The sequence below is a fragment of the Enhydra lutris genome, unplaced genomic scaffold (genome assembly GCF_002288905.1).
Source record: "Enhydra lutris kenyoni isolate GAN:26980312 unplaced genomic scaffold, ASM228890v2 scaffoldscaffold22, whole genome shotgun sequence".
Taxonomy (NCBI): Eukaryota; Metazoa; Chordata; class Mammalia; order Carnivora; family Mustelidae; genus Enhydra; species Enhydra lutris.
The window spans coordinates 4,391,118-4,460,736 of NW_019154106.1; the positions used below are offsets into that span (position 1 = coordinate 4,391,118).

General features: G+C 53.1%; 2 protein-coding genes across 2 annotated transcripts; one reads left to right on the forward strand and one right to left on the reverse strand.

Moving 5' to 3' along the window:
- The first annotated feature begins 375 nt into the window (after positions 1-375).
- Positions 376-36,226, forward strand: LOC111150312 (testis expressed metallothionein like protein). Its single transcript, XM_022507764.1, has 9 exons — positions 376-855; positions 3,947-4,105; positions 6,207-6,327; positions 8,380-8,456; positions 12,321-12,412; positions 31,636-31,738; positions 32,475-32,612; positions 34,339-34,514; positions 36,034-36,226. Exons 1-9 carry the CDS (start codon positions 376-378, stop codon positions 36,224-36,226), a joined length of 1,539 nt encoding a protein of 512 aa, XP_022363472.1.
- Positions 36,227-43,283: 7,057 nt separating this feature from the next.
- On the reverse strand, positions 43,284-49,344 carry LOC111150134 (galanin and GMAP prepropeptide). Its single transcript, XM_022507511.1, has 6 exons — positions 49,300-49,344; positions 48,956-49,036; positions 48,193-48,247; positions 45,275-45,361; positions 44,824-44,901; positions 43,284-43,560 (listed from the first exon to the last, which is right to left on the reverse strand). The coding sequence occupies exons 2-6, from the start codon at positions 49,034-49,036 to the stop codon at positions 43,484-43,486; spliced, it is 378 nt and encodes a 125-aa protein (XP_022363219.1). The 5' UTR covers positions 49,300-49,344; the 3' UTR covers positions 43,284-43,483.
- Between the last annotated feature and the right edge of the window lie 20,275 nt (positions 49,345-69,619).

A 69,619-nucleotide genomic window follows, 5' to 3' on the forward strand; every position in this document is an offset into this window, starting at 1 on the left:
ACCCTGGCCCCGTCACGCCCTTGGGAATGGAGGGACCCCCTCCCCGGTCAGGCCCTCGGGGACAGCGGGAACCCCCTTACTCCCCGGTCAGCCCCTCAGGAATGGAGGGAACCCGGCTCCGGTCAGGCCCTCAGGAGTGGAGGGACCCCCTCCCCCCCCCCCGCCCCCGCCCCCGCCCCCGCCCCCGCCCCCGGCCAGCCTCCAGCCTCCTCCGGCGCGGGGGGCGGGGGAACCCCCCGTGGGGCGCGGGGCGGGGCCGGGGCAGGGCAGTGCCCGCCTCACCTGGCCGCGTCCTTGCAGGTGCTCGGCTCTGGGCCGGAATCCGCGTGGCGAGGGGTGCGTGGCGATGCCCGACCCGAGGCCCCCTCCGTGGACATGGAAGAGGTCCCTCTGCTCGGAGGGATGTCCGGTCCCGAGGAGGAGATCGTGACCGACCTTTTCAGTGCAGAGAGTCCGTTCGTTTCGGAGAACCTTACCCTGAAAACCCCGGTGGTGGTGAAGCACGAGGAGGACGAGTTCCACGTGTTTAAAGACGCGTATCTGAGCTCCGCGGACCCCAAGGAGCCCCTCCTGCACGCGTTGAACCCCCCGCTTCACGTGGACTGTGACAGCCAAGTGAAAGTGGACCTCGCGGTGGGCGGCAACGACGACGAGGAGATGCTCGCGGAGTACCCGAGTCTCCCCGAGCTCAGCCCCCTGGAGGACGCCGCGCTGCCGGTGGTGGCCCCGCAGCCGCAGGCCTACAACGTGCACTTCCTGTCCTCCCTGCTGGCCCCGCACCGGAGTCCTGCTGTCGTGCCCCTGGGCGCCTGGGCCAGGGAAGGAGGTGCCCACCCGGGGGTCCGGGTGATTCCAGTAAGATCCATGTGGGAGACAGGCGCCGGACCTCGGTCACCCGGTCCGGAACAGAGAAGTGAGACCGCTGGCCCGGGCCAAGATTTCCCTCACAAGCCTTTTCCCGGGGTCAGTAGCCTCCTGAGTTGGAGTCACTTATTCCAACTGAGCACCTCCCTTTGTAAGCTCCCCCCACGGCCGACCCAGCCAGGCCATTCTCCCTGCAGGAGAATTAGATCCTGGGGGGCTGACAGCAGAAGAGGGAAACAGCAAGGAAGTGTGTGGCCCTCCCCTGTTGCTATCACTGGCTTTAGGAGAGACCCTCCCCCCACCTTTATGTTAGAGTCGCTAATGTCCTGGGAAATGCAGTGTGATTGCTTTCACGTAGTCCTGAAATCAAGACGTCGGAGCTTCTCTCTGCTTCTTCTCTTCTCTCCTCAAACATAAGTAACATAAATCAGTCTACATAAATTCCTGCTCATTCTGGGCTAACGGCCCTCTTCTGCTGTCGCCACTGGTGATTTTTCTGCTTTGTTCTTGCCAGAATGAAACAAATCAATTTTTAAGGGAAACAGGATCCCAAGGAAATGGGTACTGGCCCCCTAAGAGGATCAAGTTTGAAAAGCTAGAGTACTCAGCCCCTAAATCACTGTAGTAAGTTGTTAAGCGTCTGAGGAGCACTTTGGAGATGGTGTTGGGATGAGGGTGGCCTAACTTCGTGTATCAGAAGTCATAGCTCCAGAGCTTGGATTTCTGCCTTTCTGATTTCCCTTCGGTGCAGCTGCTGCTCCTTAGTGTAAAGGAAAGATGGGGAGGAGAGGCTGGGCCTCCACCACCCTCTCAGCTTACACACGGGAGCCCTAGAGCTCACCTGGTCCTACCAGCCATCACCGCCGTAGAGGTCTTCCCTGACTCTTCCTCGGATGGCTCGCAGTGTCAGCCGCTCCGTTTGGCTTCCGGGCCAGACTGGGGTTCCTGGCACCTTTTGCCTGTTGGGCGTCTAGGACGACTGCTTTACAAAGTAGACTCAGTGAGAATTCACCAGAACGGGAATAGAACTGGCTCATCTCAAAATCATAACATTCTCTCTCTCGTTTTTTTAAGATTTTATTTATTTATTCGAGAGAGCAAGTAAGAACATGAGAAGGTAGGAGGTTAGAGGGAGGAGCAGACTCCCTGTGGAGCTGGGAGCCTGATGCGGGGCTCGATCCCAGGACTCCGGGATCATGACCTGAACTGAAGGCAGCGGTTTAACCGACTGAGCCACCCCGGCGCCCCACATTCTCTTCTAACATAATCCAATTTTAACAAAATGTAGGTTGGACAAAATAAAGGAGAGGCTATTTGGATGATATTTCTTTGCTTTTAGAAAATGTTATTGCCTATTTCCTAGTTAACTAGTAAAATGAAAAAGATAACAGCATGGACATGTTTATCGTTTAAACAGAATGGGATTATTTTAAAGTAAATATTGAGGATGAATTGCTCATTTCCTTTTTCTAGAAATTCATTCCCACATTGACCTTTGTTCATATCTCTTCTGTAAAAATGGGACTTCACTGAGTGTAAGTAGTTCAGATCATAGTCGCCTGCAGCAGAGGAGCTGATACATTTGCTGTGCAAGTACGTGTTAATTATAGGGTGGGAAATTCAATCTGAACTCTGAGGGCACCGGCCTGGCAAGTTCCTTAAAGCAGAAAGCAGAAGAAAATTTAAAATTTTCTCCTTCTATAAAATGTGAATTATCGAAATAAAGCCATAACTTGAAACACAGCTAAACCTTCTTCTTTTTAAAGATTTATACCTTCGTGCCGGTCTGCTGTGCTAATAAGGAAACCGCCAGTAATTATCGTCTGTGCGGATCGCTGACTTCACTATTTGTTGGACACCTCCAAGTTTGCGTCCACAGCCACACCTAGAAAGATCGTGATCTGTGCTGTGATTTTATTGTTTTTATTATTTTTTGAAGATTTTATTTATGTATTTGACAGAGATCACAAGTAGACAGAGAGGCAGGCAGGGAGAGAGAGAGGAGGAAGCAGGCTCCCTGCCTTTCTGCCAAGCAGAAAGCCCAACACAGGGCTTGATCCCAGGACCCGGAGATCATGACCAGAGCTGAAGGCAGAGGCTTAACCCACTGAGCCACCCAGGCGCCCCCGTGCTGTGATTTTTAAATGAGGTCTTCAGAATGTTACCCTAGAATCCCCGTCTTCTTGGAAGGACCTGCCTCCTGGCCTCTGGGGAGCTCCCCTGCACTCTGCAATGGGCACTCTAGGGCTAGTGGAGGTTCAGGAGGGGTTGGCCGATGCCATCCCAATCCTCCTTGCATTCTTAGCAAATGTAGAAAGAATCCTCACGATTTTGGAACCCTCAAATCTGATGGTATTTTTTTAACCATTGAGTCTTTAGTTTTTAAATTTCACCAGTTTTCAGCAGTATCACTGGCATTTTGCCGTCTTGCTGGTGACCCTGCCGCGTGTCAGTGAGCTGGCAGCTGTTGCAGAAGATGGCTTAGAGACAAAGCTGGCCGTTCCCCAGGCCCTTAGCATTTGTTACAGTCCTGCCGTCCAGTCAGGACGCCGCTGTTATGTAATTGTGAGTTCTGCTGTAAATACACGATTAATATTAAATCTGATATGTTGGCAAGGGTTGGAGGCTTCTTGAGAAGAAAACAAATCAACTGGAGCATTTCATACAACCTAATGAGCACACTCTAGGAACGGTGAGAAAGGGCCAGCTTGGAGGCCAGGTTAAGGAAGATCCCTCGAGTCTGCCAGGTCCTAGAGAAGGGGGGGCTGTTGGGCCCCTTGAGGGGCCCGCGGCCAGCTGGGGCATCTCCTCAGTTCCTCATGCCGTGTGCTGGAGGCAGCATGAGCGCCGCGTTGAAAGTTCACCTGTGCATTTCGTGGGCAGATGGGTTTTGTCCTCAGGGTCCTTCCTCCCCTGTGAGGCTGATCAGAGAACTTACCACTCCTCCTCGTTGCCCCCACATAGGGAGAATGACAGGGAGAGAAGTAAAGCTACGGGTGCTCTTTCCTTTACAAACAGTACGCAACCGTGAAAACCGGTGTCCACAGTGTGGTTTCTAAAATAACAATTGCTTTTTTTTTAGGTGGAAATAAAGGAAGCAGGTGGTACAATTATAAGTAACAATCCCGAGGAAGCAACTTTTCAGAACCCTCTTGGTCCAGAATCCTGTTGCAAGTTCCCCTCGTCGCAAGAAGCCGAGGACGCCTCTGGCTGCTCTCACAAGAAAGACTCTAACCCAATGGTAACAACGCCAAAGAAAATGTGTCTTAACTGACATTATCTTAAATGTTTGATTCTGATCATTGCTAATTCAATAGGAATCGTCAATTTCAGTCACTGTTTTTCCATTCTGTTTCCTTGTTGAGTCCGCAGTTCTGATTGTCTCCTCTATCAAAAGAGGAACATAATTAAAACCATGTAATGCTCTGTTCACCTCTGGAATTCCCAGTTCCTGGGTCTTAGCAAACCAAACAAAGATTAGGACATTGTGATCCTTGCTAAGGAGGGTAGCCCCAAGTCCCCTTGGGCTGGGGCAGCCTTTAGAACTGTGTGGTTTGGCAGGTGGGCGGGTAGAGGGAGCTGGGGGTTCTGTGGCTGTTTCCCTTCCTGCCTGCCTCCAAATTCCTAATAATACCAAGTGACACTCGCATGATATACTCCATAACCTGTGTGGTTCATTTAATCCTCCTGTCAACGCTGTAGGCTAGCCATTATTTTTATCTTCATTTCATGGATAAGAAAAGAGAAATGTGGGGCACCTGGGTGGCTCAGAGGGTTGAGCCTCTGCCTTCAGCTCAGGTCATGGTCTCAGGGTCCTGGGATCGAGTCCCACATCGGGCTCTCTGCTCAACGGGAGTCTGCTTCTTTCTCTCCCTCTGCCTGTCATTTCCTCTGTTTGTGCTCTCTCTTTCTGGCAAATAAATAAAATCTTAAAAAAAAAAAAAAAAAGAAAAGAGAAATGTTACATGGTCTGCTTGTAGGTGGTGCCTCTGGGACCCCAGATCTGAGTGTGGTGAGTGAGGACTAGGAAGGAGGAGAATCAGGCCCTGACTCTTCCTCTAGCGAACAGTCCAAAGAACCAGAGGCCGCCTTTTCCCTTGCAGCTCTTTACCCCAAGAAGGGTGACCTAAGCTCTAAGGCACATCCTTTAACTAGGAGTTAACTTGAAAATGAGCTCATCACGAACGTTGGCTTAGCTGTGGCGTGTACCAGTACTGCCTGCCTGTCTGTGCTTTTGCTCGGGTGTGTGGGTTCTGAGAGCAGAGCTTGTCCGTGACGCCTGGAGCAGGTGAGCAGGATAATTCTTCTAGTTACACCAGGCTACTGAGTAGCGTGCACACACTCCTGGCGGGGAGGGCATGGCAGAGCCCAGGAGAACCCATTCTTTCTCCCAGTTTTGTGTACCTCCGTGTGTGTGTGACTATAACTTTATCCTCTGACTACAGATAAAATGCCAACCCAACATGAACACTAGCCTCTTATCCAACATCAAGGTGATGTGAAGGTTTGAGCCAGTGACCAGCCCTTTGTTAACATTGGTTCTACAGGTGTCATTCTGCTAACATCGATCCTGGGCGCTTACTTGGGGTTTCCTGTCTGGGAAACCCAAAGGCAACCTAGAGTTGGAAACCGCGGTTTCTCTGGGTATCCGTGGTTTTACCGTCAGCATTAGAAGCTGTCAGGGCAGAAACTCTGATTTCTCTTGCCTTCACATGCATGCTGCGCTGCCTGGGACAGGACTGCGCCCCGGGAAGGTTCCATCTGTGCTTTGCTTGACTGGTGTCTTTGACTCACGGACCTACCTGGCTCACTGAGGAATCATCTATGGTCAGAATCCAGCGAGGTGATCTGAGAGTGCAGGAAAGATACCTCATGAAATATAAGATTATTCTGAGAATGTGACCAGCTCCAGAGGTGGAGTCTGGGTCGAAGCCTTTTCCTCCAGTTGACTGGATCTGGTGGGGCTGGGGTGGGGCGGATCACCACACTCTTTGTTGAGGCAGACAGTGGAGCGTAAAGATGGAGAAGGCAGCTCGGTGCAGAGTCACCGAGACCTAAACCTCCACAGGCAGACACCGGTAGAGGAAGGCATGAGCAGAAACTTGCATTCACACCCAGAACACATCTCACGAAACAATTCCTGGGGGGGGGCGGTTTGCCCTGTTCTTCCTCCAGAGAACATATTACTGTGGAGTAAGACATCGAGAACAGATTTTAACTTGCCGTTTTCCATTAAAACTGAAATTCTGGATTAAAGTTACTTTCTCAGATTTAAGTTCATTTAGATTCGTATTACTGGATATCTTTTAAAAATGAAACCTGATCATTATTTTTCATTTTAGGTGATATGTCAGTTGAAAGGGGGTGCACAAGTGCTGTGTATAGGCAATTCTGGCACAAGAGAACTAAAAGCTCTTCATTTGGTTCCTCAGTATCAAGACCAAAATAATTATCTACAGTCAGGTACAGAGTACATTAATAAAAACTTATGTCATATATCATATGTAAGTTGATAAGTGATTATGTTTGGCTGTGTACATAGAGTAAAAGTAAAGTAGGTGGTTAGGTTGTTAACTAGGCAACTTGCTAAATCTGTTCGCCCTTATAACTGAACTAAGAATAGAAACAAAATCTTTATAGACTAATTTATGTACATTGTGTTCTTGAACAGTTATCCTCTACTTTGCTAGCTGCAGAGAGCGTGTGACGCTAACAGGTGACTGCTGTTCCGACATGTGCATGTGTTGAGAGGGGACTGGGTTGGGACGCCAGCCTCCCCTCGGTTGGGCAGGGGGCTGACGTTCAGGTGCGGTTACACCGTATACAGTTTAATGGAAACATTTTCGTGTAATCAGTGAGAACTGTGACTATGCTTTAATCACCACTGAGTTTTAAAATATATCAAATGCTGATTTTTCTCTGCCATTCTTTCAGAAACATCTTTAAACTGACATAATAATAATATATGACCTAGGAGTCCTTAATTATCCACAAATTACTTTTAAGTGATTAAAGAAAGAATAAATAACAGAGTCTTAGGATTGTATTTACAAAAGTTAGACCCTAATTCTTGAAAACTAGGTATCTCTGTGTGGATTGTATACATAATCATGTTAGTCTAAATCTTGAGTTAATCAGAATATTTTAATTATCAGATGTTTTGCTGATCTTGTCAACGGTTTATTTATTTTTGTTTTTGTTGTTGTTGAAGTATAATCCACCTACCACATTATATTAGTTTTGTTTGTACAACATAGTGATTTGAAGTTTGTATACACGGGACACGATCAGCGCGGTAAGTCTAGTTACCATCTGCTGCTACACAAAGTTGATGCGATATTACTGACTGGGCTCCCCATGCCGTACTTGCTGGTAATTTAAATCAATATTAAGTACAGATGTCATTTCAGTGGCACTACAGAGTTCAGGGCTAGAGGAAATACTGTAACTCCTGTTCCAAACTGATAGTCTCTTTATTTAGGGACCGATAAAATGCCTTCAAGACATTTGCTTTTCTGTGGTATGGAATCAGGGGTGGAGTTTAGTCTTCCAGAAACCCTTTGTCCATGCCCCCCACGGTCTTCTGGCTCCATCTCCTGTAGGTCGGAGCGACATCTGATCCTCTGCACAAGCAGGGGAGGCTTCTTTCCTAATTCCCCTCCTTCTGGAACATGACTCAGTCCTAATGCCTTTAGATCCACAAAAGGAAAGGCTTTATATGGTGTTCTCCAAAACTACTTCCTTGTCATAGAATCATAATCCCGTCACCATGGACGCATGAAATACCAGCATGAGATAAACACATCCTGGTTACCGAAGTGTCAAGGTAACATCGCTCAAAGGATGCGCGAGCCCAGAGCAGGGGATGTGTTCAGCTGGTCAGTGACTGAAGGCACGTTTCTCCCTCCGCCTCTGCTCGGGGGCACTGAGGTTTGCAGGGCCTTTGGTGTGTCAGGAGTGTTTTCCACGGCACACTTACACCGAAGATATACGAATCCGTTCTATTAGCTAAATAGTTTGGTCCAAAGAGCCCAATAAGTATTTACATCCTAGCAAACTAGTAACCGTTTGAAAAAAGAATACATATAAATTGAAAGTAGTTCACACGATGTCCAACAGATGTCGCTGTGCCTTCCTTGAAAGTGGGACGGATCCAGGGCCTCCCTGACAAGTTTGCTGGGGCTCCCCGGGGGGCCCCTGGCACGGAGCCAGAGCATGGGAATTTGGGCACTAGCCATAGTTTTGTTTCATTTTGTTTTGTTTTTAGCATAGTAGACTATCCCTGGAAGCTTAAATTAAGCAGCTTTAGGACCAAGAAAAAGGTGTAATATGTAAAAAAATAATAATACTAATAATAATGACTCAAAAGTTTTTAACAGAATAAAAAACAAATAGGATCAAAATAAGTTTAAATGATTTTGCACATGATAAATCCATGATACATGATCATTTTTGTACTTTCTTCCATGTGCAGGTAGAAAAGGAATCGATTAATTTTAATTGTCTTCCTTACAGATGTCCCTAAACCAATGACTACTTTAGTAGGAAGATTTTTGCCAGTACCAGCAAAATTAAATCTCATTACACAACAAGTGAGTCATTGTTTTAATTTAAAAAAAAATACAGTTGGGCACTATTTTCTCCTAAAATTTCAGTTGTTGAAGTTGGAATTACTCAGGAAATGTAATTTATCCTCTGTTTTAAAATCGACAGTGAAACCTTTACTATGTGTTCCATACCTCCGCTGCTGGGTCAGACACTGGGGGTTGGGAGGCAGTGGCACAGGTTCAAAGCAATTCTGAGCCGACCCTGTGGTTGCACTTTCCTACAGCCATCAGACCAACCTTCTGAAACCCCATTTGTTGAGCTCATTTTTTGCAGCCCTGCTGTCCACCTAGCAGGACACACCACCCATTTGGTGTAGAACATTCCTCACCTTCCTCTGTAGAATGGAAATGCTTTTTCAGAGTTTAAAATGCTTTTATGATTGTACCACAATATGCACATACTAAATATAAGACAAATGTGTTATTTTGCCTAAGTCTTGATATACAATGTCACTACCCCAAAGGAGACTTTGATGACTCCCCGGTGTTGACAGCTGGTCACCGTCACTGCACCTGTCTGCTTCTCTGCCCAGCACTGTCACGGTCTCGCGCTCTTCTGGTTTGTCTGTTCGTCTGCATCTCCCACGGGTGTGCCGGGTCCGCAGGAGTAGAGATCTTGTGAGCCTAGTTTGTCTCTGTAAACTGAGACCTGGAACGAAGCCTGGCACGTACAGGGCGGTCACACAGAGCGACTTTCCGTAGGGCCGGTGCTGGTCTGAGCACTTGGACCAGATCAGTGAGCCAATGCTGAGTGATGCCCCCAAACAAAACAAAAGAAAACATATGACTCTGCCCCCTGCAGCCTACATTTTAGTGTGGGAGACAGACAACATGGGCAGATGTAGTAAATAAACTATATTGTGTGCCAGGAGAGCAGAGGACAGGCATCGGGTACAGAGCTTCTGCGGGGGCAAGGCAGGATGCCAGCCACGGGTGGCGCCATCGAGAAGGTGATGGTTGAGCAAAATCTTGAGAGGAGAGGGAGAGCTGTGTGACCATCCCGGGGGAGAACATTCCAGGCAAGCAGAAGAGCACAACACAGGGTCAACCTGCTGTAGAGACAGTGAGGAGGCAGCCAGGGGGAGGGGATGGAGTGTGCAAGAGGAAGGTAGCAGAAGGGAGTGGAAGAGAAGGAAGCATAGGGCTGGGGGAAGGGTGGGGGCCGAGTGGGTGTAGGGGACCTGCCACTGGGAGAGTCCCATAGTGCGGGGGGGGGGGGGGGGGGGGGCGGGGCAGAGATGACAGCCGCTCAGACCAGGCGGGGCCAGTGGAGCAGAAACAGCTTATCCGGATCCCCTACAGGCTGGCAGGGCTTGTGATGGGCTGGATGTGGGATGCGAGAGAGAGAGAGAGAGAGAGAGAAATCATGGATGCCCCCACGGTTTTCATCCAGAACAAACAGAAAGATGGTGTTTCCGTCAAGAGAGCTGAGGGTAGTGCATGTCTTATGAGGGAGACTAGGAGTTCCCTGGCCTTGACGTGTTACATTTGAGACATCTGAGTGACAATGGTGGGCAGGAGTGGGACGTGTGGGCCTGGAGATCAGTGTGAGGAAGGTCTGGGCTGGAGGGAAGAAGTCACCAGGGCGCAGATGGCATTTAAGTCCTTGAGACCAGAGGAGACCCGTGAGGCAGCGGGTATAAGCAGAGTCGGATGTTTGTCGAGTGGGTAAATAAGTATTTCTCAATATTGTATTGGTCAGTGCGGGAGGTCCCGAGCTGTGACCCCGGGAGCGCCCGAGGCAGACTCTCGCGGGTCCTGCACACAAGCCTCCGGCCTCCTGGCTGCCTCCACTCCTCCCGCCTTCCTTTCCCCACTGTGTCAGCCCCAACCAGGCGGGCACACGCTGGACTTGCTCTACCGCTAAGGTTGTGCCCTAGAAGTGGTCCTTCGGACCGCAGCCTCTTGCTTTCCACCTCCTCCTCATCTTTTCTTGGCTGTGTTATTCTTTTCCCGGTGTTGACTGCCCCTGACCTCTAGCCGGTGTGACCTTGAGGCAATCCCTTTAGCCATACGTTTGCTGCTTCCTTGCCAAACTCCCAATTCTGTATATTTTTAAAGATTTTATTTTTAAGTAATCTCTACGCCCACCATGGGGCTTGAACTCACAGCCATGAGATCAAGAGTCGCATGCTCCCCCAAATTCCTTATAGTTTTTAAGCACTTTGCTACTCACAGTGTGGTGCACGGACTAGGAGCCTGGGCATTATCTGGGAACTTGACAGAAATGCAGGATCTCAGGCCCTGCCCCAGACTCACTGACCCAGAATCTTCGTTTTAGCAAGAGCCCAGGTGATGTGACTGAGAAGACTGCCTGAGAGTTTCCGCCTCTGCTCGTAGGTGGCCGGCCTTGCTGAAGAAGGTCGTGGGTTCCAGCATAAAGTTGTTTAGATTAACTACCTATGCCGTCCTGAAGTCATCCCCTTTTCTCTGCTTTACCTTGGGACTAAATAAGCAAAGGGGAAAGGAGAAATTGTACCCCCATTTATGCGAAGGATTGCCTCAATCCTGAGAACTGTGAAATCCTTTCTCAAAAGGAATCCCAAACTTCCGACCACCTCTGGGAACATGGGCCCCACCGGTATCTGGGTGACGGGAAAGAGACGGTTTCAGGCAACTTGTGGACACTGCCCTCCTGTAAATTGAGTGAGGAGGACAGAGCCCCCAGCAGAAGAAAGGGGCTCCTGGGTGAGGCTCCCTGGAGAGATGGGGATCCCTAGAGGGATGGGGCCTTGTGCTCAAGGACGTGGACCTAGAGTGGCTTCTCAGGGTCTTCAAGTCCCACAGGCAGTGATGACACACAATAAGAGGCAGAAGAGAGAAAATAAATAGAATGAACAAAAGGTTTGTTTCTCCAAAACTGTAGTTTTTTTTTTTTTAAATGTTTTACTTATTTAAGTAATCTCTACACCCAGTGTGGGGCTCAAACTCATGACCCTGAGATCAAGAGTCACGTACCCTTCTGACTCAGCAGGCCAGGCGCCCCCCAAGACTATACTTTTTATATAAAACTGACTTTGAATTTCAAGTGTTCGGGGGAGGAAGGGACAAGGATAGGGTATTGAAGTGTGATATATGCAAATCATCTCAAAACCTGAATTTATGCAATTCTTTACATGTCTTCAGGCTTCCCATAAGAAGAGCATGAGGTCATTGCTGACTTTGCTACACTTTCCTTTTCTTGGGACGATCATCTGTGAGCCATGCTAACGAGTAATAGAAAGAAAGATAAATGAGAGGCTGGAAAGCAAAGACACAGAGGGGACAGAGGTTGTGACATGTATTTTGGATTTGTGGAAACCGGCTACAATTTTTTTCTTTTTTTTTGACTAGATGAGACACTGATGGTTGATAAGACCTTAGATGTCCAGGGCTCTTACGTTATACCAGGAATGTCATCATAATTAAAGAACAGTTTCAGTGTACAGAAGTTAGTGCAGAAGTTTGTGATTTAATTTAACTCACAATTTGTAGTCATAAAAATGAAAAGAACTGTCCATTCCAGTGTGCACGGCCAGTGCCCAACAGATGTGTGTGGTTGGCCAGGCCCTGCATCCTTACCCCCTACACCTGGTCCACACAGGCAGGACTCTCCCCTCCCCGGGCCGGAGTGGCCAGGTGGTTCTGGGACACACTGGGCTGGGCTCGCCCACTGCTGCAGAGAAGCCTGGGCTGGAGCCCACTCCAGGGGAAAGGGAACCGTCACGGTGGCAGGGCCTAACATCAGGCCATTGTGATATAAACCTCCAGAAGAAAACCAGTCATTTTTGTCTGGACCTAGATGTTCACTGGACAGAACTTATGAAACACGTTCTAATTAGAAATATGTTTGTCTTTGACTTTCTACAGCTTGAAAACGGAGGCTTACCATCCCTAGTCAACGGGTCTGCTTTCCCTTCGGGATCTGCTCTCCCAGGACCACCAAAGCTCACCTTGGCTGGGTAAGGATGAACAGCAATCAGTTGTCACTTACTTTAGTACAAATGTTTAAGAGGCTTTTGGGTACTGTGGTGTTTTTTTTCTAAGTTCTAAAAATCAGCTTTACCAGTAAACCTTCGTGACCTCTAAAAACTGTATTTTATATGAAGCAGTGGTACCAGCCGTGTCGCTGTGTGTGTCTGGTTTGTGGCTGGAAGGGCTTCCGTGTTGTCCGCTGTCCGCGCCGGTGTTTCAGGGCCCACCGCCATCCAGAGCTCTGTCTTGGTCTCACATCAGTTTAAACAGAGATGCTCTGTTTCTTTCTCGCAATCATCAACATGAGTAATGACGTGGCAGCCACTTAACCTTGACCGTGGTCTGAGTGTGCCTTTACGGGCCGCCGCGCCCCTGCTGGGTCAGCCCGCATTCGGAGGCAGGTGCCGACGCTCACGGTCTCCACGAGGATGTGGGCTGCCCTTAGCTGGGGCCTTGTCTTGCCATTTGAAAGCTGTATCTGTAATTGTAACTAATTAAACTAACCAAGCTGGTTGGAACTCCTTGTTGAGTTAACTTTCACATGCGAACAGTGGACGGGGCAGCCCTTTCTGCTCGTGGATCCTTGAGGTGGTTATGGAGATCGGTCCGCTCCCGCCTCCGTGAGTTTGTGGCACGCAGTGGTCGGACGTCCCCCTCGGGTCAAGCAGTCTGTGAAACGTCCACTGTGGGCTCTAGGGCTCTCCGGGCCCCCGCGGTGCTGGTTGTGGTGTCGGTGAGGGGGAGGAGCTGTCTGGGGACTGCGAGAAAGGCCCCGAGAACCACTTGGCAGGTACCGATGCCTTCCCCACTGCGTTGCCACGGGAGTGTGCCGGGGGCTCGCGTGGGTCGCGGCTGCTGCGGTTTCAGCAGTCCGTCTTTCGGTGGTTGTCGCCCGGAGGCTGAGCAGGAGACTTTCGGTTCATTTACCGGGATCGGGCATCCTCCCTGCCCACTCTCTTGGGCACGGATCAGGGAGGGTGTGTCGTTGCTGGTATTGTGCTCGGTCCTATCATCATGGTTTTCCCACTTCTGGACCAAACAGAAGCCACATGAGTCACTGCTAGATCCTGCTGGCAGGTCCGCCCCCACCCCGTCTTTGGTTACACTGCGCCACCTATGATGTCACCCTCCAGAAGACACGCCTTTTTCTTCCGTGGAATCTGGGAGCATCCGGCCGGCAGCGCGGGATCGCTGTGTGCGCTAGTGTCCGGAGCGTCCGAGGGAATCTGGCGCTTCTAACGCTTCATTCCAAGCGTGCGCTCTCGGAGCCCTGGCGCCACCTGCGGCTTCTCTGTGGCACGACTGACCCATGTCCTCGTGGGCGAGCAGTAAGAGGGAGCTGCCATGTAGTGTCACTCCGCCTTGTCCCCAGGCTCTCCTCGGTTTTCTCGGTCACATAGTTTTCTTTATTTTGGCATAATTATGCGAGTCATAAAACATTTTTCTCTTCTAAATGAAGCGCCAGGAACAACATGAGCCTTGTGTTTGGGGGGTTTTGCTGCAAAGAATTACTTGAGTTGGTGTCACTCCCTTGAGTCAGCCGTGTGGCTTTGATCTCAGCCCCCACAGCCCTGATGGTGAACGGAATCTAGCAGCGCGTGACTCGTGGTAAGGGCGCGCGCAGAAGCCGCTCGCTCTTGCGTCGTCCTGTGTGACTTCCCACTGCGACTGACTTGCCGTCCCCCCTCGCCTCCCGAGGTGCTCCATTAGCTGTCTTGTTGACTGCCCCAAGATAACAAGGTCCGACTAGGTCTGAAGACCTCAGAAAGGAAGCTCTGTCGGTCCAGTGTGGCTCAAAGGTTTCTAACCACGCGGGTGACATAGAAGTGGCGTGACGGTCAGCGGAGCCTCGGGGCACGTAGTCCTCAGGTGTCACTCACCCAGTCATTGCTCTTCAGAGCTGGGTGGGGAACTGGCTAACTTATTAACTAGCTTATCATATTCATGAAAATGCCCTTTCCGTAAAAATCCATGTCGTGTCACTCCACGCGGCTTCCGTCATCTTATCATCAGTCAGGTGTTCGCGCGGATTCTGACACGTCGCCGATGCTCTTGCTTTTGGTAACGTAATGAACGTCATAATAAAGAACACTCACGAGTCTGCTTCTCTGAGAATTTTTTTCATAAAGATGAGGTCGTATCTCGGGCGGTGGAGTTTATTTCTCGTGCTTTCCTGAGGCGGAATTGTGAGGATCTCTCCCGAGTCCTTAGCTTTCAGACTGGCATAAGAGGGTGGATAGTGTCCGCAGAGCCGTGGGACTTTCCCCGGTTCAGTTCCCGTCCCTTCCCGCCCTGGTGCCCTGTGCTCGCCCCTACAGCGCCTTTGCTCATGCTGCTACCTCAGCTGAAACCCCCTTGGGGTGGACAGTGAGTCTCACAGCCCTAACCGGTGGTGGCGAGTTCTAGCTCCTTTGAAAGTAGTCTAACTTCTTCCATCCAGATTAAACTACCATTTCTGGATTTTTTATCATTGCCAATCAGTATCAAATAATCTGAGAGCTGATTTTACCGTATCTTCTGTCCTCCAATTTTTCAATCTCATTTATATTTATATATTTATATATCTCATTCCCAAGTTCTTTGCGGGATTCCTCCTGGACTGACTATAAATTTTTATATGTATATTTTTTTATTTTCCCCTGAAGCTCTTATCACTGTCCTGACCACTTGATGATCTCTCAGGAAATGCCTATTGGTATCTTCCTGATACAGGACATTCATTGAACTGTACTCTGTCCTCCCACAGTCGTGGCAGGTCACGCCTGGAATGTCTCCATGCACCCCACCCCCATTTTTTAGAGGAAAGAATTTTGGTTCCTCTGGATAGTGCCAGGCCACCCTGTGTCCCACTGTCGGGGGAGGTCTGAGAGGCCGAGGACAAGAGCAGTGAAGTAGGTGTGCACGCTCCCTCCTCTGAAAGCCCACGTCTGCTCCAAGGCACACCTCTGGGCACCTGAGGGGACAAAAGCTGTCACTCTGCTAGGTACAAAGGGGAAAACTAGACTAGACGAATAATAAATTAATACAGCATTCAGTGACATAGTTTGGGGACATTATCTTAAAATGGGAGAATCTCCAAAAGTAAGAGTCAGCAGCTCGTGCATGAGTCGGGTGCCAAATGTGTTTGGGGGGTGGGGGTGGGGATGTCGCTAAACAGAAGCCCAGACAGTAGGGCTGGCTGGAGGCTGCTAAGGCGAGCGCCCGCGCAGGGGACCCACCGTCCACGTACAGAGGACGACGGGCTGAGCTGGGACTTAGGGTTCCCCCAGTCCAGACTCCACAGAGCTGAATGTGTGAGTGTGCAGCGCCCAGGCAAAGGGGCTCGCCTGGCACACCGTCTTTGGGGCATTTGTATCAGAACCACGGGACAGGTGGCGTGCAGTGCTTCTGCGCTCTGTGCGGCTACAGGAGACTGTTGGCAAACGTTACCTGTGTGCCAAGTTCCCTGCGGTTTCTGTAGGGACCCCCTGACCAAGCGGCATCCCTGTGACCCAGCAGAGCCCTGTCACCGTCCCGTCATTGTCTTTGGGCACTTGCCCCTCCTTTCACCATAGCGTAGTAAACGTCTCACAAAACGAGGATGCGGAGTTTCCTCCGCGAGCGGTACTGGAAAGCAGCGCTTGGGAGCCTTCCCCGATTTTAATCCCCAGCTGCCCCTCATGTTTAGCCTCTATGACTCGCTCGTCTGTCCCCCTCTGATGCCCCCACGATGGCTCCTGGGCTAATCCCAAGAGCAGTTAGGTCTCCGCTGGAAACTTGCTTTGACGTTGCTGGTAGCTCTGCAGCGTGGACAGCTCTGACACTGCCCAAACGATACAAGACGACGATTGGCCGATTTAAGTTACATTATCCGTTAGTGTTCAGATTGGGGAAAATACGCCACTGGCCGCGTGGCCTAATGGATAAGGCGTCTGATTCCAGATTGGGGAAAATGCAAAAAGGTTGAACTAAAGGAGCTATTTGGCATAAGGGTTCCCACATAATAGGGGTTTAAACAGATCAAGGGAATAACGTCCTGAAGCCTTCCTGGGGAGGGGACAGCAGTCGGGTCCTGTTGTGCACCCCGTGGGGACTGTGGGCATGCTAGCTGGGATCGGCCAGGCTCCTGCCATCGTGCGGTAGTACACACAGCAACTCCGTTTCATGATCGGGCGCTGATAAATAGTACCTATGAGCACCTGGTGCTGAGATTTTCAGTATTTGTTCAAAACACCAGATGCTTAGCTAATTCTCCTTTTAAAGAGTAACGATCTGAATATTTTCTTTTTTAATCTTTATAGAGTAACTCTTAGTTCATGGGACACAAAGTCTAAAAAGCCATGTAACTGTACCAAATCCCAGTGTCTGAAATTGTAAGTAATCACAAATCCTTCATTATTAAGTAGAAATAAGGTTGTTTAGAAGTCAGTAAGTGGTGCACAGTCGAGGCGAGCGTCAGCGGCTAGCAGCACGGGGCCGCAGCTGAGACCCGCCGGCCAGAGCAGCGAGACGCCGCGCCCTCTGCCCAAGCCTGGCTCGGGTCTCCTGGGATTCTCTTGACCGACTAACTTAGCAAAGGACCCTGCCTGCCCCTCACGTGGTGTGACTTTCTTGGGTTTGGGTTTGCATCTCCGCCCCTGGGATGGGTGCTAACCGCGGCACCCTTCCGGGGCGTTCACTGGGACATTGACACATCCTAGTTTTTACCAGTTCGGTGGACTGGTTCACTCAGTAGTGAATTTTCTCAGAAAAATCCTCCCCCGGGGATGCCAGCTCACAGGAGGCTTGGTGGGGGGATGGTGGGGCTGGCCGTGTGGCAGAGCTGTGGGCGGGGGTGTGGGCGATGTGGCTGATGCAGGTGGTGGCCCTGGTATCCCCTCTGGCCCTGCCACACGGGGATGCTGTTCGTGTCGTCTGCCAGGCTCTCAGCTTTGCCAGGTGTCTGCCCCAAAGGCCTGCCTAGCTTTAGAGTGACAATTGGAGGGGGCACACATCCCCGTCCTGATGGCTAACACTGTCTCCACGTGGTTTTTCCCTTGCAGAGCTCCTGCTGAAGTCACTGAGGGCTCCACTGATGGGACAGGGACTTGGGGGTACACAAGTGGGTCCAAGTCCAGAAATCTGAGAAACTCGGTTCACTGTAAAGACACATTCATTTTCATTTTTTAAAAAGCAATGCTGAAAACTAGGGTTGGCTGTGTGAAAGCATTTGAGCGGTCGCTGGCTTAGTCTCTGAGTGTGAGCCATACGCCTCTCTGAACGCCGGGCACGCCTGAGACCACTAACACGCGGCTCCGGGTGAGGAAGAAGGAGGACAGAGGGCGAAGCCTGGACCGCGTGACCTTGCCGAGCCAGAGGGGCCCGCCCAGACGGAGATGACCGATGCGGCGGAGGACAAGGTGGTAGCGTGTAGGGAGGACAGAGCCAGGAGGGGAGCAGGTCCTGTCCAACGGGGCTGCCAAGCTGTAGCTGTGTTTTGGGACTGGGGAGACCAGAAGACCCATGAGGCCTAGAGCAGGGTATAGACAGTCACTGGGGGTGGAGGGAGGTCCCCCCAAGGACTCAGAAGTAAGGTGGGGCTCCAAGAAGGGTCTCACTTATTGATGACCCCACAGTGGAAGGCCACAGAAATAGCTACTAGCCTAGAAGCAGCTTTCCAGATGAACAAGAAAGAGATGCACTCTACAGTCATCCCAGGTGGGCTTGGTCAGCGCTGGAACAAAGGAAAAGGAGGTGCAGAGTGTGTCCCGTGCTGTCCGGAGGAAGGAGGCACCGTCTCTGCGGGCCACGGGCTCCACCTCAAGAGAAGCGCGTGTACCGTAGTAGAGGCTTAGCGCCCTCCCGGCGGACCTGGGGACCCGCACCTCCACCTGCGCGCTCGGCGCGGCGCCATCGGGCCGGAGTTCCAGCTTCCTCAGTAGCTCTGTGCTGGGAAGCCAGGGGCCTGAAGCACTGTGGGCACCGGAAGGATGTGAGCGCCCCCAAAAGTCACCCGGGGCCTCCCAGTCAGCCTGTCGTGCTTTGTTGGCATCGGCCAACCACTGAGAAACCAAGGATCTCCAGAAAGTTGTTTGCGGAAAAGCTGAGGAGTGGGCGACTTCACCCCGCCCCACCCCCGCCCATGCAGAGCCCGCCGCGAGGTCTCTCGGTGGCAGAGTGTGCTGGTGACGACACAGCCGTCTGCGTGCGAGTGCCCGGGAGCTTAGGTGGGGAGCAGGTGTCGGGAGCGGAGTGTCCGTCACTTGCTCCGTGAGCACGTGCCATGATGACCAGGAGGAGCCTTCGGGTTTCCTTACTCTTCTTCTCCCCACAACTAAGTTTGTTCTTAAAGTGATGGAATATAGTTTCCTTAGGGTTAATTGTCCTGCTTTATTGAGAGTATCTATAGGATAAAGGTCAAGAGGGATGACTATTAATTGACCATCGACGAAGAGAGAAACACATTATTGTGACACGTGACCGGGTAACACCAATGACTGTAGCCGCACTGAGTGGGACGTCCTAGCGCTGGCCCCTGCCTCCCATTCTCTGGACTCCTCCCTCGAAGCGACTGTTCTAGTGACTTCTGTCTTCAGGCTTTCGGGGGATCCTCTACCACCTTGTCACTGCCGTAGAGCGAGTGTTCACTCTGACCTGTGTCCCTCCCTCCCTCTCCAGACAGAGCTGGAGCCGCCCTTGCTGGTTCCTCTCCCCGTCCCACTTAAAGCGTTAGATAACGGACTCCAGCTTTTCTGGCGGTGTCATGAGCCAGCAGAAGCTGGGAATTATTTTGAAGTGATGAAATTAGTCTGTATAACGAAAATGGTATTGATGTAAACTTAATAAAAAAGTAGATAAGCATTTGCTATTATGTTATTGAAAATTTAGTATTTAAAAAGTTTTTAAAGATTTTTCAAGCAGTTCTATCTTTCCACTGCCACTACATAGGACTTTCTTAACATTTTTTATACATTTTAAACATGGATTTGCTTTATAATTAGTTTATAAAAGCACTGATTGTGAAAGCCACTTTCATAACGGGATTTTTTGTATAGGCCGTGACATAGGTATGGTATGCCAGACCTCTGGGCATAACTTTGCCGAGTGTGGAGGAGTGCTCTCGGGGTCGGAGGGAGGTCTCTTCCCGTGCCATGAGCACACTCTGGGAGGAGGCACCGGCTCTACGAGTGGGACGTTTTCCAGGACAGTTTCAATTAGTTCTGAAATATGTTAGCAAATCCAAGCAAAGTTCTTTAAGTATCCGTTCCAATTCTGTTTTTGCTGAGATACTGGGACTTGTGGGGACTTGTCGGGAGTGTTATATTACCCACAGTGTTTTTACCCTAATCAAATCTAAATCAGGATTTTAATCATAGACTGGGCAGTCTCTAACATTGGTTTTTCAAATGGCCTTTTGTCTCTGATTAAACAGGGTAATTAGTTATAATTAATTAACCAGAATCCTGGGGATACAAGGTCAGAGCTGGGTGATCATTTTGTCTAGTCTCTTGTCTCTTACTTCTGCTTTCGATTCCTTCCTTGATGTTTAAAAATATTAAATACTTAATTCATACCCAGTAGCGTATAATTGTAATATTTAAAGCCTTTGCTTGTCTGATTCTGGTGTTTTCTTCTCTTGATTTTTTCACTCCTTATGTTTGCTTCTTACCTCATGTATTTTGTGAATTTTTAAAAATTGTAAGTTATAGTCACTGGGACTTGCTATGCGGGAATTCCCAGGCTGACCCGAGGGCGCGTTCCTGCAGAGAAACTGTTTGCCGCTGCTTGGCCTTGATGGCACTTCCAATCTGGACAACTTAAAAGTTTTCCTAAGGTATTTTTTTAGGACCCACAGCATAAATTCAGGTCTCTCAAACCCAAATGGGCCCCCTCCTCCCAGCCAGTGCCCAGACGGATGCATCTGCTTGCCTAGGACGGGTTTTCCTAGAGCGCTCACCATCGGGTAGGCACCTTCCACTCTTCTGCCGGACGTGCAGCTCTTGGAGCCGAGCCCCTGCCTGGGTGGGCCCCAGGCTTCGGGTGGATGCACGGAAAGCACTTAGAGCAATGGCTGGCATAGTCTACTTGTTGTTAGAAGGGTTTGCCATCCCTGTGGGTGTCACTCCCTCCGCCGCCCCCGTGCAGCCATTAAAAGCAAAGCCGACGGTCGCTGGGGTCAGTAGATGCGGAAGACGGCTGTCGGCCTCAGCTTCGATGTGGCTCACTCCTCTGACCTTCTGTTTCTCTTTTATTTCTTGGCCTTGAAGCGGTTTCCTTAAATATTTTACAGGCTCAAATATGCATCTGGAAAGGTTTTAAATATTTAATACCCATATTTTAAAGTGTTTTAAAGAATTTGTCAGGATGGCCAATGAGTTAACACTGAGATTAGAACACACGTCATCGTAGGTCTTTCCAAACACATTAAGACTCTAAAAATTGTAGGACACAGCGTGCCTGGGTCCAAGGCATATGCGTGGACAGTGGACAGTACGTTCACCTTCTTGCTGAGTCCCAGAGTACGATTACCCAGAAGCGTTGAAATGCTGCCCGCTTGCCAGCCCTGAAACACTCTCTACCTCGAGGACAGCACCTTTAACAGAGTGATGCTCCTTCAGTGTGTTTCCCAGACAAAAGAGGGGCCACCAGACCTCACGTGGTGGCAGTGGCAGTGGTTTCCTAGGCAACGGTGGGAGTGGACTGTGGAAGGGGACAGTGCACGTCCCTTGAGCAAGAACACGTAGACTGCGTACAGTGGATCTAACAAAGCATGGACTGTGGAGTGCTCCCAGACGTCACCATCCACGCTGATCCCTCAGCCCGTCGGCAGTCAGACTTTCTGCCACCAGAGACCTGGAACCCTGGGGTCTGTGTCCACCGAGTCCGTGGGGTATGGGAGCCCGAGACCACAGAGGGTGGTAGGAAAGGGAGTGGGAGTTCGCTCAGGGACCAAGCTGTATGTCCTGCCCCAACACAGGGGTTTTCAACTTAGCGCTCTGCCCCGGAGGTAAGGGCACAGACGGCTGGAATTGTCGCGAAGATGAGGACCGCGCCCAAGATGTGATGTCTGCTGGGCACCCAGCACACACGGCTGACGGGGAGCGTGACTTTTGGTGGACAGAAGTTTTAAATTCAATGCAGTCAGAATGGTCACTTATCTTTACTATTACTGCCTTCTTGTTCAGGAAATCCCAAGTTCCCATATCCCAAGTCCAAATGGTCGTGCCGTTCCAGTTTGTTCTGAAGTCTTAGAGTTTGCTTTTCTCCTTTGCGGCCTCAGTGCACCTGGGATTGATTTCTGTGAATAGTGTTAGGTAGGGATCTAATTTCATTTCTTCCCCCGTATACACAACTAATTGTCCGGCACCGTCTATCACAGAGCACCAGTATCGTCCCAGCGATGTGCAGCGCGTTTCCTGTCGGCTGTCAGGGTTTGATGTCTGTGTGTGGGTCTGGTTCTGGGTTCTTGATGCTGTTCCACGATAGATCCCACTTCTCAGTGGTTTGTCTGTGGATGTCCTTCACCATCGTATTTAACAGCCTGACTGCGAGGGCCCAGGACTTCTTTCCTCATCTCCATCCTCTTTCCTGGTCGCGATAGTGAGGGCCTCTCCTGCAGCCTCTGCCATGCTGGGCACTCGCCAGTCTGCTCCTGGTTTCCCTGGTAAAACTTCTAACCTTCCCTTGCCCTGCCCGAAGTGAGATATTTGCAGTAGGTTTTTGAGAGACCCTCTGTGCTTAATGCTGTTAGAGGCTGTTGGACAAAGACTGTGACCTACAGTCATCTCCTTGGTGTGTCGGTCCCATCAGCTGCTCTGCCATCCCCCACCTCCCCCAGAGGGACAGATGCTTCCCCAGCTCCCGCCCTCGCCTTCGTTCCAGCCACTGAGGAAGAGAAAAGAGGATGCAGGCCCATGTCTCCCCTTCCAGGGCATAACCAGAAATTGCCCAAATCACTTCCACTCATACTGCCTGGGCCAGAACCTCATCCAGTGCTCAGACCAGGCTGGGTGGGAGGCTGGGAAATGTCTCCCGAGTGGAGCCTCCCACATGCTCAGCTGAAATTGCTGCGGCTGAAATCCGGGAAGAGTAGCTACTGCCGAAGGGCTGCTTCGCTGCCGCACACCTGGGTCCTGCTGAGGAGGCTTCCTTCCACGTCCTTCTGTTCCTAAACAGGCATTCTGCTTTATTCTTACTATAAGTGAGTGGTCAATTTTATCAAAGTCTTTTTCCTGCATTTATGGAAATGATCACTGTTTTTTTTTTTCTTTTAACCCTATAATATGTTCTATTACAATAAATTTTCTAATGTTAATCCACCCTGTAGGCTAGGGATTAAACCCAAATTGATCACGATGTACCAATTTTACCTTGTAAACACTGCAAGATCTGGTTCTGGTTTTCTAATATTCTGCCTAGGACTTTGCATCTTTTCTGGAGTGGGGTAGAGCTACGATTTCCCTTTCTCTTTCTCACGTGTCTAGAATGTGGTTGTGGTATCGAAACCAGCGTTTTGTGTTGTCCAATCCAGTGCGCTATCAGGCTTCCCTACTCCCGCCCCAGCCTCTTCTGGTCTGCGGTGCTTCCGAGAAAGTCTGGGTAGGGTAGCCGGTGTTTGTTCTTTGAAGGGTGATCGCCCACTGCCCGTAAAACCATCCAGGCCAGGTGTCTTTGTGGGCTGGAGAAGAAGGGGATGGGCTACCCAGTCACTTTCTCTCTCTGCTATTGCTTTTTCTAAGTTTTTATTTATTCTGGAGTCCATGTTGGTATATTTTTTTAAAGATTTTCCTTATTTATTTGAGAGAGAGAGAGCACAAGCAGGGTTAGGAGCAGAGGGAGAAGCAGACTCGAGCAGGGCGAGAGGCAAAGGGAGAGGGAGAAACAAACCGCTGAGCAGGGAGCCCAACGCAGGGCTCGATCCTGGGACCCTGAGATCATGACATGAGCTGAAGGCACACGCTTAACTGGCTAAGCCACCCAGGTGCCCCCCATGTTGATATTTTGCATTTCTCTTGAAAATTGTTGAATTCTCTTAAGTTTTTAAATCTACTTGTATATTCCTGTTTATATATTCTTATGTTGCTTTAAAAAATTGTCTCTGTATCAGTGGTTACAGCCTTGCCCATTTTCTAAGCTTCTGTTGTCATTGTTTGTCTCTTTTCTCTTTCTTGATCTTTCCCATGGGAAGACTGTCTATTTTGTCAGTCTTTTCAGGGCATCAGCTTTTGGCTTTCTGGATTTCTTGCTTAAGATTTCTGGTTCCTATTTCAGAGGTATATTAAGGTTTGCCCTTTACTATTTCCCCAGCACACCTGTTTTATTTTACTCTCTTGTCTTGCTCGCTTTTTGTGCTAATGCTTATTTATTCTCTTTTTTTATTTTTTAGGAAATGCCTGTAAAGCTTTAGATTAGCCCCCTGCACTGCTTTAATGCACCTACAAGAGTTGGTATGAGATGCCTTTGCTGTCACTCACTTGAAATCTTTTTAAATTACCATCGTAATGTTCTCTTCGCCCACAGGTTGCTCAGGTCACACTTCCCAGTATCAGATATGTATGTAGATATATGTTTGATGACATTTTAATTGTTAATTTTTTACTTTGACTACACCGTGATTAGACAATGTGGTCTATAGGATATTGATGCTCCGAAATTAATGAAGACTTCTTTTTTATGACTTAATGTTCAATAGATTTTTAAGATATATTAACTTAAACGTGTATATTCTCTATGTGTTGGATGTATTTACTGTGCATTAGGTCAGATTTGTTCATTTTGTTTCTTAAATCTCGTAAATGCTCTTTAGATGTTCTGTGATTTATCTGTTTTTGATAAAAGTGTGTTCAGACCGCTCACTCGTTGGGATTTGCCTGTGTCTCCCTATACTTCCATTTTGGTTCACATGTATTGGGTCTGTGGTGCAGGGCACGCAGACCCACGCTTGTTGTATCTTGGTGGTGAACGCTTCCATCAGCCGTGACATACACCTGTGTCTCCTGTTGCTTTTGGCCTCGAGTTCTTCCCTTGCTGATACTCACGTTGCTGCCGTGTTTTCTCGGGTTGGGGTTAGCAGGCGCGCTCCCTCTCGCCCCCTTCTGTACACACGTTCTGTGTGGTGCTTTTAGTTCCAGTATGTTCTCTGTAAGCTGACTGTGGGTGGCTTTTTAAAAAGCAAATCTAATAATCCAAGTCTTTTAATAGACTTCTGTCATCCATTTGCCTTCCTTTTGTTATTATTGATATATGTGGACTTGTTTGTATCACCTTTATCTTGTTGAGGTTTTAAAATTTATTTAAGTTCTTTTTTTTTTTCCAGTCAGATGGTGGCATTCCGTACACACTTTGTACACCTCATGTTTGTTTTTTGTTTGTTTTTTTTGGTAACATGTACATAACAAAAAATTTACCATTGTAACGGTTTTTAAATCTACAATTCAGTGGCATTAATTACGCCCACCAGGCTGCGCAACCATCACCACCATCCATTTCCAGGACTTCCGCATCATCCCAGTTAGAAACTCTGTACCCAGGAAGTAGCTATTGTCCCCTCTCTCCAATCCCTGGCAACCTCTGTCCTACTTTCTGTCTCTGAATTTGCCTACTCTAGAGACCTGATACAAGAAAACCCGTGCAACATGTGTCCTTTCCTGTCTGGCATCTTCCACCCACCATCCGTGGTTTCTCCGTGCTGTAGCAAAATGTGTCAAAATTTCATTCCTTTTCAAGGCTGAATATATGCCATTGTACATACAGGCCACGTCTTGTTTAGCCGTTTCTCTGGTAATGGACTTAGGGGTTGCTTCCACCTTTTGGCTCCTATGAAAAATGCTGCTATGAGCACTGGTGGACAAGCATCTCTTTGAGTCCCTGCTTTCAATCCTTCCGGGTAGAGATGCCCAGAAATGGAATCCCTGGATCGTATAGTAAGTTCGTGGTTTAACTTTTAGGGGAACTGCCATTCTGTTTTCCATGGCAGTTTTACATTCACACCGGGAATGCACCATCTTATTTTGTGTTTTCTTTTTTTTTTTAATTTTAAAAGATTTATTTATTTATTTATTTGACAGAGAAAAAGATCACAAGTAGACAGAGAGGCAGGTAGGGGGTGGGAGGTGGGAAGCAGGCTCCCCGCTGAGCAGAGAGCCCAATGCAGGGCTCAATCCCAGGACCCTGAGACCATGACCTGAGCCAAAGGCAGACACTTAACCCACTGAGCCACCCAGGAGCCATGCACTGGGATTTTGTGTTTTCTGTTTCTAGTTTTTTTCTTTGCTTCTTTTTGCCTAATATATGTTTTAGCAATGTTGGCAAGGTAGAGTAAGTTGAAAGTGAGATGAGTTAGGAGGCTATCACAAGAGTATAGAAGAGGCAAGAAAGACCTGAACTGAGGCAGGGATGGTAGAACAAAATGGAGACTTAAGAGTTATTTCAGATATACATTTACTCATTCATTCCACAAATATTTTTTAATTTCTGTGATTTCAGGAATGAGAAAGACTGAAATGAACAAGATAGTCATGGTCTCTGCCTTCTTGGCACTCACAGTTTAAGTGGGAGATGGACATGAATAAAATAATCCTATAGGTAAAAGTCAGAGTGGAAATATGGAAAATGTGGTAAAGGAGTGATAGTGGGTGTGTGGGGGTGGGGGAGGGGTAGATGACCAAGTGTGAAAGCCAGGGAAGACTTCCCTAAGGAGGAGTGTTTGGATGCAGAGAGTTAATCAGGTGGAGGTAGATTGAAAGTGGGTGGCTAACAATGTTCTAGACAGGGAAAACAGCCCATGAAAAGGCCCCGTGGCAAGAGAGGGAAGATACAGGCTTCTGGGAACAGAAAGGAGGCCAATGTCACTGGTGTAATATTGTTTACGTTCCAAAATATATAAAATAATCTAAATGTTTAGTGTGAAGAGAATTATTAACTGAATTATGCTGCTTCTGTAAAAGGGGACACTGTGCAGTCACTGAAACAGTGTCTAAATCTATGTACATGGGAAACACTCATGATAGCGATAAGTAATAAAAACCAGTTGTTAGAGTGATTCCTGATACTGATAAGTAATAAAAACACATTGAAACAATGTTTAGAATATGATCTTGTTTTTGTTTGTATATAATATATAATCAAAGAACATATGTTTATTTCAGTATGTATAGTTTTAGAGAAAAAATCTGAAGTATGTTCACCAAATGATCATTTCTAGGGAGTGGAATTCTGAGTGATTGTAATTTTTTTTTCTTTTTGTTAATTTATATCTAAAACTTTTATTCAACAAATAAAAGCTAAATATTTTCAATTTCAATTGAAAATATTGTATAAAATATTGTATAAAGCTAAAATTGAAAAGAAAAAGACATTTCTGAGCCAGAATTGGTAAACTTGATAACTCCTCAGGTACGGGGGGGAGAATGGTGGTAACAGTCAGAAGGGACTTGGGATTCTGTTAGTGGCGGACGGCACCACGGACGCAGAGAGGGAGCACAGCTTGAGCAGAGTGGAGTGGGAGAAGATCACAAGTTAAGGCCAGACACGCTGAGTTGGAGGTAGAAATGTCTGACGGGAAGCTGGGAATGTGGTTCTGGAACAGAAGAGAGTCACAGCTACTGAGACAAACATGCAGTGAAGAGGTCCTTGCATCTCCAGCAAGGAGGTCGTTGGTTGCCTCTGAGAGCCAGTAGGGCAGAGAAGAAGGTCGGGGTGCAGCAGGACGAAGGGCGATGGGTGACGAGGAAGGATAAGCAGCCAATGTAGATCATCTTTCCCAGCATTGGTGGAAGAAGAAAATGAGCATTTTAGGGTAGAAGACAGACTAGGTTTGACAATCGAGTTTTAAAAATTTTCAACATAAAATTTAAAAAAGCAGAGGGGCAAGTGTGAATCAATCAAACCAATCACCAAAGTATGTAGAACAAGAGAAGAAATGTGCCTGGAGTGGACCTTGGTAAATAAGCATAGTTTGGGTATAAAATTCTAGATTGTTGGTTTTCCTCTCAGAGCTTTGAAGATACTGTTTTTACTATTTCCCTTTCTTTCTTTCTCTTTTTCTTTCTTTCTTTTATCCTTTCTTCCTTTCTTTCTCTTTCTTTCTTTCTTTCTTTTTAAAAAGATCTTATTGATTTATTTGTCAGAGAGAGAGGGAGAGAAAGAGCACAAGCAGGAAGAGAGGCAGGCAGAGTTAGAAGCAGGCTCCCCACTGAGCTAGGAGTCCGATGCGGGGCTCGATCCCAGGACTCTGGGATCATGACACAACCCAAAGGCAGACACTTAACAACTGAGCCACCCAGGCATCCCTCCCATTATTACTAGCAAGAAGTAAGCTGTCAGTCTAGATAAGCTGTCTTTCCTCTCTGGGGCTTTTAAGATTTTCCTTCTGTCTTTTTTCCTTGTATTTATCTTTTTGGGGCTCATTATGCTTCTGAAGTCAGAGGGTCCACAACTTTCAACACTCACAGGTATCTTCATTCCATAGCCTCTTCCCTTTTCTCTCTTCTGTCCTGAAATGCTGATCTGCCATGTGGTAGCCCCTCTAGCTGTGCACCACTCCTCTTAACCTCTTTTCTGTGTTTTTAATCTCTTCATCTTTTTATGATGTGCCTTGATCTGACTTCTTTGTCTTTCAGTTTATCCTTTCTCACTTTTAATTTAGTTATTCTTATCCAGATAATACACGTGAAGAGTTTTTTTTATTTTTTTCTTTTTTAAAGAATTTAGGGGTTTTTTTTACAGTTTTTTTTTAAGATTTTATTTATTTATTTGCCAGAGAGAGAGAGAGAGAGAGAGAGCACAGGCAGGCCGAGTGGCAGCAGAGGCAGAGGGAGAAGCAGGCTCCCCGCCGAGCAAGGAGCCCGATGTGGGACTTGATCCCAGGACGCTGGGATCATGACCCGAGCCAAAGGCAGAGGCTTAACCAATTGAGCCACCCAGGCGTCCCAAAGAATTTAGTTTTAAATAATCTCTACGCCCAACGTGGGACTCAAATTTCAATCCCAAGGTCAAGAGTCACATGCATCACCAACTGAGCCAGCCACATGCCTCCTCACATAGTTTTAAAACCCAAGGTTATATAAAACTTGTCACAAAGAATGGTAGTTCCCTGACAACTGTCCCTTATTTTCTGATCTCCAGGAATTTTCAACTCTTTAAACAGACTCTTAATATTTGTCTCCTCATATGTAAATAACATGCCTGCTTTGCTAACTTCTTGGCTTTTCAGTTGGGGCATCTTCTCTTGGTTTCATACTGTGGGAGATGTGGGCTTTGCTGTCCCTTCCCCACACATCTCCCATCCCAGACATCAGACACATGTGGTTAGATCAGTAGTAAGTGTTTCTGCTTCACAACTGGGAAAATGTTACTTCCTGCTGGACCGTGATTCATTTCCTTTCCTGCACTTCTTCATTGTTTCCCTGGAGGTCGTAGTTGATACTGGGCTTCCTATGTGCACGACACTAATTTAACCCTAAACTGCCCTCTGGGTAGATAGCTGTCCTCCCATCATGCTCAGACCTGCTACATACTCGGTTGTATTGATGGAGGAAGCCTTTCTCAGAGCCGTGCGCCTGTCCCCGTCTAGACGCTGTCGCACCAGCCCCAACCATGGATTCTCCCTCTGCCACCACACCAAGGGCTTCCTTCCCAAGTTCGATTGCCTGGTGCTTGGATCCCATTTATTTTGGATTGCATAGTTGGATTTCCAATTTCAGTTCAGCTTCAAATGCTGAATTTTTCTTCAGAAATTTGAAGATTTTGCTGCATTTCCTTCTAGCTTCCAGTGCTGCTATTGAAATTTTGACATAATTCTTGTTCTTGCTCCTTGTGTGAAGCCGGTTTTATTCTATCTGGAACCTTATAGGAGCCTCTTTTGGTTCCCTGTGCTCTGAAAGTGGACGGTGAAGTCTTGCTTTGGGACTCTCTCACCGCTTGGCAGTCCTTTTTCTCTGCAAACTCATGCCCTTTAGTTCTGAGAAATGTTCTTAAATCATCTTCTGCCCTTTCTTCTCAAAATTCTATCTTTCTGGACCTCCTTCTCTTCTCCTCGTTTTCACATCCTCTGTTAAGAAAATCCTATCTGTGATTACTTTTTTATTTTCCAGAACATCATTTTTATACTCTGTTTTGTAAAGTACCATTTTCTTGTTTCTTAATCTGCCCAGCAGTTTCCTTTCTCTGGACAGCCTGTTTCTTTAGGTCTCTGTGTTTCATGTCAGGTTTCCCGAAATGTCTGCGGATCTCTGGCTGTCACTCCGCTCACATTTAAGAATGAGACTTAAGCTTCCTACAGACTCTTGGTGGTAAGACGAAGCCATCTATTGGGAAACCTCGCTGTGGGACTCTCTGTATTCACTCTTGGGCTGGACGGCATCCCCAGAGAAGGCCTTTGCAGTGTGGTGTTAGGATTCCAGGGGCCAAGTAGAAGACAGCTATGGGTCTCAACAGTCACCTTTCCTCCTTTGGTTCATTGTGATAGCGCCGCCCTCAATCGTTTTGCCCCAGAGAGTCATTTCAGTCTCTTGCCACAGCGGTTGGTGGAGAGGAGGAGGGTGCTGGAAAGGGGAGGACCTGGGGACTTGCTCCTTCCTCACTAGAATTTCAACCAATTCTCTTCTCATCCCACCCTCCCCCACCCCACTCCAGAGCAGCCTGGAACCACTGAGTCCGGAGTCTTCCGAGCTGCTTCCTTGCTCTCTCCCGCTGGCCCAGGGCTCGGGGTCCTTCAGTCTGCTGTCCATAACTCCCCTCTGCTTTCCAGCCTCCGATCCTCTGTCGTCTCTTCCCACTTCTGCCTGTCCCACTGTCCATCCCAGTGCTCCGGAAGCCCTAGAAGATGCTCTCCTATTTCCCCCTGTGCCTGGGAGGGGCATGTATCCCCACTCCTTCTACAAAGGGGATTTGTGGGGAAGTTGTCTTTCGAGGATGCTTGCTTTATATGGTGTGACTCCCACCTTCGGTAGCCCGGATTTTGTCTTCTGGCTCCCGCAGGAGCAGGCTCTGGGTCACCGGGACCAGCGACACCCCAGGATGGCGCTTGGCAGCTACAGAACTCTCCCCTTGGAGTCACAGTTTCTTCTTTATTTCATCTCTGATCATCTCCTTTGCTTTCCTCTTGGCTCGACATGTATTTTACTATATTATTTAAAAGAATTCAGACAATAAATATTGAAGGAAAAATGTCTAGGAATTCTGTAACAGTGAGGTTTCTACAAACGTGCAGTCTACCGTGTTGCCAGCCATGGGCCCTCCTGGTGTCACACGACACTTGTATCGGAGACACATCCGTGTGATGTCCCGAGCTCCCCTGGATGACCCCTTGAGACGGGCAGGTTAGATGCCACGACTTCCGTGTTACAGCTCAGGACGCTGGCACGCCACCTCTGTCAGGTAACATGGGGGCCTGGTTTGAAGCTCCCTTCAGTGACTCATGCCCTCACGAGAGAGCGGCGGGGTCTTGTCCAGTCACAAGCGGGAGTGTGGAGTGGCCGATGAACTCCCAAAGCCTCTCTGGGGTGCAGGTTATAGGGAAGATACAGGGAGTCCTTGTCTCAACGTTGAAGTTTTACGTGAGTTGAGGAAAGTGTCTTATCTTCACCCATGCTGAACCCGCGTAAGCCACGGGCCTCCACGCACCCCTCCTGGACAGTCCGAGGGCAGGTTTCGTAGCCATAAACTCTGACAGGTCTTCCGGGAAAACCCTTTCTGTGCCTTTAGGACCTCCAGAATCCCAGGGCACAGTGGACACGTCTGGGGAGAGACTGGGCTAAAAGCTGTTCTGTAGACTCCGAATTCACAAACAACCCTTTCATGATAAGAGAGTCTGATAGCAGTGGCCTCGCAAGCGGGTTTCTTCCCCCATTCATCTCCTCCTCCACACGCCGACAGGGAGTGGAAGGAAGATCGAACCCAAGCCAGGTTCGGCCTCCAGGCCCCATTCTTTCCACTCACAGTCACGGTCTGGCCAAGAAGAGGGCTCGGCTTGGCGTGTGTGGGTGGCCGGGGCCGGCGGGGCGCTCCGGGGAGAGTGTCCATGGGCACAAGGCGCAGGGGACGGTGGACAGCCGCGGCCGGGGCTTGAACTGGTTTCTCATTCTCCCTGTCAGTCCCAGGACAGCATCTTCCCAGGTGCTCTAGTTTTCACACAAAAGAAGTCTCTAAATAAGAATTGTGGCGGCCTCCAGCGTGCTGGCCGGCTGAGTCCCCACGCACGCTGCTGTCCCCACGCGCCGCACCTCTGACATGCTGTGCTGTTGCTTCCCAGGTACTGCGACTGCTTTGCCAGTGGGGACTTCTGCAACAACTGCAACTGTAACAATTGTTGCAACAACCTACGTCACGAAATCCAGCGGTTCAAGGCCATTAAGGTAATATTTTTTCCACCAAAGACATGCATTCTAAAAGTGTCTAAAAGTGCTTGAGATATGGGGTGCCTGGGGGCTCGGTTGGCTAAGCATCCGACTCTTGGTTTCGCCTCAGGTCTGAGGGTCGTGAGATGGAGCCCCGCATCAGGCTCTGTGCTCAGTGGGCAGTCTGCTAGAGTTCTCCCCCCTCATGCTTTCTCTCTCTCTTTTTGCTTTCCCTCTGTTTTTTTTAATTAACAAATAATGTATTACTAGTTTCAGAGGTGGAGGTCAGGGATTCGCCAGTTGCATATAGTACCCGGTGCTCATCACATCTCGTGTCCTCCTTCATGCCCGTCACCCAGTGACCTCAGCCCCTCCAGCAGCGCTCAGTCTCTCTCCTAGGGCTCAGAGTCTCTTATGGTTTGCCTCCTCCTCTGATTTTATTTTATTTTATTTTTCCCTCTCTTCCCCTATGTTCCTCTGTTCTGTTTCTTAAATTCCACATAGGAGTGAGATCATATGATCATTGCCTTTGACTTATTTGGCTTAGCGTAACACCCTCTAGTTCCATCCAAATGGTTGCAAATGGTGAGATGTCATCCTTTTTGATGGCTGCGTATTAGTCCTTTGTGTCCTGCGACTAATCCTAAAGCAACAGATGGATTAACGTAGCAGACAACCGAGATACCTCTCAATGAACATGATTTTTACATAATAAAGTACATTTTGATGGAGTTTTGTGTTTTCTGTCTTATAGGCATGTCTTGATAGGAATCCAGAAGCTTTCCAACCAAAAATCGGGAAAGGGAGGTTGGGAGACGTGAAGCCTCGGCACAACAAGGGCTGTAACTGCCGGCGCTCCGGCTGCCTCAAGAACTACTGTGAGTGCTACGAGGTGAGCCACCCCGGCCCGGGCGCAGGGGGACCCGCCGATGACCCCGGGGCCCCTTTGGGAGCCCGTTGCCCGCCTTGAGCCCACCATGAGCGCCCAGCAGAGGCTCCTGCCCTGTGGCCCGGCCCACTCCGTGGCAGCAGGTCGGGGGCTCCCAGAGGTGGGCCTTGCCTCCTCCATGTGGAGTCTCGTCCCCAGGCTGGTGCTCCGAGACCACAGTGGACCACGGGGCTGCCAGGCTGAGCACACAGCAGGGCAGAGCAGTTCCCAGGCCGGAGTTTCTCAGGGACTCACTGGCCGTAGAGGGGGTCACTCCCTCCCTTCAGCTTCCCCCTCCGTTCCTGGTGTTGGAGGAAAGGGAGGGACAGAGGAAAGAGCCCACAGGCCCCAGCAGTGAAGGAGCTGGGAGGGCCCTTCCTTGAAAGGCTCTCCCTTGGTGCGCTTGCGGTCTTCAAGGGCGATCTGTGAATTTTATTTGGACAAGGTTGTCCCAGACGGTCAGGCTTGAGAAGAGTCCTCGTGATTCCGGGGACATGTGCTGGAAGCTCTGAGTGAGCAGGCCCAGCCTCCCCCAGCTAGGGTTTTGGAAATGCGGTCATAAGTCATGCAGAGATACAGGATTCAAGCTGTGAGTGCCACCCCCCCCCCACCATGGAGCAGATTTCGGATGGTCTTACAGCATCTCTGCCTGATCCTCACCCGCTTTCCTGAGGCTGAGCCTCTGCCAGGCAGCAGCCCACGTGAGGGGCAGGTGTCCTGTGCTCTCGACAGCCGACTGGAAATCCTGAAGGGCCTCTTGCTCAAAACATCCAGGGGGCAGAGTAAAACGCAAGAGATACCCTTTGATGTGCATCTCTGAGGGACCCCCCAGCAGCTGAGACAAAAGAGGGAGGCCAGCCTGAGCCAGGGGAAGGCCCCGGCTTGCCAGGCACACTGCCTTGTGCCAAGAAGCCGAGTTCCCCCCACAAGCAAGTGGCCAGGGCCTCCCTTAGGACTGCCACGCAAGGCCGGCCCTCGGTGGGTCTCAGACTCTCCCCAGCCGCACATTCCCTGTAACAGCAGAGCCAGCAGGACACAGGCCCCCCTGGGACATGACATGGGCTCGGGTCCAGGGCACCGCAAGAAAGCAAACACTGCATTCAAGCTGGTCCAGTGCAGGTGTGTGGACTCTGGACTCCACTAGGTGTGCAGTGGCACGAAGTCTAAAAGACAAGGCACATTCCTTCGTTAGAAATACTGAGCATCCTCTGATGACCTTAGTTGCCATCCTGGGCACAGATCAGCAGAACAAACATAAGAGTAACGAAAAGTTTGAAATATTGAGAGCATTACCAAAATGAGACACAGAGCCACGAAGTGAGCAAAGACCATTGGAAAACCTGTGCCGACAGGCTTATTGGACACGGCGGGGGGGGACAGGCTTATTGGACAAACCCCCCATGTGTGGAAACGCAGTATCTGCGAAGCATAGTAAAGGGGGCGAGCTGAGAGCTGTGGGCTGGGATCCTAGGACCCGTGTTCCAGTCCAGGCAGCGCTCTGACCCCCTCTCTGCTCGGGACTCATGCCCACACTCACACGCCAGCCTTCCAAACCCCCTCCCCGTGTCTGTATGAAAACTGCAGATTAAACACACACACACACAGAGTTATTTAAGGTCCAAATAGAATGTGTTGTTTTTTGGTGAATTATAGGGCAGTCTAATTTTATTGAAGCATTTTATGTTACCAGGCCAAAATTATGTGTTCTTCTATTTGCAAATGCATTGGTTGCAAAAATTATGAAGAAAGCCCAGAACGGAAAACCCTAATGAACACGCCCAACTCTATGGAAATTGGAGGGTCTGAAGGCAGCCACCAGTTGTCACCAACTAAATTCTCAGGACCACCAAAATTCAGACAAGATAGGTAGGTACTGTGAACCCACCCTCCGAAGAGGGGAAACAGAGGTTAATTTGAGAAAGTCAGTCTATATACTGGAAAGACCGTGTGTGTGTGTGTGTGTGTGTGTGTGTGTGTGTGTGTGTGTGTGTCTGTGACGGAGGGAGGGGTGGGGACGAGGTGACAGCTCCCCTGCTGGACCAGCCTGAGATCCCACCCGCTGTTTCCGCGGGGGTCCCCACCACGGAGACCGCTCTGTGCCATCTGTCCTCACGGACAGAGCTACCCATGTTGTGAACAAGCAGAGGGGCCCCGTGGGGATCGCCGACAGGCCAGCGCTCCCGGGCAGCGCGGGCACGATCTCCGGACCGCAGGCACCTGACCGGCTGCTGGCCGTGTGGGGAGACAGCCTGCCCGCCGCGCTCCTTCCTACGGGGCGGTAAAGCAGCTCACACGAGGTGGACAGCGCCCCACTGAGCTGGGCTGAGGCCATATTAGAACCCCAGCAGATCTCAAAGGTTGGGTGATAATTTTACTATGTATTAGACTAGGTTTATCCACTTAAAAAAGTACCTTTCAATTCAATGCCTTGAGCGTTGTCATGATGAGTACCAGATGTCACGGATTCACATCATTTTGCAGAGCCGAGTTCGTTCTTATTTGGTCAGAGACACCAGAGGTACTCGTCCCTGGGCGTGCAGGGGTCTTCACCAGTAAAAATCCACCGAACACGGCCTCATTGTCTGTGAACGGGGGAGCAGAGATGTTCTCTCATGGCTCAGGAGCTGCGTGTCCCACCTGGTGTGATGGAGGCTCCAGAGGTCGGAGTCTGGCCTCCAGACATTAGGGGTTTCCCAGTCGGCCCTGTTTGTTCGTCTTGAACAAGTCATCGCGTGTTGTCTGCACGGAGAGATTCGAACCCATCCCAACCCCCGTGTCTGTTCTCATCCTCCAACACTTGCACTTGGGGACGTTTTCCTGAATTTCTGGAGTCTGAGCACGATGTGGGCAGCCGTGGAGCGAAGCCACAGTTGCCCCTCGAGCTCAGAGGGGCCCCAGCCGGTCCTGCACGACAGAGTCCTGCTGTTCAGGGCTCCCAGGGGGCCTTTGTGGGGGGGAACCGTGCCGACAGCGCCCCTCCACGGGGACGAGTCCTCAGGGCGGTTGGCCTCCGGGAGCTCAGGTGCCCCTAGGGCCGGAGCTGGGAGCAGGCTTCCCGGCGCTTCTCTAGGGCCTTGTCTTACCCAAGAGGCCTGCCTCTACCCCTGCCCGGACCCCGGGCTGGACGCTGTCGCCCCGGAGCCCCTGCAGGTTGCAGGTGGCCTCCCGGACCGTCCTCAGACCCTGCGGTGACAGGGGAGTCGAGAAGTGGACGGGTCACCCCTAAAAGCAAAATGCGTATCGTCAAGGTTTCCGGTACGAGGAAGCTGGCGTTACGCTTCACCGGTGACCCGCTGTAAATCCCGTGACCAGGATGTCCCCTTACCCATAAGGTACTTAAAGCGCGGCGTGGGGGCCAGGCCTGTAACCGCTCTGTTCCTGCCAGGCGCCCGCCCTCGTGCATCTCCTGGGAGGTGGTGGAGGCCGCGTGCGCCTGCCTGCTGGCCCAGGGCGAAGAGGCGGAGAAGGCGCGCTGCCCCGACGGCCTGGCGGAGCAGATGATCCTGGAGGAGTTCGGGAGGTGCCTGTCGCAGATTCTCCGCATCGAGTTCAAGTCCAAAGGCCTAAAGCTTGAGTAGTTAGTGTGGTGACTGCGGGATGCGCGTAGGTCTTGTTTCAACGTTCTGAGGGAAACGGACGCGTAGTTTAGAAAGGTTGTTGGAGGGACACGAGGCCAGGCCTGGTCAGCGGCCGTGTCACTAAGGTCAGGCTTTCCCTCTGCATCCGGGGGCTGGGGGGATCTACTCAGAGTTCTCGGTGAGGGTCTCAGTGAGGGTCTCAGTGATCACAGACCCCTTTTTGGAGGAAGTGCGGGACGCAGCTCACGGTGGCTGTCTGGCCCCGGGGACAGAGCGGCTCCTGGCGACTCTGGGAGCACGTCCACACTGCCGGAGCCGGCAGCCTCTGGGGAAGCAATGGCCCATTCCCTTACCTTCACCCTGTCTTGGAAATTTTCCTCTGAAGGCTTCTCCACCTAAAAAGCTGTAGTGATTTTTCACTAAAAGTATTTTGAAATAAATTCTCCAGATGGGCTGATAAGATACAACTTAAAATCTCCAAAAAAGTACAGAAAACCTTGAGGAATTCCCAAGTGTGGACGTTTTCCCAGAGTCACACGAATTCTCCACTCCCCTCGGGCCACCCTGAAACGCAGGCAGCGGGCTCATGCTTGTGACTGCAAATGATCTCGGTTCTAATGTGTTTTCATTTGAGTGTGGGAAAGCTCTATTGTCCAATTAATTTCTCCCTAATTACTGTTCTAATATTATTATTGTTTGTTAAAATATGGTTAAAATAACTAGTTTGCAGAAACCAGCAGGTAAGATTAGTTATTAAGTTGACTTTCTTTTGGTTCTATTGAAAAAGCAAAGAGGATTAAAAACTTCAAATGTCTTCCATTGTTGTAATTAACTTAGTAGCTGAAACGTATTGGTCACGTTTCTGTGTTTATGAATAGCCGCGGCCCCTTAGAGCCCGTTTAGAAAGCTCGCTCATGAGCACAGCGTGGTCAGCACGGAGCCCCGCGGCCGCTCGCGTTTCCCAGAGCTGTATTTGGAACAGCAAATTCTGACGGGGAACCACGGAGGGGAAGAAAAACACTTAATTCTTCACCATTTCAGTCCCCCTTTGGCTCCTTTGGATTGAGATTCGTGGCGGCAAGCTGGAGGCAGAGCCCCGCACTGGGTGGGGAGGGGGGCCTGCCAGGCTGGGTGCCTGTTGCCCGGCGTGCCTTGGGTCCCATGTGCACCTGCCAGAGGAGCCGCGTCCACATCACCCCTGGGCTGGGGGTGGGGGTCCTGACACAGGGCTTCGTGACCCCTTCCTGGGAGGCGGCCTTCCCTCTGCGCCTCTCCTGAGCCGCCAGTGGCAATGTCTGCAGACCGTGCAGGTAACTTAACATTTTCTGGGAGCCACATTTTAAAAAGTGAAAAGGAGTAGGCGAAATTTATTTTGATTATCCTTTGTCTACTGTCATTTCAACATGTAATCAAATAAACATGATGGGTGGTCTGCGCTCTTTTGTATGTACCAAGTCTTTGGAAACCAGCGCGCGTTTTACACCCACATCTCAGCACACACCGAGAGCTGCAGGGCGCAGGTGTGGAGGGAGGCAAAGGAAACGCCGTTCTCCAGAACTATTCTGAGCCAAGAGCTGCCCAGAAAGGCCCTGAAGCCAGGCGTGGCCCGCCTGCAGAACCCGGAGAATGTCCTGGCCAGGGAGGAAGGTGAGCATCCACCTGGGGTCGGGGACCTGGCATGACCCCGGAGCTGCCCGGAGCCCAGGCTCACGTGGGGCGAGGGACCTGCGGGGCTGGGCCAGGAGATTCTGGCTGCGGCCAGGGATGCCGAGCCGAAGCCTGAAAATTAGGGAAGGGGCATGACCCCTGGACAGTCTCTCGCCAGGGAGAATTTCGTAAGCCCATACAGCTTGGAGGAAATTCAGTATGAGAAGGGAAAGCCAAGTAGGGCTGTGTATCAAGCCAGTGTGTATTGCCCAGAGGTGACAGCTACACAGATGACTAAAAAGAGAGAAAACAGCTCTTCTGTTGCTGGTAAAGAGCCAACGCCATATGAAAACTACATAAAACTGGGACGCCTGGGTGGCTCAGTTGGTTGGACGACTGCCTTCGGCTCAGGCCGTGATCCTGGAGTTCCGGGATCGAGTCCCGCATCGGGCTCCCGGCTCCGCGGGGAGTCTGCTTCTCTCTCTGACCTTCTCCTCACTCATGCTCTCTCTCACTGTCTCTCTCTCAAATAAATAAATAAAATCTTTAAAAAAAAAAAAAAAAGAAAAAAAAGAAAACTACATAAAACTAAACACAGCGTGTCCCCACTTCGGGCTGTAGCTGTGCAAAGTGACTCTCTCTCTCTCTGTGCTCGGCCACCTCTGTGATCAGGGCAAGACGGTTGGGTTCTCAGGGCTGGGGTCCTGGTTTTGCTTTTCCCCAAATGCAGCTTAGCTTAAACCTTGCCCTTTCAAGAATCTGAGAGAAAGTCCTGAGAGAAAGTGCTGAAAGAAAGCTGCTTGTCCCCTCAGGACACTTTGACACCACACTTGGCATTTCCCCTCTGCCCATCATTCTCCATTTCTCAGACACCGGCGGGATGTCCTGTTACTTCTTCCGTCGGGCTGACACCAACTGTCTGGAGTCAGTATCGGAGTCCCCAGGGGAGGGCTCGGTCCCCCCAGACCGCCCCCAACCTCGCACACCAGTTGCCAGTACTGGGCCCCCGGGGGGAACCCGCACACTTCCATCTGACTTGGCTGCCACTGGAGGTCCCCAGGGCCCGCCTTCGAGTCTGCAGCTTCGCTCTAACTGCTCACAGAGCTCAGGGGGACACTTGGCCTACTATTACCGACGGATCGTAAAGGCTGTTCAGGGATGATAGGAAGAGCAGGATGAAGAAGGCCACAGGGCAAGGTTTGGGAGCATACTCTGTCCCTGGGAAGCTGGGGTGCCACCATCCTGGCAGGTGGCCATCACCAGCCCTGAGACTCGGAACCCTGTGTTGTCGGGCTGTGCATGGTCGCTTCATGTCAGAGGCACAAACAAGGATCAGCTTGATCTCCAGCCCCTCTCCCCTCCCCAGAGCATGGTGACCAGCCCCCAGCCAGGAGCCCACCCAGAGTCCCTCATTAGAACAAAAGACACTCTGGCCACCCAAGAAATTACAAAGGTTTTAGGAGCCCCGTCAGGAACCAGTGCGGAGACCTAATCCGTATTTCTATGTTACACATGCTGAAAGTGTTCTCCTCAGTTAACCATGAGCTTGTAAACAATGCAGAAAACCTGGGAACCTGTGAATCCTCCTGAAGAGAGAACCTTCTGCTGCTGGAAAACATCAGCGGGAGCCTGTCTGTCGTCCTTGTCTTGGCGCCGAAGCTCTTCCTCCCTTACACAACCCTGCGCTGGTCACCTGAAGTTCTGCCGACCTCCAGCGGGGATACGGCTGAAAACCACCACAGACGAGTTAACGCCCAAGCTGGGCTAGAGCATGGATTAGGGAACGGAAGAAGGAAGTTTCTTCTAAGATAAAGACGGTGCCCGGGGCATCAGTTTGGGGAAAAGAAGAACCACTGGAGGAAGGGGCGGCGCCTTCTGCGGGGCGCGCTCCCTACAGAGGCCCGTGGGCGGAGTTCAGTGGGACACCAGCGTCACGCTGTCAATGTTCTGGAGCTTGGCCCTTCCCTGACGGCGTGTGATGTCATTTTCAGGTGCTTGCTTGCCTTCTGTGCACCCTTTCTAGTGAGGTGTCTGTCCAGGCCTTTTGCCCATCTTTTAACTGGGTTGTTCACTTTCCCATGGCTGAGCTTTAGTAGGAGTCCTTTGTATATTTCGGATAGCAGTCCTTTATCAGATCTGTATTTTGCAAATATTTTCTCTTAGAGCCTTTTCTTCTCATTCTCTCCATAGTGGCTTTCGCAGAGCAGAAGTCTCAAATTTTAATGATGTCCAGCTCATCCATCATCCTCTAACGGATCATGACTTTGGTGTATCTAAAAAGTCACTGCCATGCTCAGTCATCTAGATCTTCTGTGTTATAGGAGTTTTATAGTGTTGGATTTTACATTTGTGTAGATGGTCTATTTTGAGTTAATTTTTGTGAAGTGTGTAAGGTCTGTGTCCAGATTACTTTTTTTTTTTTTTTTTTTTTTTTTTTTTGTGGGTGTCAGGGTTTTTTTCCAGTTTTTTTTTTTTTTTTTTTTTTTTTTGGTTGCATGTGGATGTCAGGCTGTTCTAGCAGCTTTTCTTGGAAAAAACTATTTTTGCTCCATTGTGTTGCCTTTGTTCCTTTGTCAAAGAGCAGTTAACAGTATTTATGTAGGTCTAGTTCTGGGCTCTGTGTTTCATTCCATTGATCTGTTCATCTGTTCTTTTGCCAAGACCACGCTGCCCTAATTACAGCTTTACGGTAAGTCTTAAACTCAGGTAGTTGTCGGTCCCTCAGCCTTGTTCTTTTTTTGCAAGACTGTGTCGGATATTCTCCGTCTTTTGTCTCTCCATATAAACCTTGGAATCTGTTTTGCCACAAAATAACTCTTAGAGGGTTTAACTGGGGTTGTATTGATTCTATAGATCAAGCTGGGAAGAATGGACATTTCAAAAATACTGAGTTTTTGTATCCATGAACATGGGATATTTCTATTTTTAGCTCTTCTTTGATTTCTTTCATCAGAGTTTGTTGTTTTCCCATGTGGAACTTATACAGGTTTTGTATGTATTTCATTTTTTGGGGTGCTAACATAAATGATATCATATTTTTAATTTCAAACATCACTTGTCCCTTGGTGTTATATAGGAATTCAATCAACTCTTGGGTTTTTCCTAAAACACTTACTTATTATTCGAGAGAAAGAGAACAGGGGGGAAGGGCTGCGATGGGTGTGGGGAGAGACTCTCAAGCAGGCTCCCCACTGAGCAGGGAGCCTGTCACGGGGGCCTGATCCCAGGACCTTGAGATCATGACCTGAGCTAAAACCAAGAGTCGGTCACCCAGGGCGTCTGGGTGGCTCAGTGGGTTAAGCCTCTGCCTTTGGCTCAGGTCATGATCTCAGGGTCATGGGATCGAGGCCCGCATTGGGCTCTCTGCTTGGCGGGGAGCCTGCTTCCCCCTCTCTCTCTGCCTGCCTCTCTGCCTACTTGTGATCTCTCTGTCAAATAAATAAATAAGATCTTTAAAAAAAAGGGAGGTTGGTCACCCAACCAACTGAGCCACCCAGGCTCCATAAAAGCAATTAGCTTTTGTATATTGACCTTACATCCTGCCACCTCGCTGTGATTGCTTTTTGGTTCCAGGAGTTTTTATTGTTGTTGTTATTAGGGGTTTTTTGGTTTGTTTGGGTTTTTTTTTTTAAGATTTTATTTATCTATTTGACAGACAGAGAGGCAGAGAAGCAGGCAGAGAGCCCAATGCGGGACTTGATCCCAGGACCCTTAGATCATGACCCGAGCCAAAGGCAGAGGCTTTAACCCACTGAGCCACCCAGGCACCCTGTTGTTATTGTTGATTTTCTGTTTCCTTACAGACAGTCATGTCATTTGCAAACAAAGACAGTTTTATTTCTTCCTTCCCAATCCATATGCCTTTTCTTTCCTTGTCTTCTGGCATTAGCTAGGACTTCAACTACAAGGCCCCCAAGGACGAGAGAGGACATCCTTGCTTTGTTCCTGATCTTAGCAGGAAAGCTTTTGTTTTTGTATTAAGTATGATGTTAGCTGTAGGGTTTTTTGGTAGATGTTCCATTTCAAGCTGAGGAAGCTGCCCTCTACCCCTGGTTTGCTGAAAATTACCATCAATGTTAGATTTTGCCAGATGCTTTCTCTGGATACAGAAAGAGCTGAGTAGATACACTGATATGATCATGTGATTTTTCCTCTTTAGCCTGTTGATGTGATGATTACATTAAATGATTTTTGAATGTTGAACCAGACTTGCATACCTGGGTTAAATTCCACTTAGTCATGGTGTGTAATTCTTTTTATATGCTATTGGATTTGATTTGCTAATATTTCATGTCTATGTTTATGAGAGATATTGGTCTGTGATTTTCTTATAATGTCTCTGGTTTTGGTATTAGGATAATGCTAGCCTCCTAGAATGAGTTAGTACGTTCCCCCTGCTTCTGTCTTTGGGAAGGGATTGTAGAGTTGGAATAATGTTTTCCTTAAATATTTGGTAGAATTCACTTGTGGACATATCAGAGCCCTAAAATATATTTTAATAGCTTAAAAAACTAAACTTTTCATTTTGAGATAATTGTAGATTCACGGGTACTTGTAATCAATGATACAGAGGGAGGCTGCGTACCCTTCATCCGGTTCCCCCTAACGGTAACATCTTGTGAAACTTTAGTACAATATCATGACCAGGATCCTGACATTGATATGGTCAAGATGCAGAACATTTCTATCACTTCGAGGAACCCCGAGCCACACCCATCGTCCTCCTTTCCCTACCCCTTTCTAGCCCTTGGGAGCCACTGTCCTAGTCTCCATTTCTATACTTCTGTCATTTCTGGAATGCTGTATAAATGGATTCATATGTAACTTTCTAGGATTTTGTTCACTCAGAAGAATTCTCCGGCCATTCATCTGGGTTGGTGCACGTCTCAGGAGTCTGGCACTCTTTCTTGCTGGGTGGTAGGTGTGTGGTGAGGATGCATGGCCGTTTAGCCATTCCCCCACCGAAGGGCATCTGGCTGTTTCCAGTTTTTTGCTGTTATAAAGCTTCTGTGAACATTCGTGTGCAGGATGTTGTGTGAAGGTGCGTTTTCATTCATCTGGGTTAGATGCCCAGGAGTGTGATCGCTGGGTTGAATGGTTGAATTGCTACGCGTTTCATTTTTAAAGAAACTGCCGGTCAAACGCCGCCACGACGGGGGGAGTCAGTCACCAACACAAGCAAAACAGAGATCACACCCAAAGATCCAGAGAGGAAACGGGCCCGTGGCTGCGTCTGACTCACTGAGGACTGAGTTACGCCCGCAGATGGCGTCTGGGACCTGCTCTGCAGGATGGGATGCGGGTTGAAGACTTCCGTCTGCTGCACGTGATTATAATCAAGCCGCATCTGCTGACTCGCACTGGGGTCAGTGGGGACAGACAGACACATGGAAGGAAAGGACAACTGAAAGCCACTGCTATTTTTTTATTCTGCTGCTCAAAAGAATGACCGAAAGGGGGAGAAAGTCTTGACAACAAAACCCTAACGACACAGCATCAGAGCAGAGGGGACAAGACGGGTCACTCTACGTAAGTTGGCACAAGATTTTCCATCGGGTCCAAGTTTGACCATAGGCGCCGGGGCACAGAGGAGCCCGGCCGAGAGCGTCCTCAGGGCTGCTCGTCCTCTGCAGAGACCGCGGGCGGCAGGTCGGGCAGGTCGGGCAGGTACTCCAGGGCTCCGGCCTCTGCAGCAGAGGAATGCAATTAGCAGAGCCCTGACATCTGCACCAGGGACGGTGACAGCCCCTGGCACACATGCTGGAGCCCCCGAGCTCGCACCCCTGAGGGTCTCCCCGAGGATCAGCCCCAAAATCGAGAGCAACCCTTCCTGTGTCTCAGTCCTGATGACTCAAGTCTCCCACTTACGACGCGTTTGAAACTACCGGAAGTATAATTCCTGCTTGAGAAATAGAAATCGGAATCTCCGAGTGAAAGAAGTTCCATATTACAAAGTTGAAAACAGAGCAAACCAAAGAGCAAGACCGGGAGAGTCGATCTGGCCCTCGCGGGAAACGTCCGCAGCAGATTTCCGCGGCAGAGAGCTCGCCACAGGCTCGGCAGGGCTCCGACCCAGTGAACCTGCGTGTGGGTTTTGAGATCTCTCCGTCCTGCACAGTCTCCGTCCCCACGGATGGCTCCAGGGAAGAAGCCACAGGCCTCCGGCCTCCTGCCTCCCAGCCACCCTCAGCTCCTTTCACCAAGGCGGCCTGTCCAGCCAGCAAAGCGCAGGGATCAAAACCGAACCCAGGAATTCGTCTCGGCTCTGCCAAACTCACACAAAAATTGTAAAGTGCAAAACTTGTCGAACAGATGTCTCTCCTGGAGAATCCCAGCGCCCCTCCCCCGCTGTTCCCTGTCCCCGTCTCCCCATGCTCCGTTCCCAGGGCACTGCGGCCTCCGTCCCGACTTCTCTCCGTTGCCCAGATGACAAGCACCGGGCAGAGGTGTGGGGTGGAAAAGGGCCACGGGAGGCCTCGCCGTCTACGTGTCCACGGAAGACACCAGGTCTAGGATAGAGGCTGTTGGGACAGGCGTGCAGCCCGCTCTCCAGGAAGGCTCCAGCAACCCGCCTGTAATGCGGGTCAGCGGACCATGCCTTCGAGTCACGGGGTACAATGGCCTACCGGGAACTGTGGCCCGAAAACGTCCAGCACTTGTTACCCTGCCGGGAGGAATGGCTCCAGCGGAGGGAGAGGGATGGAGGCCCTCTCTCTTCCCGGTTCCCCTGCGGCTCTGAGGACCCCTTCCAGGGCCAGTGCTGGGGCCCGCCGCAACCCCCGCCCCTCGGCCTCTCTCCCACCCAGCAGTGGCGACTTGGGGAATGGGAGTGGAGGGCTGGTTACTTCCCGGGAGAATCCAGAGAATTCTACGGAAGCCTTCTCTGACAGGCTTTTTATGTGGGCAGGGTTCTAAGAAGTGGGATTTAAAATTGGTAACATTTCACGTACCTTTGAGATGCAAGAAAGTCAGAAACTCTATTATCGTGCGCATGGCAGCGTTCTCGGCCGGCGACCCGGCAAAGCCTCCTAGGAAACAGAATCGGCGTCTGTCGCCTGCCACACCGCGCTCTGGGTCCCTCAGCCTCATCGGCGGTGGCCTGGGCATCCGGAAGCCAGGGGACTGGCCAGGACCCCTCCCCAGGGCCCTGCTTAGCACAGCAGGGTGTGTGGGGGGATGTCTGGTCAAGACCAGACTCTTCTGAGGCCTTGAGCCTAGTGACTCTGCCTCTGTGGCCGCCCTGGGCCCCGACGCTGGGCCTTGGGCTTGTTCTTCCAGCAGATGGCAGACGTGGCTGGGCCGGGCTCAGGCCGGGATGCGGGAGGTGTGCAGGAGCCTGATACCCTACCACCGTGTGTGCCCTGGAGGTGACAGGCAGTGAGGTGACCCAGGTGCGCTCACCTGGCCTTGTCTTGTCTTCAGGAGGGAGTTCCCGCTTGCCGGCGAGGCCGGGCTTCTCGTGAAGCGATCTGTGGTTGTCGATGGCATCTGTTTGCAAATGGAACGAGAGGAAAGCACCTGACTGTCCTGCTCCTCACTCCCGGTACACCCTCCCCTCTCCCAAAGAGAGACGCCCCGGCTGGTGATAATCAGAGCACACGCACGACTGGACTGTGAGAATAATAATCATTATTATATTATTAATATAATAAGAATAAGAATAAGAATTTCACCACAGGGAAACCAGAGAAGCAGAAAGATCATTCTCTGTGGAACCACGAACTCGTGTCAGGGCCAGAGGCGTGGATCCCCCACAGCTGCTGGGCCTCTGCCAGAGGAAGGAGGCGAGCGAGAGGGAGCACAGCGAGCGAGAGGGAGGACGGCGCTCAGCAGAGCTGCCCAGGCCCCGGGGAGTGTGGGCGGGTGCAGCGCGGGGAGTGTCATGGAGGTCCCAGTGGTGCTGGCGTCTGAGCGGGGCCTCTCACGGAGACCAGAGGGGGTGGGGTCCTGTGTCCCCGCAAACACGGCCACTGAGGAATGAAGTTCAGACTAATCAGACTTACTCTTCCAAGACCCCTCTGGCAGCCGTGTGGGAGGTGGCCTGGAGCCAGCCAGAGAGACCAAGACAGCGGGACAGAGGGGGACAGGAAGGGAGACAAGCAGGGGGATAAGTGCGTGTGCACCTACCTGCGCATGCGTGTGCTCGTGCGTGTGTCCGCTGGTGCGAAAGGAGGGCATCATGACTGCTAGCCCAGCGGTCCCTCGAGAAACCCAGCCCGAGGCCCTAACCCAGTGGCCCGGCAGGGAGAGAAGCGGCCAATTTGGGGTGTTTTGGGGATGAAGCAGATGAGGCCACAGGACGGGGTCAGGGTGGCTCGGGGCTTGCGGCCGCTCGCCTGGGGGACTGGCATCTGCAAGGCTAAGCCAAAGAACACTGACTCCCTCTCCCCAGGGCCGGAGTTCAGGGGGACGCATGGCCCTCGGGGAGAACCGCGGTCCTTGCCATGGCTCAAGTGCGGTCACACTCCCGCAGCCGCCGTCGGACCGCGTCCCACACCGACAGACCCCGGCACCTCACAAAGCGCGCCCACGACCTCGTCTACACGTATAGCCTCTGCTGATCCAGCCTGACAGACGGACAGCTGAGAGTAAACAAGAGCTTGTTTTCTAACTCAGGATTCCTGTCTTCCTGAGGACTGTGTCTTCTGTATTCCCAAGTCACAGAAGTGTCTCTGCTAAAGGTTCCTTCTTTCTTTGGGGTCAGAAGCAGAGACGAGGACGCCATCCGAGGGACGGAGCTCAGGGTTCCAAGGCTTCGGGAAAATATGTGCCTTTGGAGCCCATCTGTCCCTCCTGCAGGCGAGGACACTCCACTCATAGTGACAGCACTATGTGTGGGGGACCCGCCTTGCCTTTGACCTGAGACCAGAGCACCCAGACGCCCTGCTGGTGGAAATGGAATATGCCCTACGCGTTTACCTCCTTTCCTGGTGCAGAAGGCGGTAAATATATAGGGGAGGGTCTGTTTTGTTTCGTTTTAGGGTGGATGACTGTCCCCAAACCAACCATGCCTGCAAGTTTGAAAGCTACGAGTGTGAAAGTGATTGGAAGGGAAAGTAAAAGGTCCCCCTTCTCCCCCAGTGCCCTCCTTTAGGATAATTAAAATCTGCAGGTGCCAGGACAGAGCCAGCACGAGCAGGAAGCAGAGTGCCGGCAAGGAGCATGGAGCGGGGGCATCCACACACGGCCCACGGGGCCCCAGACCTGTCCCCTTCAGGGCCTGGGCCACCTGGAGGCGTAACCTGTCTGCACACTGTCTCCCTATTCCCTGCTGCCTCCTGCCCTTACTAAGAACTGCAGCTGGTCTCCACGCCGCCACCACCCTGGGGATCGCTCGGCCCACGGGGTTCTCCGCATCGTGAAAGCCCTAAAGTCACACTGTGTCCAGACAGTGTCAAAACAAGGACAGGGTGCCGAGTCCCAGTCCACCCACAGGCTGGCAAGGTCTGGGAACTGACGGCAGCGGTGAAACCCCACACTCCGGTTCTGCACGCCGGCACACTCACACACGCACGCACCCCCCCATCCCGGCTGCACTTCCCAGCTGGTAGATTCATGGCACAGAGGTAAGGCCCAGGGTGGTCTGGGACCCCGATGGACTATGACAAGTCAACAACAGTGTCCTCCCATTCCGCACCGACCAGATCTGAACTTCTGAAGCAGAGAAAGTGCTAATGAGGCTGACGGTGGACACAGGTTCCTTCTGGAAACATCCCAGAACTTGGGTCATCTGGTGAGGGGTGTGGGCTCCTCCTGACGCTCCGTGGGGTCAGATGCAAGGCCCTGCCCCTAGCCCCGGACCCAGACTCAGTCATGCCCAGTGGGACTGTCCCATGTTCGTCACCTGACCCCACAGATCCACGTCCCACAGACCTTTCCCTCTCGCCGCTCTCCCCCTACCCTAGGCATTTGGGTCCTGCTCTCTGCCACACAGATCCCTGAGCAAGAAGGAGCAAGGCTAGGAGGAACAGATGGCGGGGGGGTGGGGTAGAGGACCCAGGAATTTGCCCATTTGCTGCGAGTGAGGAGTAAGGGCTCGAGTGAGGAGTAAGGGCTCGGAGGAGGCTGGGGGCCGGGCACGGGAAAGGGCGCCACGGACAGATGTGGCAAGGATTTGAATCCACTGATCCCCAACCTACATGGAAATCCATCCTGCCTGAGTCTCATGGCGCCCCCCCCCATCTCCCTTGACCTGACTAAACCCGGACTATCAGTGTGTCCGCGTGGGGACTGGCGGCACAGACGTCGTAAGAGCGGGATTCGCACAAACGCTCAGCGCGATGAGCAGGGTCGGCTCTGAGGGCCCGTGTGTCACTCACGTGGACCGAGAAGGTAGCCGGCACTGTTCAGGGTCCAGCCTCTCTTCTCCTTCACCTTAAAAGGGAGGAAAGGGTCATTCCCGGGGCTCCATGAAGCTTGGAAGACCGCCTCTGCACAGCCCACCCCGGGGGTCTGGGAAGCTGCTGCCCAGCTCAGATCCTCACAGAATTTACATCACAGAGTTTTAATACTCTTGTCACATACTGGGCCAAGTGACGTAAACCCTGAGAGCAAGATGGACGGGACAGGAGGCTCACCAGGCTTTCCAGGCATGACATGGGCTTTTGCACGCCCGGGGCCCACTTGAATTTCAGCTTTGCCCCCAAATAAGTTGTATTCCACAGGAAAACAGGACTGCTTGCTTTCCCAAAGAATTCTCTCTAGAGCTCAACCCCCAAACACGTGGGGCGCCCACTTGCTTCTGAGCCCTGGTGAGGACGCTGGCGTTGAGGGCACCGGCGGGTACCGCGGCTCCCTCCCGGGGTCACTGACCCGCGGCGGATGGAATGAAACGGGACTTGCCGGTAACGCGTCTGGTTTTCCTGGTTTAGATCCGGAGCTGGTCATGCGCTGGCAGAGGGGCCAGGCCAGGAGGATCCCGGAGCGTCTCAGCGCGAACCCCGCCCGGGGCTGCAGGACCCCGGCCCCCCGCGACCCCCGCGACCCCCGCGCCGCGCACCGGCGTTCGCGCCCCCCCCCCCGCCTCCGCCCGTCCGCGTCTGTGCGACTCCCCCTTAGCGGGGACACGCGCCGCGCACTCACCGGTGACCCGAGCCCGGGGGAGGCCGAAAGGGCCGCGGCGAGGAGCAGCCCGGCGAGCAGGAGGGCGCCGCCGCCGGACATCTGCGGGGGAAGGCGCGGAGCGGCCGTGGGGCGGCGGCATCGTCCCCGGGGCGCGCTCGGGCGGGGGCTCGGACGCCGGCGCTGCCCGGGGCTGGAGCGGCGGCAGGGGCCGGGGCGACGCCGACCGAGCGCCGTGCGACGCCCCCCGCAACCGAGCCGGGACGGGGATGAGGGACCCCCGGGAACGTCCAGGGGCGGGCGAGGCGCGGAGCGGCGGGAGGAAGGGGTCCGCCGCCCGCCGGGGACCCCGGGGCGCGCCGTACCTTGAGCTGCGGCGGGGGTCGCGGGGCGACGGGGGTCCCGAGGTGGCGGCGGGTCCGGGCGTCCGGTCGGGTCCGTCGGGTCTGGCCGGGCCGGGGCGCTCACCGCATGACGCGGCCGCAGGACCACGGGGAGGAAGCGAGGCGGCGGGGCTCCCTCGACGTGTCCGCGGCCCGGAGCTGCCGCCGCTATTTATGCGGATCGGCGGGGAGCGCGCGCCCGTCACCGTCCCCGGGCTCAGTGCCCGCCCCCCGCCCCCCCGCCGAGCAGAGCCCCGAGGCCGGCGGGAGGGACCGTAGCGCTGCTCCGGCGGGGGCGGCTGCGCGGTGGTCGTGAGCACCCGTGGAGGTGCGGGGGCGGCGGAGAGACCCCAAACCCCGCAGGGGAGCCCCCCGGCACCCCTGCAGAGAGGTCTCATCAGCCCTGCAGATAGCCCCCCCCACCCCACAGAGAGCGGCTGTCACCCCTCAGAACCCCCATCACCGCTGCAGAGTGCTCGTCACCCCTGTAGAGAATTCTCATCACCCCTGCAGGTAGGGCCCCCGCTCCCCCATCACCCCGCTGATGGCCTCCATCACCCATACACCGAATAGGGAGCCCCCATCAGCCCACACAGGGAAATGCCAAAAGCTGTGTGTGTGGGGGGGTCTCAATGACCCAAGTCATTACTAAGTCAGTGAACCCCACGCGCGTCACCCCCAATCCAGGTCCTAGCTGGGGAGAGGCCCCCACCCACACTGCATTCTCTTGCTGCAAAAGCTGAGAGCAGGGTCCTCCCCTGCCACACCTCCCTGGAGCATGAGCCCACAGTCCAAAATGGCCCCCTGGGGTGGTCCTGGAGCAGGGGCGGGGTGGGGTATGGAGCAGGGTCCCCCTGCCCTCACAGGTGCACCCTGGCTGGAGCGTGGGTTCAGCCTCGGAAGCCGTTCATGGCAGGAAGGCAGGAGGCCTCGCCTCCCCGCCTCCAGGGCCCAGTGGCCTGCTCTGTTTTGCCAAGAAGGGGCAAACCAGCCGGGCCGTCGGGCTGTCTCCGGGGGGGCTGACTGACTTCCGGCCTGGGAATGGTGGGTGTCCCCCTCCCCGACATCCCACAGGTACTGCCATCTCAGAAAGAGTCCCTGGCGATGTTCCCCGTGTCTCCCTGGTCCTGGCCACAGAGCTGTTTTGAGCGGGGTCTGGTAGTGGTGGAGCCCTTGGTGGGGGGGGGGGGGGGCTCTGGAGAACCCAGAGGGAGACAAGCCCCAGCTCCGAGGGGCGGGCAGGCGGCAGAGCAGCCGGAGGAGACTGTGCTGTGGCAGGGGGCACAGAAAGCACGCAGGAGCCAGGACCTTCTAGGCATAGTCTGTGAATCTTTCCTTAGCTTGGGCCAGGCCCAGACTGTCCTTTCCCCTGCTCACAGACATCAAGGGACGTACACACGAGAGAGGAACCTCCAGGCTCCCAAGGAAGGATGACACCATCTGCTGAAACCCAGCCGGAGCTCCTCCCGCCACCCGGCAGGACATCACTGGCCACTGAAATCCTTGGCAGTGGCCGACCCAGGGGGCCCCCTGCCTGTAGGTGCCTGGAGGCCCCAGTTACTTACCAGGAAGCCTCAACCCTCTCCCCACCCACCAAGCTGGACATTAGGTTGGTTGACGTCACTGGGGACCCCGGAGTGAACAACACACAGGACAGATGGCGTGATGATCCCACCCGGGAGGTGTCCTACTTTTAGTCTTAGAACCTTCCTACACACAGCAGGAGGGCCATTTGTCTCTGCCTGGACGGGGAAGGACGCAGGGGCGTTGGAGGACTGGAGTCAAGGCCAGCTGGCTGGGAAGGAGGAACAGGGCCCTAACCTGGGGTGTTCAGTGCCCGCCCTGGTTGACCGGAGGGCAAGGAGGGGTGCTGTCTCGGAGACCTGACTTGGTGAGGGGTCTCCTGACAGACTCCTGGCTGTGATGGGGATCCTAGGGGGTCTCAGGGGCACACTCGACTTCCTGTCTCTCCTATTTCAGCAGACCGGGGTGAGAGGAGATTAAGGGGCAGGAGGCCTGACCCGGGGAGGGGCGAGGGGTGCCGGCTGTCGCCCTGGCCGCTTGGGTCAGTGGTCGTCTGACACCCTCGTGCGCCCTGTGCGCTCGGAAGTTGAGGGCTTTGGGGAGTGGGCATGTGCCAGGCCACGGGTGTCCCTGGGTACCTGAGAAGTACCACCACCTTCGGACGACTGCTGGAGAGACTCCTTTCCTTCTGGAACGCTCCCTCTGCTTCGGAGGAGCGCGTCCCGGCACATGGTACATCTTGGCTGATTCCCGCGTTCCCGCATCTTCCTTTGGTGACGAGAGCTCGAGGGCCCTTCTGTTCTCAACCTGCTTTGTCTGTCTGAAGAAGCAGAAATTATAAACCAAAGTCCTGGGCACTAATTAAAGAACAGACCCCAAGCCCATCCCCCCATGGGCTGGCAGGTGAGGCCTGTTTGGTTCAGCTTCCCACTGCTTTCCTTTGGGTTGGTGTGCTCTTTTTGTCCCTTTTTAACTTAATTTTTAAAAAGATTTTATTTATCTATTTGACAGAGAAAGAGTGAGAGAGAGAAAGAGAGAGAGAGGACAAGCAGGGGGAGCAGCAGGCAGAGGGAGAGGAAGGAGCAGGCTCCCGCTGAGCCGGAAGCCTGACGGGGGACTCGATCCCAGGACCCTGGGGTCCTGACCTGAGCTAAAGGCAGACGATTAACCCACTGAGCCACCCAGGCACCCCACTGCTTTTACTTTAAAAGAAACTTTACAGTAGTTTTTCTGACAAGAAGGCCTTTATTAATAAGACATTTTGCCTCTAAGTCATCGTTCTCGCAACTCCCCGGCATGCGACTCGTACGTCTGCCCAGACCCTAAAGGAAATGTGGCCACAGGCGAATTGGGGACCAAAACACCCCAGCCAGAGAGCCAGCACTCAGGTCGCAAAGTGGGGAGAAGGCGGCCCTGCAGGCACGTGCGACACCCGTGTCACCCTTGTGAAGCCGTGTGCCCGGGGGACCGTCAGACTGTATATCCACGTAACAGCCCCCGGGCCTTCCTGGAGGCGGAAGCCTGGGGCTGCAGGGGCACAGGGCAGCCCGGGGATGCAGCGGGGATGCCGGGCCCCCACCCAAGGGGGTGCCGACCCTATCATTGATTGAGAACATGAACATTCAAAAAAAAAAAAAAAAATCTGTCCTTTGGCCACTTTTCCCGGATCTCTTGGAAAACTCATCAGGGAACGTAAGCAGGCTTCACCAACGGCTCATTTGGAGACGTGAGCTCAGAACAAATGAGCTTCCTCGAAGCCGGTCAGGACTTTCACCAGAGGGCCCTTGAGAGGACACCCCTCTGTCGCTGCTCCTCCCTCACCCCTCCTGGGGGAGGGGATTCTGCCCCCATCTTGGCAGGGGGCCGGTGACCCTGGCCCAGGAGACCTCGGTGCGCCCAGGGAGGCTGCGGGCGGAGCAGGGCCATGGCGTGAAGATGCTGTGACTTCCTGAGGCCGGCGGCTGCGTTCAGACGGAGACGCAGCACCCCTGGGGGGACAGGTGCCTGCTCGCCGGCGCAGGCTGTGCTGGAACCCGCAACGAGCGATGTAATGGGCTCCGTGTGCTCAGCAGTGACCCAGTGGGAGTCATTGCCAACCTGTCATCTTGACGACGGCCCGGTGTGTGGCAGACAGAATGGATCACCATTAGGGTAATGGAAATCCAGCCGAAAGCATAATTTTACCCCCGCCTTGTGAGCTGGCCCATCTTCCCCTGGAAACCCTGCTCACCACCACCACCAAAAACCGGCCCAAGTCTGACAAGCAAAAAGAGCAAGGGTCCAGAAAAACCGCGGCCGTGGCCCGCACAGGAGCTCCTCTTGCACCCCCAGGAAGGGAAGCTGCCTACCCGGGGGCCCGGCCTGCCCTCCTGGAGATCACAGTCCAGTGGAGACCCACACGCAAAACGGCCCTATATGCAACCACCTCATTATCGTGAGAGGGAAGAGGTCTGTGGGCTCAGGGAACCTGACCTGACAGGCTGGCAGGATTGTCTGGGGAGGGCCCAGCCCATTCCAGGTGGAGGGCGCCCCGGGGTCAGCCCACATTCAGGTCCTTTTCCCTTGGTCCTTCCGTTGCCTGGAATGTGGACGCAAGGGCTAAAGTCAAGCAGCAGTTCTGTGCCATGAGGTGATGACCTTGGACAGCAGCGAGGCTGGAGGAGCACGGGTCCCCGGGGCACCATCCTTCATGCCCACTGCACAACAAGGAGAAATGAACTTCTCTCCTATTTAAGCCAACGTTATTTGGGGGTTTTCTCTTATAGGCAGCTGGAATGACTCCTCACTAATTCAGTGTCTTACATGAAGCAGTCAACAGATGTTTGATGAATGAATTAATGAATGCAAACCAACGAAGAGCTGTGCCCCCTCCAGTGCTGTAGGAAGCAAACACTGGCAAGAGGGACTCCTGAAAAGGACGGGCTTGGAAGACAAGATGACAAAAGGACACAGGGTCACCACCTACAGACACCACCACAACCTTGCCACATCCCTGAACATCCTGCTGGCTGGCGGCGCCCAGCTGTGACGGAGGGTGTGACGTGGTCTATGGGCGTGGGGGATGCTGGTGCCCGACAGAAAGTGGGGTTCTGTGGCCACAGGGAAGAGGGCAGGGGTTAGTGATTAGCAGGCTCTGCCTTGAGCGTGTCCAAGACAGGTGTTTCCATGATGGCACGTGTTTGCAAAATTCGAAACAAACTAAGAGCACAATTGGTCCAGAACTTCCCACGTCACCTTCCCGTGCTGTGGTTGCCCTGACACAAAGTGGTGTTGAGGAGGCTGCCGGGACATCTGGGAGCTCTTAGGGCAAGCTGGATCGGGGATGAAATTCTTTGGGGTTCGGCAGGGTGACTCTGTCGGGCTCACGGGGAGGACACTACAGTGTGCACTCGGGGTGCTGCAGGCGGTCCTGGGGGGAATGGCTTCCAGGAACTCCCCTGCCCACAGGGCCCCTCCACTGGCATCGAGACTGCCAAGCCCGGGCCACTGGCAGGATGCAGACTGCAGCTTTGAGGGATCAGCTGACACTCCCCGCAGGGGCCTTGGGGACCACCAGGCCTCCACTGAGTCCACAACCACACACCAGCCACACCCCACCCCCATCCACGCCCAAACACGCCCATGAGACGTGAGGTGGGGGGGGTGGTCTGGATGGTCCCACGTTGCTCAAGTCCTGGGCTCTTTGGCCGGAGCCACCCTTGGCTCCCCATGCGGAGACTTCCTCTCCCCTAACCCCCCCCCCCAGCATCTTCTGTCCTCCACCTCCCCTCCTGCGGCCGGTTCCGCCACTGCCCTGGACGCGCGGGCCCTTGCTCCCCTGGCTGGTCCCCCCTCTCCAGGTTTGGGGGGCACCCGCCCGGCCTCATCCACCTCGTGGCTCGTCCACGGCCAGTCCATCTGGGGAGATTCTGGTATCCAGGACGTAGCTGCTGGTCAGAGGCTCAGCTCAGCTCTGAGAATCCATCTGGGCCCTGGGGTGACTCACTCCCTCGGGTGCTCGCCCTGGAGGAAGGGAAGAGCTGGTTTTCTGCCCTTGGGGGGCTGGAGCCTGGTGACTCAGCCCCAGGCAGCTGCACCTGTTTCCTGGTCCTTCGGCCCCCGGGCAGCACCCCCAGGGCCATGTGGGAGCCCATCTGGCTCACAGGATGGGGATGCCGAGGGAGACGGCAGGCAGCTGGGGGCCAAAGGGGAGGGACGGCCCCAGAATCGAGGAGGCATTTCCACCTGGGGGCCTGAGCTATGCGGACAAGCAGCCTCGGGACCCAAAATACTTTAAGAGACTTCAAAAAAGTTGTCATCCACCTACATAAAGAGACGCAAATGAGTGTCCAGCTGGCTGAGGGTCGGCCCAAACCCACAGCATCACAGCCCCCAGCTGAGGGGGACAAGCCCAGGTGCCCGGCCGCCCAACCCCTGCTGCCGCCACCCGCCACCCTCCTACCCGGGGTCCCCCGCCAGACTCCTGGCGGCAGGGACTCCCTGGGCCTTCTTTCAGCTGGATGACCGTGGGCTCAGTGGGCTCTACCCCTCCCCCCGCCGCCTGTGGGAACTTGCCCTGTGCTGCTTTGCGTCCCGGAAAACCCCAAATCAGGGGCATGAGCCAGCCACTGCCCTGAGCCGGTCAGGGGGTGACAGAATCCAGTTGGTGGCCAGCTCCTAGGTGGCTAGGAGTCCACTTGGTCGCTTAAAAGGCACTGGGCACTGAGAGTCACTATCGACGTATGTCCCTGGGAGAGCGGGGCCATCGGCAACAGTCACCTCCCTCACCGCCTTCATCCAGTCATTCAGGGATGGATGACACCCTCCCCGAGGGAGAGTCCCTGCCGCAGGCGGGGTCAGCTGCCCCCACCCTGGGGAGGCTCACTGGCCAAAGTGGTTTGAGGCTGGGGTGCTGGGGACACTTCCAGTCACCTGGTGGCAGCCAGGTTCAAATCCTATCTCAACATTCGCGAGCCGGGTGGCTCTGACTCTGTCACCAGCCGTCCCGGTGCCCCCGGTCCCTATAACCATTTTGCTTTCTTTTTTTTAAAAGAGAAAGCAAAATGAAATTTCGCGATGTTAATTTTTTTCAGAACGCTGGCCAGCCCGACAAGAGGGAGCCGTTTGCTGCCGCTGCTGGGAAAAGCTGGGCGAGGGCGAGGTGCTGGGCGGGCCGGTTCCTTCTGAGAGCCGAGAGGGGAGATCGGCCGTTTGCCTGGTCTGCACGTATCGTGCCACCGTGACGCATGGCCTTGTCCGTCTGTCTTCCTTCACCGACAGAATGTTTGTAAGTTTCCTCCACGGGGTAGCAGGTGTCAGTGTCCCGGACCTTTCACGGCCGAGCGTTATCTCATCCTGTGGCGAGACCACATTTTCATCCACTCGTCAGTGGATGGACGCTGGGTCGTTCCCACCTTTTTGGCAATTGCCAACAATGCTGCCGTGAACACTGGTGGGTCGTACGGTAATTCATTATTGAAGTTTTTTGAGGAACTTTATTTGAATGTTTGATATTTTGTTCATCGTGGGTGTTTTGACACTTACTTTGTGTTTAAGGTTTGCGTGGAAATATGTATCCCAGGGCGCCTGGGATAAGCCTCTGCCTTCGGCTCAGGTCATGATCCTAGGGTCCTGGGATCGAGCCCCGCATCGGGCTCTCTGCTCAGCAGGGCGCCTGCTTCCCCCTCTCTCTGCCTGCCTCTCTGTCTACTTGTGATCTCTGTCAAGTAAATAAATAAAATCTTAAAAAAAAAAAAAAGAAATATATATCTTGACCGTTGTGTTAGTGGTGTCCCTGCCATTTTGTACCCACGGCTCACCTTGTACCTACTCGCTCGCCTTGTCCCCGTGCTGGTCCTGCAGGGTGGGGGCAGATGGGGGAAGAGGGTGGACAGAGGCCATTTACGGGAGGCAAACCCACTTCCATGATTTTGCAAGTCCTGCTTCCTTGGTCTAGGACGTGGGTCCTGCTGAGAGTGAACAACCGTCCCACTTTGCATGACCTTGAAGGGCTTCTGGGGAGTCCTGGGCAAAGGGGGCCACTGGCCACCCGATCCCCACCATTTCTCTGCTTCCTCTCCCTCCTTGCAAATCTGGATTAGCTGGCCGGGATTCTGTGCGTCTTCCATCACTCCTCCCCTCCCCTTTACTGGTTCCCGCCACACCGAGTCCCCTGGCTTCTGTACTTGGGCCCCTCATTGACTCAGGTGTGACCAACAGATACAAACACAGAACCCACAGTTGATCTTGAATTTTAGATGAGCGATGAATATATTTTGTGTGTAAGCCCGTCCTATGCACTATGTGGGACATGTTATGCTAAAAAGTTACTTGCTGTTGTCTGAAATTCAAATTTTACCAGGCTTCCCCAGCGGCTAGGGTTAGTCCTTCAGAACGGAGACCCTCGGTCACCGAGACGAGCTGTTCAAGACTGACAGCTCCCTCATTTCCACTGACAAGTAGTTTGGGGTCAAGTTTGGCTCTGAGGAAAACAGAAGGGCCTCTGTGAATTCTATATTTTTTAAAAAAGAAGACATAGATCGGATAGGATAGCAGGCATGAACGGTAATTAAGAGGAAATCAGGTTGACAGGTCCTTCGTGGGAAGAGCTTTCCTCCTCTGCAATGCCCTGAAAATGGAACAGATCATGAGCACGGGGAAAAAATTAAATTCGGAAACCCTGTTATTATATTTCAAGAGTCAGGCTGACTTACCAAAGGAAGGACATTGCCAATTACCGTCACCAGGGCCATCGTTTTCCGGGGAGCACAGCTGTCCTGCCTGGTGCCCAGAGAGCAGTCCCCCTGCCTGACAGCTGACCCCCCCAGCCTGCTGGCGGCATTGCCAGGAAGACCACGGGCTGCTGGCTTGGGGGCGAGGGCGGGGAGGGGGTGGCTGTGATCTTCCCGGGGAAACGACTCTCGGGAGCAGTTGTAGAACCTGCCCCAGGCTTTTGCTGCCCACCGCACTGGTCCCAGCCAAGTCCCACCAAGCTCCTATCCATGGAGTCCAGCCAAGCCCTTCATCCCAGCCTCCCAGCGGCCTCCGTTTCAGGTATTCATGACCGTGTACCAAACTGCCTCCAAAGCGTGGGGTCGAGAACACTCATCTGGTCGCTGCCTTGAGGTCGGGGCAGGATCTGGCGGGAACAGCTCATTTCTGATGCGAACAGCACCACCTAGTGGCTTCCCCGGGGCTGCGCACCCACGGTTGGAGCCCGGAGCCCTGCCACGTGGCTACTTGGGCTCCCTGACAGTGTGGCAGCTGAGCTCCCAGAGGCAGGAGAGGCCTGGACCTTCTGCCGCGTCCCAGGGGTCAGAGAAGTCACAGCATTGGCCCAGATGCAAGAGTGGGGAGGGACACAGACTGCTGCTCCGTGGGCCAAGGGTCCGAGTGTCTACCGTTGGTCCGAGTGCACTGCCCGCTGCCACGTGTGCCCTTCCCTGTCCCGGCCGCTCTGTGGCCGCCACTGGGAGCTTCGATCCGACCACACCTCTTTCCTTCTGGGGCACCTGATGACCCTTTCCTGACTGAGGAGCCAGGTTCAAACATTCTGTCCTGCACCTGAGGCTCTCCCACGTCTGACCTGTACCCGTCTTTGCATCCCTCCCCAACCATCTGGTCCACACGCCTGAGTCAGATGTTTTCCAGGATTACGTTGTCCTTTGTTCTGGAAACCTGACATTTTAGACACACAGGATACTTTCTTGCTGGGCTCAGCTCCTTAAGGCTAGCAGTGATGGGTCGTAAGAACCACATTCTGTTTTCAGCTTGGTCAAAAATATCCTCCCAGCCTCTCTCCCGCCCCCAGCCAGCTCTCCTTCAGTGTACGTGCGGGAAATGACATGCTGGTGTTTGTGGGTTTCCCCCACTCTAGTTTTGTTTGTCTGTTTTTAGTCTCGGCCTACGCACAGTCTGAACGCACACACGGAAAGAGGACTGTGTATTTGTGAGCAAAAACGAAAGGAAACACTGTCTACGTTGGTCTGTCCTCTGCCGTTTGTCCCCCATCCGGAGGACCTGGGGCGTTTCGCAGTGAGCGGAGGGCCGTTCGTCCATCCCTCACTCTGGCTATGTCGGGAGGATCCGGCCCATCCCCAGTGGACGGCATCCGTCTCGGTTCTGGTCCGAGTGAGGCTGCCCAGCATCCTGGCCCGTGGTCGCCACACACCCCTGCGGAATTCGTAGAAGGTTCTCAGGAGTGGAGTGGCAGGGTCCACGGTGAGCGCCCTTGGCATTTTGATAGATTTTGTTAAAATACCCTCCTCCGGGCTGCACTATTCTGCTCGTGCTCCCGCCCAGTTCCCCTGGAGGAGTGCGGTCAAGCCGGCGCCAGGCGAGAGGTCGTAACTCGGGACATGCGTGGGGTGCGCTTGCTTTCTTGCTTGCTTTCTTTCCTTCCTTCCTTCTTAAAGATTTTATTTTATTTAAAGATTTATTTACTTATTGGAGAGAGAGAGCAGGAGGAGGGGCAGACGGGGAGGAAGAGAATCTCGCGCAGCCTCCCGCTGAGCGCAGAGCCCACATGGGGCTCGATCCCACGACCCTGAGATCACGACCTGAGCCGAAACCAAGAGTCGGGCGCTTAACCGACTGTGCCACCCAGGCACCCCTTCAAACATTTTGAAATAATCTCTGCCTTCAATGTGGGGCTCGATCCCGGGACCCCAGATCGAGAGTCTCATGCTCCAACCGAGCCAGCCGGGAGCCCCGTGCGTTCCTTCATTGTGAGCGAGGAAGGGCGTCTTCTGCACGCGTACGGGCCATTCCCTCTCTGCTCCATTTCCACTCCGTTCCTGTCCTTTGCCCGCCTGTTTCCCTCTTATTTTAATGCTGGTATTTTCCTCCCTCGGGAAATTCTTTCTGTAGGAGGAAGGGGAGTCAGGCCCATGCTGTGAGTGACAAATGTTTTCTGTTTTCCGGCTGTCTTTGGACTCTGCTGATGGAAGCTTCCTTTTGTCTGTTTTGCATGCAGAGAGTTGTTTTTCTTCCATGTGGTAGAATTTATCAATCTTTCATGACTTTTGGATTCTGAATCCATTAGAAAGTCCTTTCTCGCCCCAGGGATGTTAAGGAAGCTTTCCGTGTTTTCCTTTAAAAACGTTTTGTGCTTTCTTTTCTTATAGTTTACTGTATCTAGTGGCCTCGCTCTTTCTGAGAAGGTCAAATTATCACGACGATCTGAGATGCACCTGCCTCATCCACCAGCTCTCTGTGTGTACTTGGGCTTTTTTCTAGACTCTCAGTTCTGTGCTACGGGCTGGCTGGCTGCTCATGGACCAGTAACCGCACTCTTATTATTGAGGCTAATAATATGTTTTTCAAAGTTTTGTATTATGGAAAATTTCCAAATATTGCAAAAAGCAGTGCATGAGTTTCCCATGGCTGCTGTCCACGCCCTGAGACTGAGCCGTTTACCACAGAGGGACAGTCCCACGGTTCTGGAGGCTGGGGCTCTGGAGGCCAGTGGTCGGCAGGGCTGGGTCCTTCTGGAGGCCCTAGGGGAGGATCAGTTGCTCGCCTTTTCCAGGCCCTACAGGCGTGCCTTCTGCGTGTCACTTGCTCCTCTGCCTCTGCGGCCACACTTCCTGCCTCCGTCTCGCAGGACCCTTGCGCTGTCCAGGCCCACCCGGACACACCAAGACCATCTCTCCCTTCAGGGTCCGTGACTTTATCATATCAGCAAAGTCCGTCTGGCCAGGCGACACGGCGTATTCCTGGGTTGGGGCGTTAGGCCCTTGGGCATCTTTGGAGGCTACTCTACCCAGCCACGGCGGAGAAAACTGTCCAATGAGCCCCTAAGTCCCCAACACCCAACTTCCATCACTGTCCACGCCCAGGCCCTCTGCCCCTCCCCCCTCCCCACCAAGACATTCTGAAGAACGTTTTGAAGAGAACTCCAGACATCGTGTCATTTTATCTCTAACTTCTGTAGATGCTCTAAAAATCTCGGTAAGGCAAGGACTCTTGTTCTGAGCATAGCCGCAACGCCGTCGTACACCGTTAAGTCTTCTGCGAACTGCCCGAAGTTCTGCTCATTGGTCCTCTCCCTTTAGAGTTTTCACAGTTTATTTGTTCGTATAAACTTTTAACTTAGCTTTTCTAGGAGAAAACCTTTTGGTATTTTACTGGGATTTTGCACACGCGTAAGTTAATTCGGGCACGTGGCCGACGTCTTCGTAACACGGATCCTGCCACTCTGGGTCGTGGCGGGAACTTCCCTGTGGACTTGCACGTTCTCCCCACATGGTTTTTACCCATTTCTTGCTGCGTGTAATCCCGATTTTTCCGCTTCCTCTGCTCCATTCGTGACGGGGTCTTCTCCCGTTAACCTCTCCATCTGGTTGTTGTTTAAAGGCGTGAAGTTTTATGGTTTTACACATTAATAAATACTGCATCCCCTGCTGAAGATTCTTGCTGAGCGGCATTTGGTTTTGCCCTGGTTTATGTGGTGGGTTGCGTTTGTTTTCATCTGTTGGTTCAGGGAAGGAACCATTCCTTGCCTTGAGGCCCCGGGGGATGAGATGCCCTTACCTGTAAGTGCAGAAACGCCCAGGGCTTTCCCCGGGTCTCTTCCCGTGGTCCCTCGTGTGCCATCTGTTTAGGAATCACCATGCAAGCTCCCGAATTTGCGAGTGTATCTGGACTGTCACATGGTGTACCTTCAGTGAAACCCCCCGTCATCCCCAACCCCCCAACACACAAGTACAAGGCTGATCCCATGGAGCCACGTGGGCAGGGCAGGGGTGACATGTCACACTCTCAGCCCTGAGCAGGTCAGAGGGCTGGTGTGGGTCAAGGCATGGCAAGGGGACCCAGGCTTGCTCCTAACTCCCTTTGACCCCACTCCCATCGGGCTGGTGCTGCTGGACTCCTCCGGATGCCTGGCAAGGCGACACCCCCCCCAGTGCAGCGTGTGACCTCTTCAGGCTCAGCACCTGCTATGGGGGAAAGCTGACGGTGTCAGCATCACGCAGATCAGGGCCACGGAGGGTGGAACAGGAGGGACCGCACAGCCAGGCCTGGGAGGATGGGCCCCGGGCATGGCGGGGCCCCCGGAAGCCCCCAGCCCCAGCCGGCTCCGGAGCACCCATCCGGTCCAAACGTGGCGAGATTCATGGGACCGGGGGTCGTTACGCTCACCTCGCTGTTACGGTGTTGATCAGTGAAAGGACATGTCATAAGGATGGTGACTGGTTTTGATTAACGAAGTCACCAAGTCTCATACTGTGACAAGGGAGAAAACAGCTTTATTCTTTCCTTTTGAAACTCGTTCCTCCGGGAAAATGACTGTTTGTGTTACAGGCAGTTCACTAAGAAGGTATTTGGAAACTGTCTTAAAATGTTCCCTTCCCAAGGAACAGTATAGAAAAATAAAGATGTACTTTCACCGAGAATAAAATGTCCAGAAAGGAAAGTTCTTAAAAGCGGAACGAATGACAATGAGACTTGTCGCCTCCCAGGGCAGCCAACAGCCTCCGAGGAGTGGGGACGGGGGTGGTGGTAGAGGTGGGGAGGGGGGCCTGCAGGGGGCCCATTAGGAGAGCAGCAGTTCCCAGGCGAATAGTTAAGCCTGGGGACAGATGAAAGCCACTGTCCTGCTTGAAGTCGGAAGGGCTGACCCACTTCCCGCTCGGGGCGCCGTTGCCCCAGTCCCATTAGAGGCGGCTTCTCGGCTGTGTCTGTGTCTGTGTCTGAAACACAGTAATTTGCTTCCTTTGGTCACTTTCCCCACCAACGTGGAGCATGACAGGGTCCATTACAGGGACTTTCATCTGGGGCTCGCTTTCTGATGCTGAGCCCCCCTCCATGGCCCCGCTGGCTGGCCCTGCCCTGTGGAGTGGGGCTGCGGGGGCCCGGGGCCCCGGGGAGGACACGGCAGGGAGCTTTCGTGGGCTGGGGCTGCCTTTCCGGTCCCAGGGGACGTGAGCGTGCGGATCTTCAAGAAATGCGGGAAGTGTTTCTTCCCGGCACAGAGAGGGGTTCCCATTTGTAGTGCTTTGGAGAAATGTTTCTTTTCAGTTGACAGAGTGCCTCCAGGTGGGGAGAGAGGGTGGGCAGGCCCCTTCCGGGATGGGGGGGAACTCCAGGTGAGAGAGGGGTGCTGGGAGGTGGGGGTCCGTGAAGACGAGCCCCTAGGGAGGTGGTCTTGACTCACCGGAGTTCAGAGCAGATGGCTGGGCTATGGCCCCAGCTGCGGGGCACACCCGCGGGGTGAGGGGAAGATGGGGGAGAGGGTGGAGAGGGGAGGGACGCAAGCACAGGGTGGGGCTCCCCGAATCCGACTGTTACCTCCCCAAATGACTTTCACCCTTCCCTCTTCTCCCTCAGGCTTATCGGTTTTAGCTGATGCTTTTCTCTTACTCTATTTACAGAGGTCAGATTAGGAAAGATCTAAATCATATCATTACAGACACGGTGGGGAGGAAATTGAATTCACTCCCCAGCTTGGTTTGCAGAGAAGAAATTTTTTTTGTCTCTTAACTAATGTCCCTAGTACCTCTGCTGGCGATGAGCTCCGAGCCACCTCTCAGAGTCTATCCTGATTCTCCCGGCACAAATTCCTAAGAGAATTACCATCAAAAAGTCTGAGTATTGTTAAGACTCTCGAAAGCTGTGACTCGTGTCCTCACTCATGTGGTTCTTCATCTCGTGGTGCAAAGCTCCGCGAAACCTGCCTCTTCCTGGGGCTCTGCCTGGAGACACAGGCCTACAGAGCTGAGCCATTGTAGGGGCAAGGGCCCCCTTGACTTCGTTCTAGTACGTTCTATTGCCCAAATGAGCCGGTGTGCGCGCTTGTGTCCACAGCAGGAGTATTCACAACAGGCAATGTACGTGTCCATCGGTGGATGAAAGGATGAGCAGCTGTGGCCTGTCCGTGCCACGGAATATCCTCCAGCCTTAAAAAGAAAGAACGTTCCGACACCTGCTGCCACGTGCGTGGCCTTGAGGACACGAGGCTGAGAGAAAGACGCCCGTTGCAAAAGCACAAATACTGTGCAATTCCACGCACGTGGGTCGGATCCATTGATGCAGAAAGTGGGTCTGAGGCCACCAGGGGCCGGGGGAAGGGCAGGGAGTCGGTGTTTAACAGCAGACGGAGTTTCTGTTTGGGAAGAGGAAAAACTTCTAGAAATGCGTCGTGGCAATGGTTGCCCAGCACTGGGAACATATGGAATGCCGATGACTTGCACACTGAACGTAGAAAATGGCAAATGTTACGTTACGTACGTTTCACCACTGTCTTTAAAATGTGAAAAAAAAATGGCCAGAGGCAATGATTATCCTCAAAGTAATGTAATTCCTTATAAACTCCCCCGAGAAGGAGTAATTTGGGAGACGCTTTTTCACCAGTTAGCTTCCCGAGGGGGCTGTGTTCCCGGGGAGGCTGGAAGCCTCGGTGACAAGGTGACAGGCTGGTGGGCGTGACTGATGGCATGGCCAGCCGAGACGTCTGCAGCTGGGCTGCTGGGCCCCTTAATGTCGAAAATGCTTTCTGATTATTATATAAATTTGTGTCTGTCAAGAGAATCGTGAGGGCGGCGTGACCCTTTAGATGGCATTATCCCCACTTCTGGGGGACGCATTTCTGGGTCATCGTGACGGAACAGAAGGGCTCGTGAATGAGGACCATAGCTGAGATCGGAACACGTGCCTCTCGTGTGTCGGAAATCCGGCTGAATACGGATGGCACGCAGCGTGGGGTGTGGGTTGTGGTTTTCTGGGGGTGGTTTGCCCTTGTGGGCTCGGTTATGAGCCATTCCCCCGGGATCGCTCTCCCTAGGGATTTGGGGAGCAGGTTGAATTGGGGGGCAGGCAGACATGAGTGTGCGGGGATCCCCTCCCCTCTTCTCGCCTTCCTGCTCCGGCACTGACCCATCTGCGCCCGAGTCCTTGGCCATACTCGGGCCCTTGTCCATCAGCCACTGTCTGCGGCACCCAGCTTGGGGAGCAGAGCGAGCGTGGCAGCTATCCTTGTGCTGTGCCCAGAGCCCCCTGGGCACCCCAGGCCCTTCCAAGCGCTCAGGGTTCCCCACTGCCCCCGTCCTACGGGATTGCCCTCTGCCCTGGGACCTGCCCAGCTCAGGCCAGAAGCGCCCCAGGGCTTCTGCGCCCCTGTGGGAGGACGAGGCTGGCACACTCCTTGCTCCCTCTCTGGCCCTGTCCTGCTTCAAAGGCCTCTCCTGAGGTTGCTCCCTCAATAATCCACTTATAGAACAATCCCGTCTCAGGCTCTGCTGAAGGGAACCCAACCTAGGGCAGGAGTTAAAACCAAGGGCTTAGAGTTACTGAGACCTGGGCTCATGTCCTGAATCTTACCATTTGTAAGATTGGTGGCTCTTACCATTTGTGTGAGACCACCCACCAGCTCACAGCGACCATATCCTCCCTCCTTATCTGCCTGGGCCGGTACCTGGCAGCCTTTTTGTACCAGGAGGTCCCCCCGCAAGAACTATGGGACCAGTCTGGGTATCTCGGGCACCTGACTCAGTTTGGGTCAGTCAGACCTCCTCCCTCAGAATTTGGGACAAAGAAAGAGTACTCTTGAGGGCTGAAGAATGAAAGCTTCCTACTAGGAATGTCACTTCCTGCCCTTCAGGAGGCCAGGAGGAGAGAGAGAAATGGAGCCACAAGGCGGAAAGCAAGAGGCCAGAGGGCAGAGCGAGGGCAGAGCGAGGGCAGCTAGTCCTCGGGCCCACGTAGCAGGGCTACCTGAGGCCCAGCGGCTCTCTTGCCCCTGAATGGATTCTCTTCCTTAGCTCATCTCAAGCTGATTTCCATTACATTAACCAAAAATTCCTGAGTAACTTAGAGCTGAAATCGTTAACCTCCTTCAACTGGGGGGAAAGAGAACCTCAGAGAAGGGTAAGTCCTCCAGCCAGGAAGGGCGGCGGAGCTAGGATGGAAGCCGGGTCCACTGGACTCCAGAGATGGGCCCTCAAGCACGAAGACAGCTGGGCCCCCGTGAACAGACCAGGGTGACCCCCTCCCCCCTTAGCATTCCCTCCCTGCTCTCCCCCTCAGGGGTCTGCCTCCCACCGGAGCCCTGCTCCTCCCCTCCTCTTGGCCCAGGGACAAGGCTGACCTCCCACCTGTCCAGAGCCATTGCTTTAGCCCAGGCGGCCTGCCCCTCCCCCCCGCCCCAGAAGCCAGAGCCACAGGGGAAGTGACAGTCTCTGAAGACTCTGTTCCTTCTGAGAACAGCCACTGATTTGGACCAGACATTCCCAGAACCGATGTCAGACACTTGACCGACAAGGGGCACTGTAGCCCCCAGTGTGGGAGGAACATCTGCTCCAACTTCTAGACTGTTCCAGGCTGTAGGGTCCTGGGAGCCTGCTGGAGGCTGCATTACAGGTGGGGAAGCTGAGGCTGGCCTCACCCCTGGCCCAGGGACACAGAGGTCTGAAGCAGCCCCGGCTGGGGGTCACCGGACTCCGCGCACAACTGCCTCTCCCTCAGACCAATCCCCCACCCCTACCTCCTCACCGGGAGCTCCCAGGAGTCCTCCCACCGCCGAGTTCCAGGCCGCCTCCAGGCCGACCTCGGGGAGGAGCGGTCCCCGTCGTTTCCGGGAACGTGTGTGTTTGAAGCCCCAGCAGCTCCCCGCCCAGTAAAACCCGGCGACAGGTGCAAGGCGTCTGCTCAGCGAGGAGGTCATTTCAGACGAAGCCAGCATGTGCCGGCTCTGTGTGCAAGTGTGCACATGTACACACCGTCGCACCAATGGCTACGGATGCGTGTGTGAGCGTCCACAGCGTGAGTGTGCGCACACGTGTGCGCCAGTGTCCGAGTGTGCAGGCGTGTCTGTGAGAGTGTGCACACGTCTCTGAGGATGACCTGAGCCCTGGGTTACGGTTGCCTTGCCCTGGCTGTCAGACGTCCCTCTGCTGCCTCCGGGTGACAGACCCTGGTTGTCCTCACGGCAAGGAAGCAGGTGTCACCGGCCAGGCTGTCCGCCTCCTGAGCTCCAGCCCCGGAGCAGGGACCTGCCGAGGGAGGGACGGGGCTGCCGTCTTGAGTGGTTCTTGTCCTCCCCCCAGCTGGTGACACAGGGCCCACCTCTCCTGTCCCTGCCCGGCCCAGGGGCATCTGCCCACCCTGCCTGGAGTCCTGTCCCCGCCTCAGCCTCACGCCCCCTGCTCCAGGCCCTCGATCAGGACACCCCGCCCCGCCTTTCTGTCCCTGCTCCTGATGTCAGCCGCGCCGGCGTCCACTCTGGAAATCATACAGACTAGTTCGCCGATCGAGTTGGACTTGATTGGGTTATTTTTGGCGTTTCTAAAAAGCCTCAACGTGCCGGGCAGGTTTCCTAATTGAATAATGTATAATAAATGAACTTTTCTTTAAAAACAAACCAATCCCATGAAAGTGTTCTGAGGGGGAGAGCCTCCTGCCTGCCTTCTCTTCTTGCTGGTCAAGCCCCTTCCTTGGCGGGGAGACCGCCCCCACACGTCAGGGCCCGGCAGGCCACCGGGGGCTGCTCCCTGGTCACAGTCTTGGTCACTCAGAGCAGCAGGACCCTCTGTGGCTAGAGGCACATTGTGTTGCGAAGGGCCAGCTCTCCCGGCAGGAGGGGCCCCGCTCAGCCCCGACTCAAGGCTGGACTCAAGGCTGGACGCGGTGGCGGGCGGGGCTGCCGGTCGGGGCTGCCGGTCGGGGCTGCCGGTCGGGGCTGCCGGTCGGGGCAGCCAACGCAGCAAGGGGAGAGGCTAATGAGAACCCTTCCCCGTCAGCTCAGATCCCAGCTCCTTCCCAGCTGCCCACCCTGAACCCCAGTTTGGGAAACAGGGGAAGGGAAGTCGGAGGCGGAACCACAGGGCAGCCACGCGGCCGAGTGCCTCCTCCCGGCGGCCCACAGCCAGAGCCTCTGCAGGCAGACACGCACACGCACACACACGCACGCACACGCGCACACGCACACACACATGTACACGCGCACGTGCACACACACACACGCACACGCGGGAGGGCTGGGCCTGGTCTGGCCACCTGGGAACCCTCGATGGGCCAGGTGCGCTCTCGGGACAGCCCCAGTTGGCAGCTGTCCCCTACTCGGTCTCCGGGCGCTCTAGCCTCTGTCTCCTGGTGGCCAAAGTGGGCCTCGGACTCTGGGCTCTTCCCCGGGGCGGCCAGCAGGTGCCCTCACCCCATTCGCCCATCACGGCTGTATAAGCGGCTGAGTAGGGTCCCCAGCTCCCCGGGCTGCTGTGCAGAGGATGAGCCGATCTCCGTCGGCCCCCACGTCCGCTGGGCTGTGGTCGGCAGCCTGCCCAGCGGGGCGGCGGGGCGCTCAGGGGCTGTACCTGCCGCTGGCATGCCAGACGCTGGTGGGAAACAGCCGTGGGGAGAGGCAGGCGACGAGAACGAATCCACGCGGCGCTGGAACCCGTTGCTTACCGCACTGCCAGTCCCTGCGTGTTTCTTCCAAAAATGGCTCGGTGCTGGCCGCCACCCAGAAGCTAAAAGCTGAGCCCCTTAGCCTGGCCTTCAGGTCCCCCCAATCCCCACCCCCCCGCCGGGGCCACCTCCACACCCGGGCTTCCCACGTCCTGCCGTGCCTGCCTTTGCTCACGCTGTTCCTTCCCGGCGAAGCCCTCCCAGTGGTTGGCCTGAGGCTCGGTGCCCAGGTCAGCCCGGGCAGCCGCAATGACAATTATGTCCCTGTGTCCCCAAGGCTGGAAGTCCCCGAGAAAGGGGGCAGCAGGACCGGTCCAGCCAGAGCCTTCTTCTCCCGCTATGTGTTCGCCTGAGGCCAGCCCGGAGAGAGCACCGGCAAGCTACGGGGGGTCCCTTCCCCCAAGGACATTGATCCCAGCCCAGCCCCAACCCCACGACCTCGACTGACCCTAACCACCTCCTAGAGGCCCACCTCTGAACACTGTCACGTGGTTGTGGGGGGGCAGGTTAGGGCTTTGACACATGTTTTGGGGGACACTCAGATTCGGCCCATGGCACCCTTGCCCTTCCTGGCCGTGTCGTGCCCCCAGAAGCCCAGGCAGCCCGAGCAGATGCCTGATCTGTGTGTTGGGGCCCGCACCCCAGAGGCCCCTACAGGACGGGGACCCCCCACGGGCTCCACACGTCCCGTCGGGGCTCAGAGCCTCTCTCCAGCTGCTCTGTCATCCCTCGAAGGTGTCTTGGAACTGGCCCCTGGGGCCCACGGGGGGGTGTCTGTCCAGGGTCTCACCAGGGGAGTAAAGAAGGAGCTGGGGGACCCTGGCCAGGGACACCCCTCCCCAGCCCACACCCCTCCTGCCTGGAAAGGAGAACAAGACTCAGCCCTCACTTTTCATCAACAAGGAAGAGAACAGTTGGGGCAGCACATAATGGCCTAATTTATGCTGAAATTATCAGCAATTTGGGCCATCGAAGCTCACGGGCAGATGACTTCTTTTCCTGAACACAGACTAGAGATGAGCTCTTCCGAGGAGCTGTTTCCGTGGTTATATTTTGGATTTTTCTAGCCAAGATGCGAGCTCCTTCGGGCAGAGAGCCGGGACGCTTCCCCTCGGACCCGGTGAACCAGCTGCCGCGGGGGCCAGACTCTGGGGAAGGGCCCCCGCCACTGCCGGGGAGCGAGTCTCTGGCGTTCGTTTGCATTTTTATTCCTTTACTTGCCTCACTGTTGGTGACTTTAATATTTGAAACATTTAAGGCAAATGGAGATTTATATTTAAATTTGCTTTGACGTCACCTAACAAGATCTGAGCTTCATCTGAAGCTATTAGAAACACATTTCAAGACCATTTGCCAGAATTAAGAACTTGAGCTGAGAACATTCTAGAGAACTGACCCT

Bases quoted from the DNA above. Each gene is read 5' to 3' on its own strand.
- LOC111150312 (XM_022507764.1), top strand. From the start codon at position 376: ATGGAAGAGGTCCCTCTGCTCGGAGGGATGTCCGGTCCCGAGGAGGAG. The intron at 856-3,946 runs GTAAGATCCATG...CTTTTTTTTTAG, and splicing joins CGGGGGTCCGGGTGATTCCA to GTGGAAATAAAGGAAGCAGG. The intron at 6,328-8,379 runs GTACAGAGTACA...TCTTCCTTACAG, and splicing joins AAATAATTATCTACAGTCAG to ATGTCCCTAAACCAATGACT.
- LOC111150134 (XM_022507511.1), bottom strand. From the start codon at position 49,036: ATGTCCGGCGGCGGCGCCCTCCTGCTCGCCGGGCTGCTCCTCGCCGCG. The intron at 45,362-48,192 runs GTGAGTGACACA...ATTTGCAAACAG, and splicing joins CGGCTACCTTCTCGGTCCAC to ATGCCATCGACAACCACAGA. The intron at 43,561-44,823 runs GTACGTGAAATG...CCTCTGCTGCAG, and splicing joins GACTTTCTTGCATCTCAAAG to AGGCCGGAGCCCTGGAGTAC.